The 72,089-nt window shown below is 40.6% G+C and overlaps 3 protein-coding genes across 5 annotated transcripts in view; 2 read left to right on the top strand and 1 right to left on the bottom strand.

The window, feature by feature from the left end:
- The first annotated feature begins 34,678 nt into the window (after positions 1-34,678).
- Positions 34,679-52,808, top strand: ednraa (endothelin receptor type Aa). Of its 2 annotated transcripts, none has more exons than XM_084073098.1 (8): positions 34,679-34,867; positions 36,423-36,952; positions 39,741-39,868; positions 43,819-44,017; positions 46,244-46,396; positions 46,973-47,106; positions 48,913-49,021; positions 50,627-52,808. In XM_084073098.1, exons 2-8 carry the CDS (start codon positions 36,449-36,451, stop codon positions 50,762-50,764), a joined length of 1,365 nt encoding a protein of 454 aa, XP_083929224.1. In that variant the 5' UTR covers positions 34,679-34,867; positions 36,423-36,448; the 3' UTR covers positions 50,765-52,808. The 2 variants fall into 2 exon arrangements, with proteins under 2 accessions (XP_083929224.1, XP_083929223.1); XM_084073097.1 differs by having other exon boundaries at positions 36,387-36,952.
- A 7,203-nt stretch (positions 52,809-60,011) lies between these two features.
- Positions 60,012-70,936, top strand: tmem184c (transmembrane protein 184C). Of its 2 annotated transcripts, XR_014601619.1 has the most exons (11): positions 60,012-60,598; positions 61,608-61,738; positions 61,835-61,871; positions 62,071-62,276; positions 65,403-65,477; positions 66,683-66,776; positions 67,521-67,633; positions 67,961-68,060; positions 68,694-68,865; positions 68,998-70,172; positions 70,209-70,936. XR_014601619.1 is itself a non-coding variant. In XM_084068606.1 (10 exons), exons 1-10 carry the CDS (start codon positions 60,482-60,484, stop codon positions 69,294-69,296), a joined length of 1,344 nt encoding a protein of 447 aa, XP_083924732.1. In that variant the 5' UTR covers positions 60,012-60,481; the 3' UTR covers positions 69,297-70,936. The 2 variants fall into 2 exon arrangements, 1 of the variants encoding a protein (XP_083924732.1); XM_084068606.1 differs by having other exon boundaries at positions 68,998-70,936.
- A 125-nt stretch (positions 70,937-71,061) lies between these two features.
- prmt9 (protein arginine methyltransferase 9) overlaps positions 71,062-72,089 on the bottom strand; it is a 16,602-nt gene continuing 15,574 nt past the window's right edge. Inside the window, exon 13 of the mRNA XM_084068594.1 lies at positions 71,062-72,089. This exon is cut by the window's right edge and continues 147 nt beyond it. Coding sequence (XP_083924720.1) covers positions 71,955-72,089 — 135 coding nt within the window. The 3' untranslated portion in view covers positions 71,062-71,954.

Here is a 72,089-nt window from a genome sequence, read left to right as displayed (position 1 = left end):
CTCTTATGTGAAGGTCTCTTGCCAGGAGGTACCATCAGATCTTGAATGGGGGAGAATCTCCATTCGTTCCCTACACAGTAAAATCCTCAATTGTTGATGTATCCATTTGTAACTCCAAGAGTGTACAAATGCAAGGGTCAATTTGGTTACATTTGTGCACTCTCAGAGAAACCATACTTTTCTCCCATGTACTGTACATCTGTTCTCTCACGTTAAGCTTGGTTTTCTGTTCTGATTGCAGTACTGCTGGTCTGTTTGGTATTCCCGTTCTCCTCCACAAGCCACTACGTTGTTTAATTTGGCCTCCTTGTTTGTAGAATTTAATATAATGAATTATAAAAGAAGACTTGCAGTTCATGCAGCAGTATGTTGTTGTCTCCACTAGGTCGGACGGCCAAAGTGTGTGTGTGTGTGTGTGTGTGTGTGTGTGTGTGTGTGTGCTAATCTTCAGCACCGCTGGACCGATCAGCGTGAAACTTTCCATGCAAACTTCCAGTAGGCAAAGGAAGAACCTCTACCCCATTTTTTTCAAATTGCCCTCATAAGTAAGAAAGGTCGGGAGAGGCCTTTTTTTATTGTCGGTATCAGACGATAACGCGCCGGAGTCTGTCCCTGTTACAATGCACTCGACCCCTGGGATCTGGATTGCTGAGGGGAGCGCTATCAACTCCCAGTACTTATCGCATGCCTTGCCACACCCAAGCCGTGCTACTCATACGCTGAGTTGGCAATGCCTGGGATCGAACCCTTGTGGTCCAAAGGCGAGAACTCTACCGACTGAGCTACACGGACACTCAATGGTGCCATCATAACGGGGCGCTTCACCTTTTGCCCTATAACTCTTGAACTGTACTGTAGGTCGTACAGTGAAAAAATGAATTCAGCCTCTTGCAAGAAATGTATAGGATGATAGGATCCTATGGAACCCATTCTGTTTCACCTTCAGTCTTCTAAAACTCTTACACATGTTAGCATAGTATCATACCGTACAGATGGGGCCACATGGTTACACCCTTTTGGCTGAGAAAAGGGGTAGAAACTGCGTCAATGGCTGGAACCGCGAGGTCTACCAGCCCTCAGGACAGACCCTAGAAGCTAGCTTTCTCCTATAGCCTTGCCTGCCTGTCACTCTTGGTCTCCGTCGCTCAGAGGCTCACTTTATTGTCTCTGTCAGTTGTGAGGCAGTGGTTAGCCCCCACTCCCTGTCACCCCTCTGTCAGGCCCTGACCGATAAAGCTAGCACACTGGCGCCAATCTCCCATCTTCAGCTCCGTTGGCTGTTCCTGGACTCCATTCCACCACTAATTAGCTCTTTGGAGACTTCTTCTCGTGGAAGTGGGGGTTGGTGTGTGTGTGTGTGTGTGTGTGTGTGTGTGTGTGTGTGTGTGTGTTGGGGTGGGGGGGGGGTAGGATAGGGGGATAGAAAGAGGGTGGGAGGTGTTGTTGGGGGTCGTGTGTGGTGGTGCTGCTGACAGGCGTGAGCTGATCAAAAAAAGTTCTGAAAAGATTCTTTCAAATGACTCAAAGTGGGTTTAATATTAAAATAATAAGTTTTAAGAACTTGATGGACGGTAATTTAGATAGATGGATAGATGGATGGATGGATGAATAGATGGTAAAATGTGCACATTCTCAGAGCTAAATAAAAAAGGTTTACTGTGTAGATAGATACACTAATAGACAGACAGTGACAGACAGGCAGCTGCTCTCTAACTGAGCGTAACCTGCTGCAAAATGAGAAGACAGACTCTGGTCAAAGCCAGGCATGGGGTGAAGAGCGGAGGCTGTCCTGCCTCAGCCTGACCCAACATGGCCACTCCATTGGTCCTTGGGGTGATTAACATGTCAGCAGGGGTCCGCACATGAAAAGACCACTGTTTCTTTGTCTTCTGGTGTGTAAATATTGTGCTAGCAGAATATGAAAGTAGCGCAACTATAAGGTACAAAAACATAGGGAAAAAAGATCAAGAGTGGGTCTCACATCAAGGAGGACCCTGAGGATGTCTTTGTTGTCAACTTCAGAAGGGGGAAGAGAGGAGCAGGGGAGGAAACTGGCAGAAGGAAAAGATGCCAGAGAGAGCTCAAAGGATTTGGTCTGGGCAAGGTGATCGGTATTCCTCGGCAGTCTGCCTTCTGGCTCAGATCACTGGGAGTAAGCTGGCAGCCAAGCCAGAGGGCATAACAGCACAAACACACCTTCAGCACTGGCTCGGCCCTACAATCTGGAGGGGCGGGAGTTGAAGAGAGAGAGGAAGCGAGAGAAAGAGGGAGAGACACAGAAAGGGGAAGTGCGAGAAAATAAATATGCTATAATTACCTTCACACCGTCAACCCACTGACATCTAGTGTGAATGTGTGTGTGCGTGCGTGCGTGCATACACAAGTGTGGGTATTGTATGTAGAGGTTCACATTAGCACTTGCACATTTGTATTTAAGAGAAAGGCATATTTCCTGATTTGAGCTATTTGGATTTTTGCATAAAACCAGCCAAGGGAAATTAGCCTTGGGCTGGGTGATGTTGGGATGAAGGTGCATGGAGGCCACTTGGACAGACAGACAGACAGACAGACAGACAGACAGACAGGCAGACAGGCAGGCAGACAGATTCATGCTCAGGGACAGTTCACGTCAGATCATTGAATGTCACCGAATAACTCCCAATCAAAGTCCAAACACACAAGCATCTTTTTCTGCATGTGACAAGTGAGGACCTTACCGTGCTGTGCAATGATGAGGACTAGTCCCCACCACCTGACAGACTCCAGTCGCGTATTAGACACATGCCTGGCTTGCACTGATATTGCTCTACAGCTCTGACTAAAGGTCTAAGCTGGTGCCTGATGGGTGGGCAGAGCTGGGCAGGGCGCGCCAATGAAGCCCTCACACGTGCACAGGATGTCTTGTGACAGCGAGCAGATGTACTTACATAGGCCAGCTGTCTCCATGGAACCCCACCACCCTGACACAAACACACCCAGTTTTACACATACACATACGTACAAGCTCCCAAATACTACATGAACTCTCTCACACACATGCACACACACACACACACACACACACACACACACACTGCAGCTGGCCCTGAAAGATGTTCAACATACTTCCCAGAGCACCTGTGGTCAAACAGACAGTAAGGGGATCCTGGAATATCAAAATATCCTGCATTAACCCATTTAGGCCTGAGAAAAATCTTTAAAAAGCCTTCTAAATCCTATTTTTTTTCTAAATAAATTAAAAATGTTATTCCAAAAATGTAATAAAAATGAATGTTGCTATTCAATTAGAAATTACACAGATTCTGTCCCGGATTGAAAGGTATAACAATGTATAGGTTTAACAGGTCTCGTATGAGAGGAGTAGAATTAATTTGATTGACGCTCTGCAAGCATTTACAATCTTAGCGGAAAACAAATGCTGCTTTATTTATTTATTCATGCATTTATTTATTTACAACTTTGGCTCCTTGAAAATTCATCATTATCATCACACATTCACATACTCTGATATACAAGTAGAGAAACTGGGACGATCAACTGGTTTTCAGTGCATTTTCTTGTAGTTAATCGAGTTATGGACCGAGTGAAGGATCATCAACTGAAAAAAATACTCTTATAATGGTGTGGCTTCACTGTGGATCTCTTCATGTGGCCAGTCTATGACGACCGACAGACAGACAGACAGACAGACAGACAGACAGGCAGACAGACTTCTGTCTGTCACGGCGAAAAAAGTTACTTGACTGAGGAAATCTCTGTTTCAACTCAGTATCTCAGTCAGGTCTGTGTCTGAGAGTGCTACATATAATCAGTATTCCATCTCTGCAAGGAAACATTGAATATTCTGAGAAATTCAAACTCTGAAACTATTAAGGATATGTTTATTATGCTTGATACATTTTCCATAAGAATACTATCAATACACTAAAGATTCTATCCCATTAAATGGCTGCACGGTACAAAAACTTATTAGTATTAATCAATTTAAAATAATAAAGTCTGTAAAGCCTCCTATTTTTTGCAAACATTCCAAAACAAAATCACACATTCATGCCGCATGACCTTGGATTTGTTTGTGCTGACCACGTTGATAAAACCAATTTGAAAAGATCTGAATACATTTTTGATGTGCAAAATCCAATACCCGTTTAATGATAAATATTCTTCATTATAATTCAATATCTTAGGTAATGCAGTGCTGTAATCGATCAATACATTGCTATCTTAAACTCTCAATAAAGTCCACAGAGACCAAGTTCAAGGCTGGAGACTATAAAAAAGTGAAGTATAATTTTGTCAGGCCTAATTTGGCAAACATTGTCATCCTGTTTTTACCATGCAAACTCATGAGCAGAACCAACCCAGCTTCTGCCTTTGAGTGCAAAGTGAGGAAAAAAAGTTAAATAAATGTCCTTGCTGTTCTTCAGGTTTTTAAGAAGAATCTTAATGTTTGTTATTCCTCCAGCGATCAGTTCCCAGAGCCCAAGGTTAACATATTCACATGGACAGAGATTGAATTAAATAAATAAGTGCTGGAAACAATTAGCAACACATCAATAGTCAGATCAATAGTGATGTTGGTAATTATCACTTTTGGGATAGGGGAGATGGCCTTTCCTTATTGATGCTGTTTAATTCACAGGTATAACCTCAGGGCTGGTAGAATAAATCAAAACACATCAAGGTAAGGTTAAAAAAAACATTCCCTGTTCCATGATGACAGAATTGAATAGAAATGGTGTCCTGTAAGCCACCGTTTTAGAAACTGAACGCTGAAGTAATCTTAAAACAATTAAGCTTCAACAAATGAAGTTTTGTGCAAATACAGTTCAAATACAGTTAACGGTGACTGATCAGAATATATATTTTTATCTCATGTAATGCTGTCTCTGACACAGAGTACTGCTTGATATCTATGCAAGGCCATGGTGATTACCGTATAAAATGGTTTCACCAAATAAAATTAATCAATTTCAGGAAACGTTATCTGATCATTGAGGAAATATAAATGATAAATGAACCATTAACAAATTCACAAATTAGTTTGACAGTTAATCGCATGCCCTCAGCCATCAATTAACAGGAAAATAGATGATGTAGAGTCAATTATGTTTATTTTTTTAATTGAAATGCATAACTGACTTTTGTTTCCTGGTATAGTTTTAGAGCCTAATACTGTACAGTATATAATAGATATTATTGTGGTACAGTAACTTTGAATAATTCATGAGAATAATACCAAAGTATTTTGACTGAGAAAATAGTAATTTATTGAAGAACAGCCAGCCTATGCATTACATATATAGCCTACACATCAATTGAGATTGTATTGTACTCTCATTATTGTCTTGCATGTCTATTAGTGTTATAGTCTAGTATTTTACATTTTGGATTTATGGAAAAAGATAACCTATTAAGCCTCCACCCCTCCTCCCAAACCCTTGACCAAATTATAAATTACAGTCACATTAACCCCTATTAGGCTAATTGAAAAGTACAGTACAATTCCCAGAGCATTTAACCATTTACTTACACTAGGATTAATTGGTAGTCTGCTTCACGGCACCGAGCTTCAATTAAGTTTACCAACGACAGGTCAACAGATGGAAAGATTCATGTTTCATCCTTTTAAGTTCTTCATTTGTTACAGTTCCCTTGAGGATCCATGTGGCCAAAAAAATCTGAGGTAATGTGAATGATTTTGGTCTCACTTTGATGAGATAAGGGGGTGGGACATCAGGGGTTGGTTGTATAAATCCTCAACAGATTTTCTTTTTTTCTTGTGCTTATTCTTGGCATAAAGAAACACTATATCAGAACACAGTAGTCGTTGTGTGAATGTTAGTTGGTACCCCTACAGAACATATTTTGTCAATTTCTCTCACTTGTAATGACCATTAGTGTTTTAACAGAGCCGTCTGGGAGAAATGCGGGGCCCGGTGCGGAGTTGGCGGTTTCTGTTGGATATATCCGAGTTTTGGGTGGTTATTTGCGGTTATTTTTGCCCTCAAAACATTAAGTTGGGTGTCATGTTGGGTGTCATGTTAAAAAAAAAATGTTCCCGTTTTTTTGCGAGGCCCCCCGTAGCGCGGGGCCCAGTGCGGCCGCACCGTTCGCACCACCCTTCCTGCGGCTCTGTGTTTTAATATGATCTGTTTTTCACAGTATTACAAAACACTTTGAGCTTTATTGAATATTGTTGCTGTCGACAATTTTAAAATAGTGAAAATAGCCGATCTGATATTTTCCCTACTTTTTTTTTCTTCTCTTGTATGATGACCTACTGTAGGGCATTAATTTACGAAGAAGTTTAAATATGGAGATACAAGGTTTCTGCCCGCCAGCAACGATATCCAAGACACTTTACGTCACAGAGGTTTCAGTGTTATCTTCTGAAACACAATCAAAATATGTTCAAATGAATTAACACAGACACATTTTGTGCTGGCATTTTTTGAATCTCTCTCTTTATATGTATAACTTGTAATACTGCCTGAACCTGCTGTATCTCCATTATGTTTCCATTATGCTACAGGTAAAGGCTGCCACATGTTGGACAAAATCATTAATCATGAAGAAAATAAGCCTTTAGACAGCTGTGAGCTTAGCCTGTATCTTTCGAGTGAATAGTATTCAATGACCATCACGTACTCCAGTGACAGAGAACAAATTGCACTTGAAGGATCCTGATGGCTCTCAGCTTCTGAAGTTCTCCTTGATTACTTATGTCAAAATGTCAAATCTCTTCATCCTCTTCTTCTCCTGTCTGTCAGAGCGGTTACCACCTCTCTTTTGCCTCGTTCAGGAGTCGCCCGGTCTCCTCCAAGCCTGCACTCCCTTTCACCCTGTCTGCCCTCTGCTCCTCACCTCGGCCACAAAGGTGTCATACTCTAGCATTAGCAGACCCTCATCGATTCTCCCAAGGGAGGTCATTCTGTCATTCATCGTCAGTTAAACTCTAACCAGTCACACAGCAATAAGAGCAGCAATTTACTTGAAGTGCATTTGAAGCTATAGTATAGACACTGAGGTCTTATTACAAGGATATACGTATATTAACAGCTGCTATAACTACGCAATTTCCCCCTCCAGGGTAAATAGCATGTCATTACATCAACTTGGGATTATACAGACTATAACAGGGGTCTTCAACAGGGGGTCCGGGACCCCTAGGGGGTCCTCAGAGTTACTACAGGGGGTCCGCCAAATCTTTGTGTGATATGATCTTTTTTTTACCTTAACCACTTGAACCCTAGCATCCCTTTTCTGAGGAGAACTTTAGCCAAAAATAGCCGATCTACAAGCTCACAATGCCTATAGGTGTAGAGGGAAAAAAGATCAGACCAAGTAAAAAAAAAAAGTTTAATGAAACACAATTTTATACAATATAGAGGGGGTCCCTGCTTCATCTCTATCTCAGCTAGGGGGTCCTTGGCCTGAAAAGGTTGAAGACCCCTGGACTATAATGTGCACATAATGTGCCAACAATGCCATGTAATGCCTTATGGGCTCAGACTTTCAGCTATACGCTAATCCAGGGATATTTGGCCCCTGTTGGCCTTTCTTAGCGCTCCCTGAGAACCAACCAAGCGAGCATGCAGACGGGAGAACATTTTGAGCCTGTGTGCACCATCTGAGCTGGGGCCCCCAGGCCCCGTGTATCAATAATGCAGACCACGGCCACACTGATTGTAGGAGACAACTGGTATTTAGAAGATGCCAACCCAAAAGCGCACTCGCTCTGTCTCTGTCTCCGCCGCCTGTTAGTCTGTCCCTTTAGATGTACGGGGGGGAAAAAAAACGCTATAGGAACAACTATGCCTTTCTGCGCTGCAGTTGGGATTTGATGATATGGATATGTTTTTGTGAGACAAGCACACACACACATGCATACAGTACATGCGGAAAAACAAAAACATGTATACTGACGCAAGCGTGCACGCGCGCACACACACACACACACACACACACACACACACACACACACACACACACACACAGTGGCGTGCACAGACATTTTGAGGGGCAGGTGCTCAAGTAAATTATACTTTTTTTTTGTTTACTTGGTCTGCTCTTTTTTCCCTCTACACCTATACCTCTTTGCCAAAAATAGCCGATCTACAAGCCCACAACTTGTAGATCTGCTATTTTTGGCTAAAGTTCTCCTCAGAAAAGGGATGCTAGGTTACGAGTGGTTATGGTAAAAAGAAAAATCATATCACATAAATATTTGGCGGACACCCTGTAGTAACTCTGAGGACCCCCTAGGGGTCCCGGACTCCCTGTTGAAGACCCCTGCTGTAAACTTTCAAAAGGGCACTTCTGGTCAAGAGGGCAAAGGGCAGGTGCTCTAGCACCACCTAGAGTCTATCTGTGCACGTCCCTGCACACACACACACACAGTCACCCAGGTGAGTGCCAAACGCACACCGCACAGTCGCACACATATCACTAGTCAACCTGACTGATGTGTCCATTGATTTCTGAAGGCCTCTCCTCTCGTCTTCTTTGATTATTAATTCACAGAGAGCAAAAGAGAACTGCCCCATGCTTTTAAATCTTAACTGCTTTGCTACCTGATAGAAAGATGGACACCAGCATAGGCCTGCAGTATGTGTATTAATATAGCTGTTATGTCACCTTTCTGTTTACTACATTCATCCATTAATTAAAATTCTTCGTTTTTTTATACATCTGTTATGTATAAAAAGCGGACTACTTAAAGCCTTACCATGTAACCTTTTTAATTAATAAAATGTAATTTTGTCCAATCTTTATGGTAGAATATGATAATACAATATAACTTATACAATTAGGGTGGTTGTAATTTGTCTCCCTACTCTTCTATTGAGACATTTAGATCGTGTCAAAGGTCATGTCTCACCTAGACACAGGATCTGACACAAAAGTTTGACCTGATGGTCAAGATTCAATCCATCCCCTGAGCAAGCAGGCAGGCTCTATCAGCTCAATTTCAGCACTTGTGCAGGTTCAAATCCAGGGTAGAAGAGGAAAGTTCTGCTTTAATATAGTACATAGTTCTGCTTTAAAAACGTCAGTTTAAAAACGAAAAATAGAAAAATCCATATTGTGCAAGTGAGCAGCAGTAGTGATGAAATGGAAGTGTAAGGCCTGATTCATACTTAGTTGCATGTCGGTGTCGTGCATCGAAAAGCCGATCTACAAGCTCTCTCTCACTGTGGAGTCTGATTGGCTTTAAATGTTTTCATCCTACTGTAAATTCAGCCCATGTTGTGTTATTATTATTATTATTATTATTATTATTAAATGTGAAGATAGTGAGTCTTCATCAAACCGTGCAAAATAAATAGAACAGACGTAACATACAACATAGAACTTGCATGCTTAGAAATGTCCAGGTTTTTCTGTTTTTTTTCCCCTTCTTCCTTTTCATTCCCTAATAATTCACTAGAGGGTGCAAATATCAAGACTAAAAACACTTAGTAAATATTGTGGTAAAGCTCCAAAGAAGACAAAAACATTGTACTTCAGTTGTACTCACGCTTTTTACATCAGTTTCTACTTTATCTATGACATAAAGTGTGTACAGCATGAATTAATTTCCAAGTGAATAGATAATGTTGCGTGCTGCTGATGCTGGTTTTGCATGTCTTGTTGTAACTACCTTCGAAGCCAATTTCCTCATGAATTATTTGACTCCCTATGCATTATTTGACTTGTGGCAAAATTGTTCATGCCAGAAAGTCTTCAACGCTTTGAAAAGTTTTCATTTTGGATGAGTAACATTCTCAAGTGGCAGGGGGTAAAGAAGGGTCTGTGCCAACGCAAAGCATTCTCTAGCTGAATGTGCTTGCCGCTCAGAGAAGATCTCATTCGGGGGGAAAACGCTGAAAATAATTCAGCGCCGCATCCTAGGTCCTTTTTGATCAGTTGACTTTAGTGGTGTTTGTTTGCGTTTGTCCCATGATGTTGTTGATTAGTTAAGGGCAGATTAAAGAATCATAAAAAGCTGTTTCAAAAGCAGTCACTGCTTGCATTTCTCTACCGTATAGGGAAACCCGGGCCTAATCCATTTTTCACAGATCTCCGCGTAATTAGACACACTGATGAATATTAACAATTAAGCCAAACATCTTATTTTATCCGTCGCCAGGCAAGAGAAGCCGCAAACTGTTGGAGTGAATTCCTGAGATGCTCCTTGCCCAAAAGATCTGACAAGATCACCCAGAAGTGTTTCTGTGTCTCGCTCCCCGTGCTTTGTTGCTCTGCCCCCCGAACCACCCCACCCCTAGCACTCCTCTCCACGCCTGCATCATCCCTCTACCCCCCACCCCCCTCTATGTTTTTCCTTTCCTCCCCACTTGTTTGATATGTTTCTTTCCTTCCCACCAACCATAATTCAAAGACTTATACAATATACATGCTCCATCTGGTCAGACTTGGTGAACTTAAATATACCTGTCAAGAAGAGCAACTTTAAAGTTCTCTCGCGCAACCTCTTCTGGGTCTCGTTCAATTCACCAAGGCTTTAATTAAAAAGCAGCCCCAGTTCCAGGATGTGCTTCTAAATGAGGGGGTTTGCGCTGGCAGACGCCGTGCCGAGGTCCTGCAGTGGGACCCGGACTTGTGGCTTTCATCACTTCCACTCTGCGGCTGTGAAGTTCCGGAGAGGCATCTGTCTGACTTGAATTGGAAAGACAGGAGAGGAGAGGAGAGGAGAGGAGAGGAGAGGAGAGGAGAGGAGAGGAGAGGAGAGGAGAGGAGAGGAGAGGAGAGGAGAGTGTGCAGCGAGCAAAATGTAGAAGAGGGAAGTGGGAGAATGAGAGAGCCAGATAAAGGGAGAAGGGGGGAGAGAGAGAAGAGTGGGTGTTTTCATGTGGGTGATATTCTTCTGCCTTCTTGTAAATGTGTGGAAGGTAACTCAAATGATAAAAGTTTTTTTTTTGTTATTCCAATTTTTTTTTATCAGCATTGTTGCTTTAAAGGCAGTTTAAATGCTTGATTTAAATTATTGTTTCTGGACGGAAATGAAAAAGCTCTCTGCATATGGGCCCTAAAAAGTCCCATGTGGAACCATTTGGTTTCTATATAAAAAAGAACCACAGTGCAAGCTAGTAGCTGACCGGATGGTACAGCAACCACATAATCACAGTGCCCCTTGGTTCGATTCTAACCGGAGACCTGTGCTGCATGTATTTCCCCATCTCTCCCCGCAGTTTATGGTCTCTCTACAAGCAAACATCCATTCATACAAAGTAAAGTGCTATGTATATATAACGCACAAAACAACAACAAAGCAACACAAAAACATCAAGTGTGTCTTTCATAAAGAACCATGTAGAATATTTTGGATATGTATAACATGAAAAATTCAGTTTTTAATCCATTATTTATTATATTTTTCATTATATAAGATATATATATATATATATATATATATATATATATATAAGATATATATATATATATATATATATATATATATATATATATATATATATATATATATATATATATATATATATATATATATTCATTCAACCTTTATTTAGGATTCTCTGAGAGATCATTGAGGGAGACCCTCATTTACAATGATGCCGAGATTACACACATATATATAATATAGCAACAAGAAAAACGATAATGTTGACAACAAACAGTTAAAACAGTTGCATGTTGACAGCAATCAGTTAAACCAGTTGCATTCAGGTAATGCACGGTTCTTATTTAAGTTCTTAAAATGGCCAATATACATATAATATACACACACACACACACACACACATACGTACAGTGCATTATACATACACATGCACCTCTCATTTTATGCGATATTGATATCATCAACTATTTTGAGTGCTTCGATTTTATAATATATAATTGTGAAATAAATGACTTTGAATGATATCAATGCAATAATACAATTTGAATGAAATAGACACATTTATAACAAGACTTATTACATTTGTTTGATGCATCTGTCCTGATATTTGCCACAGTCAGATGAGCTGTGGTCAGGTGCAGTTTGGTGTGCTTTTGAGAGGGAGACAAACCTGAAAACTAAACAACTATGACATCTAGTGGTCATGCCCTCACATCAGTTGAGAGCCATATTCTGATTTCCTGCATTATGGGTTCTATAACAACTTAAGGCAGATTCTTGTTATTTTGCAGTGGTGTAGTTCATGTTCAGACAAATAAAATGATAAAGATGATATACAAAACGCAGATGTTCTATACTTGAAATAGCCTATTTCTTACAGTATGCCCAAACACTTTACTTAAAGGTTGGGTCTTTAATGCATTATAATCACATTTATAATGCATTATAATGCGCTTATAGGTTATAGGTTGTTATGCATAATTATAAACATGTATAACAAGTGTTATGCCTTATAAATGCATTATAATGCATTATAAATGTGGTTAAAACACATTATAGACCCAACCTTAATATAAAGTATTACCCCAAATTCTTGTTTCTTTGTTGAAATTTAAGGAAGGAAAATCTGAATAATAGGAAAAAAAGAGTTCAAATGCAGTTCAAAATTAAGTCAACAACATTACAACAACAACAACAACAACATAACAGCATGTTATTAACCAATAATGATTCACAACAATTACCAATGTAATGAGACCTGTGGTCTCCCCTATGCCAAATGTTTAACCACTTCTGATTTATAGCTGGTTTGATATCATCAGACCCCTATTATCCAATGCTTAATGCATTAGCTAAGAATTTTTATATTGCTTGCAGACTCTGTTAAGAATTCATAAGACCCCAAAAACTGTTCAGTGTTTGGCGAGTCTAGGCAAAGAGCCAAAGCGAGCTGAACCCTGTGAGAGGTTAAGCATTTCTCACGCGAGTCCCTGGCCAGTATGCAAAAATACAGCCAATCTCACTATAAACCAAATAAATGTTCAAAGGCTGAGGTATTCATGAAAAATGTATATCATTTCTTTCAATCTGAGCCTTAACTCTTAAAGCCTCACTTTAAGTAACTTTTATTTAAAGAATAAAATGTAATTTTGTCTAATCTGTATGGTAGAGTATGTTAATACAACTCATGCATGTATGCCAGTGTGAGAGCAGCAAAGAGACACTATTGAAGACCATAAGGATGGGGCACAGGCTTTGGCTAATGCCCACAAAGGCATTTTTATAAGCCTCACATCTGTTATTTGGACTAATTAAAGATAGCTGGTCAAAAAAGGTTACTCAAGGAAAGTGGGCCCTTACAACTCCCATGATAGCAGTTAGAGACATCGACTGAAGTCAGGGATATGTCAAGGGCCCTGGGGTGAGAGGTGCTCTAAAAATGCCACCGTTCATACATTTTATTACTTGAAAAATATATTGGGGGTCCAATGTGACATGTTTGGGTCCCGGAATTCAAAGTGGCTCCCCAGTTAGCAGTTAAACGAACGTGATGACAGACATAGCTATAAATACATCGGGTGCATTCCTATATTGCTTTAGAAAATGCCAGTGTCAACACATAGACAACTGGCATACAGTGCAAGCTCCACTGATGTCATTATGTATCCGTCGGTCTACTCTATACTGTAGTAACGTCACATCAGCTGTTCATCTTTGATGAAAAGGCATCAAAGGCAAGGCTTGGAGCATCAAATCCCTCAGACATTCATATCTGGAGACAGACATATGGAGGTAGTCAGTGCCACTACACAATCAATGTCGGCACTGCATCGCAAAGATTTTTGTCAAGAGAGAATGTTTTGCAATTAGCAACTGGCTTGTTATACTAATAATGACAATGATGATAATAATAAATAATAATAATAATAATGATAATTGCTGGGTTATTACTATAATAATTACATGGGAGGAATTATTTAAAAGTTTTTCCACAAGTGACCTTTCTGTGAAGATTAACAGAAAAGATAGAGAAGATCATAAAGAAGTGATGACAGATGACACATTTCATGGACTGGATCCAAACCCATGGTGTGTGTACATCCGTGCCAATGTGGAATGCATGTTGTTGCTAGTGTGTAGTTGATCCAGACACAATCAGTGTCCAGTTGCCATGCTATTTCCCCTGGGACTAGACCCTATATGCACCTACTTCTCAGAGGTTAGAGAGAAGGGAAAATTAGTTTCAGATGCCCTTCACTGACTTATGTTTTATTTTCCTCCCTCCAGTTTTCTCTTTCTTTCTTTCTTTCTTTCTTTCTTTCTCTTTCTTCCCCTTTATTTGAGAAAAAGGCATCAACAATGAAGCCTTTTTCTGTGTGCCATGCAAGACTTCGAAAGCACAAACACACCAGATTGTCATTTTGAGAAGATAGATATACATCAGCTTCTGCAAAAAAACACAAACCCCCCAAAAGACCACAGCCCCCATTAAAAAAAATATTTGTACGCCAATCGAGATCATCACGATGAACCCTCTCTAAACCCACTGTTTGTTACCTCGGCTCCCATTTCCAGGAAAGATCTATTCAATATTCAAATAGATTAATATTTGAAAACAAATATGTCCAATTCCAGCTTAAAAGGCACAGGCGTGTATATGTGTATATCGCTTTAGTTCAACACAGACTACTGTTTAGGGTTCTCACATGCTTCCTTTGACACGACTCAATCCTGCCTGCCTGCCTAACAGCTAGCCAGCGAGGGAACGCTTTCAAATAATCAGCCTTCAAGCCCTTACTGATTAAATGCTACCATATGTTGGCTGGAAGCAGTTTTTGAAGCTGGTCACATGTTTGTGATAATATATCATAAAGCCCCTCGAAAAGGCATTAAGATCAAAAAGGCCTTTTAAAATAAGAAGCCGATGAATGCGTTGTTTTATAGGACGAAATCAAGTTTAGCTGTAAAGTACTCTTTGTTTTGAGTTTTTATCAGCATTTTGTTAACAAGCCTGAAAAACGCACAATTACTCGGGGAAAGCAAAACATTGCTGCTGAGAAAATGACTGGTTATGTAATTGTTTTTTTGCTTGTTGTTTATTTAATCTCTTGAAGTGATGGTATCATTTCTTCAAAGAGGATGAACAAGAATCCTTATCTTGACATGGACACAGCAGAAAACCTCTCCAAACCATTCAAGAAACTATATGTTAGTGGAGATCTTTCACACGAGGTAATGATGGAATCCAGAACAATGGGCTGTTTTTCTTAGATAAAATGCTTCAATTGTACATGAACACCAGCTTATCACTCTAGTAATCTATGAACCCTCCAACCTACATCGATCAGAATGCTCTGTTTTCATATTTATAAACGGTTGGACTTACGGTATGCATCATAAATCATAACTGACACACGAGTTTGTCTGTTCCTTGTCTCAGTGTTCAGCACTTGTTCTGGGGCCGCTTGCTTTGTTCATTTCTTTTTTAATGAAAACGTAGGAGCTGGAGATTTAAGGGAGACTGTGAGAGTGAACAGCTGGAGTCCTACTGAATCACAACAGGTAGTTGGCTCATTCTTTGCTCAACCAAGGATATAAAACCTAAGAAACATATTTCATTCAACCAGGGATGCACTGCTGCACCTCAATTTATTTTTTACACATATATCTATCTACCCACAATGTAGTAACTTTCCAGCATAGGAGACAGCAGCATCAATTGTGGACAGCACAAAAAAAAGATTCATGACCTACCACAGTTACAATCAGCATGACTAAATAATACAGAATAAAAGCTACAGTATTAAAAACATAAGATATCACATGGCAGATATCAAAGATATGAGAAGGCATCATGTCCCTGCAGACACCTATTGATCCCAATCCGTCTTATCGAGGTACTGGCCTGGGCACTTTCCCCATATCAGACGAGCTGAAGTCACATTTGCCTTAGAGCCAAGAGAGCATATGGAACAGAAGAGAAGGCCTTTTATCCACATCAGAACCAGCTCTGATCTCATCTGAGCCCCCTGTTACTGAAAAACATTGCTGTGTCCTGTACACACACACACACACACCAGTGACCAGCCACAGGAGATACTAATACAGAAATACGCACGCACACACACGCACATGTACGCACGCAAACGAATACAGACCTTTCTTTTTCTCGCTACTCAACCACTGCCACAGCCCCATGTGGAAGTTAAGACATGTGGTTAAAGTCGCCACTCATTCTGTGGTCTGTGGGGCCGGGGTAAGCCAAGTACGTGTCGTGCGCACACACACACACACACACGCACACGCACACACACACACACGCGCGCAAGCACGCACGCAGACACACGCACACACACACACACACACATATGAACATACACACATACTGTGTATGACACACACACACACACACACACACACACACACACACACAATGTTTTCCTTGTGTAATTAAATCATCCCAAGTTCCAGGCTCGGTTCATGGGATCTCCCCAGAGGATATCGAGGGCCCCGTATTGACAACCCCCACAGGTCACAGGGACTGGCTATTTTCCTTCGACATGCTTCATGAGTCTACATGTGGCGCTCTCTCGCTGGGAATTAGGCCCTCTGGAAGAAGAAAAAAGATCTGGACTTTTTCTTTTCCTTTTTTCTTTTTCGGAAAGACGTCAAGGAGAGAGTGTCGTCTCTCGGCCCTTGGCACTCTGGCCCCCCGCCAGCAACCTGGAACGTTAATGGAAGGGTCTCTCAGTGGGTGGCTCAGTATCTGAGCCGAAGGTCATGTGAGGTTGTCCCAAGGTTCCTTCACGTTATGTATTATTAACTGACCCTCTGAGGCTGATCACACCTCAGTGCTCACTTGAGATCCTCATTTCTCTCAAGACATACAGTAGTCGGGGATGAGAAGGATCCTGGATAAGAAGTGCTCGATGAGCAGGAGTCCTGAATGAAAACGATCCATCACTTTATCTGCTTGCTTACAGATTACGTAATTACATTTATTTTAGTTTTGAATGACATTGAGTAAAAACCCTCCCCTTATCTTCTTGTTAAAACTACAATACTTTTCCATTCATGGTCAAATAAATAAAATACAACTATATGAATAAACCGGTTCATGTTGTGGAATATAGGAAAACAAAGAGCAACTCCCTGCAACTAAAACCCTCCTGCTACAGCAATGCCCCATCAAGATGATGACTTAGTTGCTACATACTGATGACCCTTTTGAACAGAGCCGGCACCGGTAAACACGAACGCATACACACACACACACAAGGTTCTTCCAACAAACCATCAAACCATTGTGAGCAGCGCACTGCAACTCAAACACAGAGCACAATAGGACCTCCTGCTGTTCCACAGATCCATCAAGGCGATCCAGGCGGGTTGTTAGGTTGTATTGATGACTTGGTCCGTTTGAGCCCAACCAACGCCGGAGGGCTGCTGGGATCATTATCCAAGCTGCTGCAGCTCCATTAGTCAGGTGGAGGTGGAGAAGTACAGTATGGCTGTAGGCTGTACTCTGATCCAGGGCTCCTACAGAGGACATGTACACCTCCTCTGAGGTTCTCTAACCACAGGAAACCTCCACTGATCTTCACCCTCATGGCCTTGATGCGCCGCACACCTCTAAATGTCTCACTGAGAAGTGAACACAAGACTTGAGGTCTACTTTTTAGACAGCAATCATAACCTTTATATACTGTATGCTTTTTTAAAAATAATTCATTCAACCCTCACAAAATGCCGCCACAAGTATTGAAAGCAACATGGCTAACACAGCAGAGTTGAATTAACACCGAGGTCTCTGCTGTGAACACTTGAGAAACAAGAGAACGAAGACGACATTCAATAGCGAATAAATGGACACCACATGTTTCACTGAAGAAAGAAAAAAGGAATAGATGACTGCTTTTGTGATCTGTCTTAAATATGAATAAAGGGTAGAGTATGGAATAAGTTAGTAAAAGAAATTCAATCAGGTTTGAGTTTGTGATATTTATTATGTCTGCTTTCATTTAGTTTGATATCAAAGACGGGAGTCGGAGTATTGATTTTTTTTTACATCATTAGCTCAACTAGAATGTGCACAATCTGATTATGTTCAATGCAACCATGTAACATGAGAGACTGCTTTGGTGAAATGAATCTGCATGAGCTCACTCTTTACATACAGAGACATACAGTATAAGGAACATGAGGTTCCAACAGGGTTTATTACTGTGTATGTATGGTTTACTGTACATATAGGTGCTATACAAAAGAAATGTATTTGTAATGTTACTCGAATCTGGTTGAATATTTTAGCGAAACAGAATTGTATTGATCGTCAATTGGGTTGTTATAACGTAGGTAGACAGAAGCAACAAACAACTCAAGTGAGCACAACAATAGAGTTCCCGAAGTCCTGACGTCACTCCCAATACCCCTGGGTCACAGTCTCAGAGTTATTTTTTGTATTGGAAATCCCATAGGCCATAACTCTTAGATTGTGTCATATACTGTAAGAACTGTGTTACAAAAATAAACAAATCAGGCCGGCGATTTATGTGACTCTGTGTTGTTTATGATATCGAGTTACATTTGATAACGTTTTTTTTTCTCGTACTTTTCGATTTGTATGTCGATTATTTTTGGAACACAGTTCGTATACGACGTGATCTAAGCCTATGGGATTGGTGCTCCATAGAATGCATGTATGTCATGTGTAAACATGTATTTGTTATTAAATGTGTAATTTTCAACTATAGTTTTTGTTTAACCAGAAGTTGAAATCCTGAGAAGGCTTAAACAAAATCACAAACCATTTACATATTAATTCTTGTTTGTTTTGTTGATTTCCTCCCCTGGGGAGGAAAGTCACAGCAAGGAAATTAAATATCAGCATAGGGCTCAAAAGCTTCATAATGATTAAGTCAGGCCTCATAATGTGTATATTTTAATTTACCAAAAATGTATAAACACGCTGAGCTATCTAAACTGCTGTCCCCTTCTTCAAAGGCTGCCACAGTATTTGTCTTTCCACCAACATGCATTGCCCAGAAAGCTAGCATGCATGGGTGACTGGGGGTTTCCTATGCCTATGGTTAGACTAAGTTCTGAGCAATGGTCCAGTCAGTATGTATATATCACACAGTACTTTCCCAAGCCTTAGCTCAGGAGTCCCTCAGGGATCGCTTCCTGAGTCACGTAGCGTCCGGAGCCAGACTCACTACAGTACATCCATCATGGCTCCCCATCTCACTGATCCCCCAGCAGAAAGTCTTCCCTTCCTGATGTTCCATATTTAAACGCTTTGACCACTTGAAACCTAGCATCCCTATTCTTGGGGGGGGGGGGGACATTCGCCGAAAATAGCAGATCTACAAGCACACAACCTGTGACAACACATTGTGGGCTTGTAGATCAGCTATTTATGTCAAAGAGATGTGGTGTAGAGGGGGGAAAAAGAGTGGACAAAGTACAGTACAGAACCGACCCCGGTAAATTAAGTATTTGTTTACCAAGTATGGAGGGTTTAATTGGTTAATGATATTTCAGATCAAGTGAAAAGCCACTTTTAAGAATTTATATTTTAATGATAACTGTTGTGCAACTCAAAGCGTTATCTATGACAACCCTAGTTTCTGTCTGGGAGAATGCTCTGTGTAAACAAGCACAGGAAATGATGATGATGATGAGCTGTACTCGTATATTTTCGGGAAGTAGTTTTTTTTTTGTTTTTTTTGGCATTTTGAACCCGTTCAGTGTGCAACCAAAATATTTCACCATTTACGACACATCTGGGTGGTTGAGTCATTACAGCGGCTGCCAGACCGTCCGTCATTTAGTCAAGGCACTGTGTGAATCTCCACATATGCCACTTAACTAATTAGAAGGGCCGTTTCTCAAGCTTTCTGTGGTCAAACTGTCAGGGAGATTTCCATCCTGTAATGTCACACAGCACAGGGATAACACAGTATTTTGACACAGTAGAGGTTCCCAACACGCTACGCTACGGGGGGGGGGACCAAACTGTCAAAGCCATAACCTCCTCATGCAATCATGACAATGAAGCAGTTGTACTTAAGTGATTAAGAATGGATAATATACTGGCTATAATGTAGACTGGCAGCGCATCGCGGTTTCGAGCCCTGTTCCCGACAAACTTTGCTGCATGTCTCTCCCCGCCTCTCTCTTCCCGTTTACTGTCCATCTACACTTGACTATCAATAAAAGGCAGAAAAGCCACAAAAATACCTTAAAAAACAATGGACTCTATAGATGTTCACATTAACTTGTGATATCAACTATCGAGCTGACACAATTAAATCTGGTTCTCATATGGTGGAAATTTGAGGGAAATGGACATCTTATGATGTCTGTTTTTCATCATTCAACTTTTTCTGTTGTCTTTCCAGATGGCACAATGCTGACTCCTAATTCTTTCTGTCCTTCCGATTTCCCCACGGGATTTTGTTGCGCTGAGGTTTTGTTTTGCATAATCTGTGGATGTTTTTCCTTGTTTGCTCGCTCACAGCCTTAAACCACATGTCATGTATTATTCCACAGTATAAAGTAGTGCCACATATGCCTCAAAACTGCAAACAAAAACAAAAAAAAGGAAAAAAGAACATTCTTTGAAATCATGAGGGGTCAAGCTTGGTACACTTTCCCATTAATCTCTATCATTCCGGGTGACCTAAACAGACCTCAAAATACTTACAAATGGAAACACACCCAGCGTGCGAGAACACAGTCATTACAACAGCACGAGGCCCACAGTTAACAGCCCATATTTCCCTGTCTGAGAGGCTGGGCAGCCCTGCCCTCATGAGCTTAGCTTGGCAGTGCCCATTTCCTCAGCTTTGATCCCCGAGCACAGGAAACACCAACTGATATGAGAGGGTTAGTCTGTATTACTCTTTCTGCTCCAGGGGCCGATTCAAATGGATGATAACCACTTCTACGAAGGAGCCACCTTTAGCAAAAACACAAATTAAAATGAAAGTGAATTGCTTTTTTCTTAATTTCACTTAGTTGTGCATGGTGTATGTTGTCTGACCCCAAAGTATGTTGAAAGAATTTCTTATAATGCATGCATTATACATAGTATAATGTGAATCTCATTTCATAGAGTAAATGAAATAGTTTACATCGCTACAATGTTTTTATCAACGTTATCTAAATGTTTCACCTTGTTTGATTGACATACTACCAGGTAGCCTGCCGTTCCCAAATCTGTGTTCTATGATGTGTTCATGAATTTCCCAGCATGCATCCTCGTACATGTGCTGGGAAAGACATGATGCCAGTGGTGAAAGTGGATTGACGGTCACCCCCTCCTAATCACCACATGCCCCTTCTCTCAACACAAACAAACAGTAGGCTTTCATCTTTGTGGTGTACAAGTGGCAGCAATTGACATCTTATAACAGATTTAACCTGAAGGGGTTTCTGGTCATCCTGCATGTCATCCTAGGCGAGATCCACCATGGGTGGGCTGGGGTGGAGGTGGGGGTGGGGGCTATGCCTTAAGGCCAATTTATTTGATCAGTACAAATCACAAGAATAATTTGTTAGTTTTCAGAAAAATCACAACAACAGTATATACATTATATAGTTTAAGCGGTAAAGGGAGGCAGTGATATAGCGACTGGGCAGAGTTTGCAGTAAATTTGATCAGGACAGGTGTCCTTAAACGAGAGCACTTATATGTAGGGAGTGTTTCTCCCAATCGTATCTATGTGTGACAGGGACTGTGGTAGAGACATTTATTATCCTTGTCTGATGTAATTAATGGAGTGCATGGTCAGTTTCAGAAAATTTGCCAAGAGCCGAAACAATAAATCAAACACTTTTTATCTCCTCACGCATGCACACACGCACGCACTCTTTTGGTAGCAAAACATTTCAGCCAGTACACCTATTGGTATCTACTGTGAATCAACTGAGAAAATAAATTGCTGTATGTTACAGATTTGATCAGCCTTGATTTGCCCTGGCTGAGGGAGTGGCAAAACAACAGAGATAGTGATAAGCTTGAAATGATTGGTCAGCGGCTGCATCTTCCCTGGGGACAAGATTAACTGCATGCTAAACTGCCACCGTGAGCGTCGTCACTGCTGAAGGAGCCCACTCATGTCAAACATGAACTTAACACAGTTCCTGCAGATGTTTTGGTCAAATTGACGTATGAGGGGACACCCTAAGTTTATCCGGGTGCAAGGGAACCAAAACACAGTGAGGAAAACAGCGACCTTCCATGGTTCACAGAATGGCGAGGCCAGCCAATGTTTTCAGCCAACTCCCTCCCCAGTGGGACTACCATTTCTTTCACCGGGGCAGTTCCTCGTTGACAGTATGTCATAATAAATAATTATAAACTTTATTTATATATGATTAATCTATTTATTCACTTAAAGTGATGATTAAAATAATTATATTTTCTCAATAAGGCTTTGAGTATATGATAAACAAATTAACCCCCAAGGTGCCCACGGTGAGGGCCAGCATATCAACCCGAGCCATAAGCAGTAGCCTACATATTATGTTAATCCGATAACACGTACATATATGTACTGTATTTTTGTCCATGCATTTGGTTTTCCCATCACAACCGATGTGTGAGAAAATGACTGTTTTAAGTGTCAGGTTGCAGCCTTAGTTAGAAATGAGCTTACTGGTTTTAATTGCTCACACAGGTGGGCCCTCTGAGCTTGCTCTGACCCTCAGGGCCGAACGAGGACCCCCATTATGAAGGTCAAAGGTCAGTTTAATGCTAGAGGCTAATGGATCTGACGGCCGCTTCGATATGCTTCTCCCCTCAACCTCAGCAATCAGCCTTAATCAATACTATAATCCAGATGTTTGAACATTTTAAGGCCACGGGGTGTTACGACTTCAACCGAGACGGAGATGCGAGTTTTTAGAAGGGTATAACATTTGACGGTATCTGATTATTGCAATTACACTACCTCAAGAGGACTGTTGATAGAACATACACACAGATATGTACTCAAAATCATGGTCACACGCACGCAGCCACGCACACACACACACACACACACACACACACAGCTTGTCTGTTTTTTTGCTGATGTCTTTGTTGTTTTTTGTTTTGTTATATTTTCTTACCTATGATAATAAAAAGGGTAGGCAAAATAAGCTAAGGCTTCAGCCTACACCTTTTTGGTCTATGTTTTCTATGATAACAAATGAAGGCTTTGTATTAATATGCTTTTAATGACCAAAATAAAACTAGTACTACTACATCAAAATAGATATCTCAGCCTCTCATCAACCATAATCTCTACCAGCTGGTAGTCTTCTCCCCTCTAACCTCTGACCCTTGTCCCCCCCCCCCCACACGCGCGTGGACGCGCGCGCGCACACACACACACACACACACACACACACACACACACACACACACACACACACACACACACACACACACACACACACACACACACACACACACACACACACACACACACACACACACACACACACACACGAAAGAATAAGGGAGTTGCAGTTCAGTCCAGAGAGGGAGTGGAATCAGAACTCGTCAGGAGGAGGTCATTCAGCAGTATGATGGGCCAGTAGGGGCCAGGAAGTCCCTGGGGCCCATTCATCACTATGGAGGATAAACAAATACTGGCAGGAAGGCTAATGCGTCATACACAGAGATGGTAGGAGATAAAGAGGACTGTAAGGGTCTAGGCTAGAAGAACTGGAGGTTACCATGGTTTGCGCTCAAACATTTAGAGTAGAGGTGCTGTCTTCACAGAAACAGCGATGCGCTGTCAGTCTGGACCGCTACGCCAGCGGTCCAGGCCTATTTACTGGATATTGTTCTAAGAATTTAAATAAATAGATACTCAAGCAATGCTTTGCCAAGGTTAACCTCATTAAAGTCCAATCTCTCTCCACATCATTTTGAGTGCCATTTGAAAAGGTCTATGGAAAGACTGCAAGCCTTATCTTGGCACTCAGGTTAGGAAGTTAGAGTAAAATGAAAGCCAAGTGAATTGTCTTCAGAGTTAATTACTGTCTTTTATTTCCATATAAGCATAGAGAGTCAGAGAAAGACACAATCTTGTTCTCAGACACTTTTGTGGAGAACTCACCGATGACTATTTGTGTGTGTGAGTGTAAGGGACACCTATTGAAAAATGATGCACAATGCGAGCTAATAACCCTTCGGTTTGCCACTGGAGACTGCATTCTTTTCCGAAAGCTGCATGGCCCACTGTTAAGCAACACAATGTGTACAACAATCAGAAATACTCAAGACTCCTGGACATTTTGTGTCATTATTTTTTCCTGGACAGACAACAAAATTCCTGGACTGTCCAAGCAAATCCTGGCAACCCTAGGTACAAGCCATAGTAATGACCTATTAACAAGTACCTTTTAAAAGTCTTTTTCCACATGTCAACACATTTGTGTTGTCCAAAAAGGTTGAAAGTTATATTAAATTATTGATATAGTAAAACATTACTACAAAATTACAAAATTATTATTACATTATTAGTATTATGCATACTAATTTAGAATGGTGGTGCGACCACAGCTGTGCAGTTATCTGAAAATAATGCACAACTTCAGGTTAATCAGAATGTAGTATATTACACACGTATACATATACGTTGTGTGTGTGCGTGTGTGTGTGCGTGTGCGTGTGTGTGAGGTTGTGTGTGTGTGTGTGTGTTTGGTATAACAAAAATGATGGGCTTAAAGCTTTCGGTGTGCACTAGAATTATACCGAAGTGATTTAATCACTAATGATTTTTTACTAAAACATAAATATTAACCAATTATGTCTCCAAAGCCTTTTCATTGGCATAATGAACCATCAACCAAGGTATACAGTAAAGACAGTTCTGCTCCAAGAGTCCAGTAACTTTATATTTTAGTGTGTTTTGTTTGGAGTCTGAGAATGTCTTTAAAACAATACACCACACTGCCACTCAGTCATGAAGCAATAATAAGATAATTGCCTTTAATGAGTGAGGCCCCTTTGGCTATATTTGACTTTGTCTTTACCCATTGTAACTGTATGATGGAAACAGGACCCTGTAACGGCAGCATTAGCTACAGCAACTTTGCCCTCAGAAGTGTATGACCCAATCCCAGTGAAAGTTGATTAACTCTTGTAAATGTTAAGCACTCCTAATAAAACTCAAAGAAATGCAAACTCGTTTCCAGTGGTTTGATGGGGCGATATAACGAATCTGGGCTAATGGTCCATGTGTTTGACATCAAAGCAGAATGCAATACTCTTTGCAATCAGAGAGAGAGAGAGAGTGAGAGGGGGAAACAACGAGAAAAGTCTGGGGAGAGTGTGTGTGTGTGTGTGGGGGGGAAGTAGCGGACAAGAGGGCCCCATTTTGACAGATTACCATCATTTGCTCCAAACAGCAATATGGGAGTCGATGGAACAACACAAGGGAGTGTTTTGTGAACCCTGCAGGCACCTGTAGATGACTGGCAAATTCTTTAAAACTCCTCCAATTGATAGCCTACAACATTAGACAGTTCTGTGAGGAACAGTATGTTTGAGAAAAGCAGGAAGCAAAGGATACAGAAATTAGATCACATTTGATAGAGATTTTGAACCCAGAATGTATGACAACTGGTGGAGTCATTAGGGCCAACCCATCATTGGACCTCTTTCATGAAACACTTATCATCGTTAACACTGACTTGATTTTCATCCCCTCATTGTTGTCTCAGCAAACAGAATCTCTACACAGTAAAATCCCCAGTGTATACGGTTCATTAATCAATTTCCAACTCTGAGCAAATGGGCCTGGAAGGGTCCATTTGGTTACAATTATCCACTGTCATACATAAATTAACATGGAGGGATTTTACTGTGCAAGTCTCTGGGCTAACTTGCACTCCTTCCCCTTGGGCCTAAGCGCTGAATCCCTCCCAGGCCTCTTGGCCCGGGCCTCTCCTACAATGTTTCCTTCTCAACTTTCCTACTATTCGTCTCAATAAAGACACAAATACTTAGAGAAGCGGGCTGTCCACTCCTCCCCAGAACACCACAACATCTCACTTAAGAGAGTGGTTCCCAAACTGGGGGTCGGAACCCCCAGGGGGGTCCCCAAATGATTTTGGGGGGTCCCCAGATGATTAGCTTAATGTGTAACATTGTTTTCTCGCTCAACATTAAACAAACCAACATACAGTATATAAGTGTAGGAAGGATATCTGCACATTTATAAAGTTACAATTTAAGGACTTTTAAGACCTTTTTAAGACCAAATTGTCAAATATTACGCAAGAAAGAGGCAAACATTGAAAAAATCTACGCCTCGCAGTGCTTGTAGATCAGCTATTTTCACGATATTTATCTGTGGAACTGAGTCAAACTAAATGTAATGCCTCAACTCCTACAATTCCAAGTGCTTGTCAGGGTGGGGGGGTCCCCAGTTCAAATATGATTGTTTTATGTGGGTCACGGGCTGAAAGGTTTGGGAACCCTTGACTTAAGAGAGTTTTATTCAACCACCAGCGACAGCCATGGCCAGATGCATTATGTTTTTGGGTTGTCCATCCGAACGTACGTCTGTCCCAAAGTTATGAATGCAATATCTCAGGAATTTATAGAGGGAATTTCTTACAAAAATCCACTTTGACTCAATGATTAACTCATCAATTTGGTGGGCAAAGGTCAAGGTCACTGTGACCTTCAGTATATAAAACTATACTAGTGCGGTAACCGTTAACAGAGTGGAGACTAGTCCAGTGGAGCCATATGGAACTTCATATTTGGGCAAGACTGATGTCATATTTGATACTTCAACAGCAGCGGCTGTTCCTGCTGCTGTTCAGGTGAGGCAGCACATTGATTGAACACTGACACTGGCACAAATAACTTAAATATACAAAGTGACTGAAATATTTAATTTTATACTTTCAAATAAAAAAATAGCTGCTATTTCCAAAAATATATATTTTTGAAAATGTATGAACAAAATTGAACATGGAAATTGTTATGAGTTATGACCATTATGATGATTATGCAAAACGAATTGCGATTATCTCAAATAATTGCGATCGGATGATTATGTAGTCCTTCCCAGTCCTTCTTAAAAAAAAACCTTCCTTCTTCAAAGGCTGCATGCACTTAAGAGTACAAATAGTACTAAGCAGATGGCAGCGATTCAACGACAACATATCCTCAAACGTTTTCCTTTATGAACCGCTATCGCCATTTTATCCACAAGCAACCCAGAACCAGAGAACATCTGGCGTTCTACCTGCAAAGACACACTGGCCTTTCCACAATATCTCTCTCTCTCTCTGTGCGTTTCGCCTCCGATGGTTTGTTATCTTTGGTGTTGGACACTTGGCCCTGTGCAGCTGTATTTACAAGTAGCATGCTAGGTCCAAATTGATCACAGATGGCTCTCGTCGTACCTGAGATGAGGGCGTACGTCCAACTCAGCAGTCTGCAGCTCAACAAACCTGTTTGTTTTCCCCTTGAAATTCCATCTGGGGTTTTAATGAACGGTGGCTTTGATAAGCCTGCCACACAAAATGTATTGGATTAAATTATCCTGCACTCTGTTTGTATAATCAGCGATGGTTATCAGCATCGTCAGGACAGACAAAGTTTCACACAGCTTAACGGCTTTCAGAAGGACAACATTGCCCGTTTGCAAAGACAACAGTGGCACTGAGAGATTTCATAAAGCTGATCATATCTCAGGTCAACAGCGTAGGGATCACAAATGTTACAAGTGGTGTAGTGCGTGTGTGTGTGCGTGCGCGTGTGCGTGCGCGTGTGCGTGTGTGTGTGAAACTGCACTTGGGGGACTCCAAGACAATTGACTGTTAACCAGTTGAACCCCAGCATGCCTATTCTGGAACACTCGCCAGAAAATAGCTGATCTACAAGCTACGAGCTAATCTACAAGCCTATCTACACTTGTAGCTTGTAGCAAATCTACAAATCTTCAAGCCAATCCGTTTTACTAAGAGTAGAGGGTTTAATACGGTCAAATGGAGTTATCCAGAGAGAAGCATGTACTTATTGTTGTGCTCGGATACTCTACTCTTATAAACAAGAGAGAGAAATAAATGAATCAATGAATGCGTTCATATTTTCAGTGTAGGAGTCCCACAGAGACGCGGCACACACACACACACACACACACACACACACACACACACACACACACACACACACACACACACACACAAGCCAAAGACAAGCCACTAGACAGCCATTAATTCCTCCCAAAGTGGAATATAAAGGCTATTTATCTGTAGCCTTGTCATTCAATTCCAGCTGACTAAACTTCCTCTTGTCTGCCCTCTCCAGATTGATGTTGTGACATGTCATTGACATGATCAATGGTCCTCGGCCAGTCTGAAGTACTGCTTATGAAAACATTCTAGCCATCTAATCAGAAAGTCATTTAGTCCTGGGATGTCAAGTGAATGCATCGAACCACCCTGCTCCAAGACTGTAATGTTGGGAGAACTTTGGATGGGTGCATATTGGAAGCTGATAACAGAGGTGAGAGTGACATACCCTTACATCCCTTATCTGTCTGGACCTGTGGCTTACTTCCACTTCTGTTTGTTATTTCCTGAACATTTGCAAATCACCAGAATGTTGTCTCTTGAATACTAACATGCAAGTGACAGTGTGTTAGAAACAACTCTGTCACACAAGGAGGTTATTATTTCAACTTGAAATCTTCTTTTATTTTTTTTACACAGGGCAGAGTTATTTTTACGGCAGTGGCACTCAACTGCTTCTTTGTTGGGACATTCATTTTGCGTCGACCATGAGGTCAAGACCCAAGATCTCTAAATAAAGCAAAGATTCCTCTATTAAAGTGGTCTCTCCGTGACCCTGTCAGAACACCTGGCGACATAGGCGGCGGGTAATGAAGGCTAGAGTAGGCTAAGCCTTCCCAAATGTTATGCTGGGAAATTCTGGGAATTGTGCAAATTATATATAATATATGTGTGCAGCATTATTTAGTAATTTTTTGGATAATAAATCAGTAAAATCAGGCAAAAATAATAACTAAATAACCTAACCCTAACCCTATAACCGAAATAAAGTAACCAAAAACCAAAAAGAAACGAACAGAATCCGCCCAGAAACCGCAATTTTTTGCACACGCGTGCACGGATTTCGGCGCGCGGCCGATCCCCAGCCTTCCCAATTGTCAAGCTCACCCGCCGCCTATGCCTGGCGACCTACTTTGGGGGCTGACCCATGGGTTGAGAAACAGAAATGTAAGATCTCTCTGTTTTACAGATACCCCACGATCATATATTGACCTACGGGTCAATTTGTACACTTTCAGTGTTAAATTGACACTCCGGATGTTACTATGCACAGCATTTGAAATAACCATGTCTCTCCCCAGGAAGAGACCCCCATGCTGCTCTGACAGATGTGCCATCATAATTACCTCATGGATATTCCTGAGTGTGGATCCATGGCTCTTTCTGACAAGCAGGGGAGCAAAGTGCGATGGGTTCAGCAGCCTCTACTTGTTATCAATGAGCTTCCAGCATGTCAGACAAGAGCCAGACTATAACTAAAATAATGCGTCTAGGCTGTTAGTGCCATGTCTAAGACACGGCTATCAGTAACCTCTGTCTTCATCCCAGACCTCTCTATGTTTAGTCAGCGGCTATCAGCAGCCAACTCAATTTGGCAACGCACTTCTCTGTCTCAAGTGTTGATTAAGACATGTGTCTTAAGTGGCTGATTATGTCAAGTTGCTGATTATTTGAAATTATTAGAAAATAACATGTTATATCGATATACTTTATATTCTCAAAGATTGCGTGTTATTAATGGGGAGCGTGCTTGGCCATTACAGCTGAAACCTGGTCTTTTGCATTGAATTTTCCAGTATGTTGTAATAATAAATGATCTGAAAATAACCAAGTCACAGTGGTCATGGTTGGTGGAATGATTGTAGTATGTTTAATTGAGGTGGGAAAAAAATTAACTAAAGATATGCCTTCTTCAGGGACCAGAAATAGTTCCTGTGTCATCGGTTGTGACATAGATAGGAAAAACGCTATCATGACCTTTGACTTCCCTGTGCGTGTGAAAACCATTCCACTGAGGCCAAGCCCATATGAAGACATGAAGGAAGCTTCGGGATGTTTTCCAGAAGTTCAAGTGGGTGTCAGGCGTACAAACACATCCAAAGGCACCCGCCTTCTAATTAAACAGTGTGTTATAATATCATATTGATTAAATTCAGATGAGCCTGAGTGAGCTGCCGCACTAATTAGCGTATTATCATTTGTGAATGAATGCAAGATGATTACTCCACCATAGCTATGTTGTCATTTTCGCATTGTTTTGTTGCTGTAGTAACAGTTTGCGTGCATGAGCTGCGTATCCCGACTGAGTAAAACCAGGCAGCGCGCTGAAACCTCCTCCACTGTGTCACCGATTGTCACAGTTAAGTTATTGGCCTCAAACTTACATTTTTCAATCTCTCTCTCTGTCTCTCTGTCTCTCTCTCTACCCCCCCCCCCCCCCCCCCAACCCTTTATTTTTTTATTTATTTTTTCAGTCAGAGCAAGTGCCCCAGTTAAGAAATTGCTTACATCCCACTCGGTCTCGGGCTGGTTTGAAATTTCCCACAGGGTATGTACCAATATGCAGAGAGCACACTTCGACAGATGCCATCGGAGAACAAGCATATGAATTACCAGGCAGTCTGCCATTGCTGAGTTCACACGGAATGGCATTAATACCTGATTAAGACCCAAACAACAACACAACAACAACATGAAAGCCAGAGCAACTGGGGGAGCAGGTAAAGGTTTCATCATTTATATATTAACCTATTAAAACCGGGAAAGCATTTTAAATGTTAGTGTTGGCTATTAAAAAATGGCAGATATACAAGCTCACAGCGTGTCACTTCGTGCTGCGATGCGATGCGAGCTTGTACATCTGCTATTTTTCTTGAGTGTTCGAAAAATGTTGATTCATTTTGAATTACTAATTAATTAAAACTTATTTAGAAGGCAGTTGTAGAATCGGCCTCAGGTCTGAATGGGTTAATGGGTTTACTAACAAAGACACCCAACGCCCCCAACAAACACACACACACACACACACATACACACACCACTACCACAACCATCTTCCCACCCCCCTCTCCACACAAAAGTTAAAATGTCATAGAACCCATAGGAGCTGGCAACATCTATTGGACTTTGAAAAAAGAAAAAAAGAAAAATGTGGGTGGGTTTTCATATCCAGTCAGCAAATCACATTTCGATGAATAAAATATCTGCCACGGTTGACCATAACTAATTCAGAAGCCATGATATATTCATGGCTACAATTAAAGAAAACACAATCCCTTTAAATTTAAATGGCAGTAAATATTGACATTAACCAATTAAGTCACAGTCTACATTAATAGGCAAAGTATCTTAACGTGAATCATGAGCACTTTATCCCTCACAACCATACCTGTGTGTTTCTGGAAGGAAGTATAAAAGTTTCTTTCAAATCAATTGATAGCGTTAATTAAGTTAAACAGTGATTTACAAGACATGTTTATAAAATTGATATACTTAATAGTCAACAAATGTTACAAAATATTAGAAAATATTTGTAGGTCTTATCTTGGTCTATATACGTAAAATAATAATGTAAAACATTAAGTTAATGTAATGTTTACTACAACTTTATATGTAACATTACAATAGATCAATATTACATAAAGCATTGGTGGGGTTATATTTACTCTTCTGTATAACTATTATTTTTTAATTATTTTTTTCAACCTTTATTAACTCTCTCACTGCCAAGAATGACTTATAACAAGTCATTGTCATAACATGAAAAATCCCTCGCAGTGGGCAAACGCGGCCAGATATAAGTCTGGCAGTGAGAGTTAATAGTACAGTACATAGACAGGAAACAGGGAGAGAGAGACGGGGAGTGACACGCAGCAAGGGCCGTCGAACCCGCGACACGCTGCCAGGCTGCAATGGAGGCTAGGTGCCTGTATAACTATTCTTACAAGGTAGACGACCTGAGGTAACTAGCATAATGACTAAAATGGGGGGAAAAGGGTTAAAAATGATTGGCTACTCTAAATTTAGAAGGAGAACAAAATTACCTGAGGTACAGTATTAGGTTCCCCTGAATAGCTGATCATGTATTATTGTCTTGACGTCCAAACCTGCTCAACTGATGCAGGTACAACATCTGTATGCTAATACAAGGTTTCTTTTTCCAAGGTGCAGTTAACTATAGTTCCTTCTTTCACTTTATACATTGAAGTTTCACAGCACCTGGTGACGATGAATGCATTATAAAATAAATGTATACCTACAGTAGTGTTACAAGATCCAGCGACAGGATCCAAAAGGTATTATGAGAAAGGTTTTGGGGTAAAATGGCTGATGGAGATGGAGCCTGTAAAGCCAAGGTCAGAGTGTACAGCTGGTACCAGTGGAATGTATGTTAGAAATGAATCTCCGCACGGTAAAAGATACAAGGATTAGTCTTAAGAAGTGGCCTTTGACTTTCAAGGCCTGGGGTCCACTGCAAATCAAAGATGTACTCTGTACGTGTGTGTGTGTGTGTGTGTGTGTGTGTGTGTGTGTGTGTGTGTGTGTGTGTGTGTGTGTGTGTGTGTGTGTGTGTTTACACGTCTACTTCACAAATGGTTGTTTCTACCGATTCAATGCCTTGTAAATTACTGTCATTGCAGGGTGTATTGGTGACTATATGAATGAACGGTTTAGCTGATAAAACATTGATGATACACAGTCTAAATAATACATCAATAATAGGTTATAATAATCTCTATTAATGTATTCCACATGCTCCACCTTGTATCAATAATGCAACATAGAAAATAGAAGCAAAAACATAAAACACTGCACACAATATATGTGTGCAGTGTTTTACACTCATATATGTATTTCCTATAGCCTAGAACAGCTTCAATTTGTAATAGTCAGCTTTCACTACTGTCCCCTTTACTCAGAGAGCTGAGAGAGAAAACTGCCCCGCCCCCAAAATCTGTTCTGTCACTCCAGTGTACAGCTTCACTGGAAATGTATTGGCTGCGATGGCAGAGGTGACAGTGAGAGAGCATCCACAGGGAATTTGAGGAAAGATGTTTACAAGACATTTTCTTAACATTTTGCGGAGGAACTTTTAGCATTTTCCTCTGGCTCAGATTGACTTTAACTGAGCCAAGAATGTGCATTTACTTTACGACTTTACTGCTTGCAGTCACGGTTTCATTTTCTAACACTGAGCCAGCTATAGATTGTGTATCTTGATTCTTAGCTGTCAGACTGCCTTTATTTGCTTTAGAAGAGACTTGATATCTTTTACAAATATTGACTCGACTGTCTAGTTTGAAATCGGAATAGTCTACAGTAGAATTGTTTAATTGAGTGGCATGCCCCTTTAAGTGGTCGCTGTCTCAGCTCTTTGGCAAACATTGAGGGCAGACCCTAGTTACCCTAATAGCCGTCTTCCTGTTCTCAGAACTTATATTATATACGGTATAAGGGGTCCATTTTGTGTGTTGGTATGGAATCCATAATGGGTATTGATGTAAGAGAACACTTAACCCAGGACACTGAACCATCTCTGAACCGCCTGAACCTGTTTCACAGACATTGAAATGCACTGGGCTGTGTGCTTACTGCTTACACATGCAAAAATGGCAACTGTAAAATTAGTGTGGAGTTTAATGCTAGGCTAGTTAATCAAAAGAAAAAAGAAAATACTAATTCAAATTGTGATTATTGCAGTCTTTAGGGCAATTGCACAGAATGCAGGTCCCTCTAAAGTTATAGAAAACAAAGTTCTAGTAGTAGCTCTAACTATTATAACTAGGAGTGACAGTCATACACCTGCAGTGCATTGTTAATGAATACATTAAAATGTAGTTTATAAATGGTTGTACATTGCAATAGCCAGAGAGTAAAAAAGGAACCAAATGCACCCACAGGTCATTTGGTTTCATTTGTAGTCTCTTTGGAGTGAAATGAACACTGACAGGTTTACTATGTGGGTACGTGTGTATGTAGGGTAGTTGCGTGTGTCGTGGCATTTATCTTGACCACCCACAGTGTTGTTAGTCTAGCAAAATAAAGACTCGGTCGTTTGGCACAGACTTCATATCCTCTAGCTGCCCCTGCCTTAGTTCCTAAAATGAAAAGGCAGCAACAAGACATGGACACTGATTTCTGAGCACCTCCCTCCCTTTGCAGCTAATCTCCACTGTCTTTAGTGTGAGGAAACAGTTGCATGTAATGTATACAAGACATACCGTAATATGACACAGACATAGACAGACAGGGGGAGGGAGGGATGAGGGATATAGAAAGAGAGAGAGGCAGATTGGGGGGCTGGTGAGCTCCCTGATGCCCCTGCCCCCTTGTGTGTGTTGGTGTATGTGTGTGTGTGTGTGTGTGCACATGCGTGCGTGCGTGCGTGCATGTGTGTGCTGAGAAGAGTGTCAGCAGGCGGTGCCTCTGAGAGAGAGAGGAGAGAGGGGAGAGGGGGCTGATGTTTCCAAAGGGGGCCCAGGCAGTTACCAAAGGGAGGTGGAGATTTACTATCCCACCCAGTCAAAGTGCTCCGCTGCTGCACTGACGCGCGCACGCGCACGGCCGCACGCACACACACACACACACAGATACACACACACACACACACACACACATCTCCTAGATGCACAGAAACTCACACAGATACACAAACATACACACTCACACACCACTTGAGCACACGCCCCCCACTCACGCACCACTTGCAAACTCTCCACAGGAAACTGTGAGCCATAATGCGAAGGCACCTCCGAGCAGACGGGTGCGTTGCTCAAACCAAGAGGGATACGCTGCGACTTTGATAGTGCGTTAATTACTCATGTGATGTGATACAGATGTCTGGGGGCTTCAGCCGAAAGTTCGCCTGACGCTTTCCAAGGGGGCCAGGCAGACATTTTAGGAGCGGTAGGTGAAAACCAAGCATATTTATTATTTATGCCTAGATCAGTTTGCGTGCTGTCACGGATCCCAGCGGTGCGGTGCTGATGCTAAACTGTGATGCTACTTGAAGGGCTGGCTGCTAAATACTTTTTTGTGTACTCGATGACAGCCGGGACTTTGAACAGGAACAACTCTTGGCTATACGAGTTTGCCTGTGCTGTGATGTGATATGAGGAAAAGAGCTCCAAACTATTCCTCTAGATCTGACAGCCGCTTCAAAACTTTTCTTTACCTGCCTTGCTATGGAATGAAATTAGTCTCATTTTTGCCCCCCCCCCCCCCCCCCCACCTACTGAGGCACATTAAAGTTGCTCTAAATTGTATTCTTTGGTTAAAAACACAAAGTGTATTGTAAAAAGAAATACCGGTAAGTTAAAGCTGTACATTCTGATAGTAATCGTGCTCTATAATGAACAGAAATGTAATTTTCAGGTCGGTTACAAATGTCATCCAATTAGGAGAGAGAACCCCACAAAGACCATTTATCAGCTAGCGTTAGAGTTCCAATGTTGTCTGCTCATTTGTTTGTTTCATCACTTCCAATTTCACTTGTCTATCCTGTATGAGTTCTCTCTCCTGATTGGATTAAATTGGTATCCTGACCTGAAAATGAATTTTCTTTTTAATAAAAAGCTGGAGAGATGGGAAGACCCCTGTTGCTGAACAAACACTCTAATGCATTGATCACTAAGGGAATATAAAGCTATTAACACTTACTTTACCAAAACAATAACTAACAGTACCTTTAAGTAAAGGTATACATTTCTGTAGGTTTATATTCCTTTCATTATCATGATTTCATATTTTAATATCATTGCATTATACCACTCAACAGAGGTAGTCAAAATGAAACATTGCAAACAATGTATTCAATGATTTTAATTCTAGACGGTATTGCACAAGTGACTGCAGGACAGATGTAAACTGATTCCCTCTTACTGAAGTGACTCTTTGTTTTGTAACCGCCAGTCTGAGCCTTTCTAAATCAGAAACAGGGGAATGTGTGCTGAGGAGACCGCTCGCCGACGAAAAGCCACGCTAAGGGGGGCACACTGTCCAAACAACCCCCAAAAAAAAAACTGAAAAAAAACAAAGTCTGGCTCGGTCGTTACAAACCCTTGTTAACTTCCAGGAATGATTGAGAGCAAACGGAGATGACTGATGTACTATTATGTTGATGCCTACCTCCCCCCTTACCTGACTGTAACCAGTCGTGGCATCTCCCATCTGTGCCCCCTTGGCAAAACCTTTTTGAAGTCTTAAGGAAGTTGTTAGACTTCCACAAAGCATTTGGAGAGGGGGGGACAGCAGCACTGTCAAACTTTCTTCTAACTGACATAGTCAGGCTTGGCTAGGTTTCAAGCGGAGAAAATAATGCACAAGACAGTAGTGGGAATGCAAAACAGTGTTGATGTTGCTTTGCTAAAGTTTGCTGAAGTCTGAAAACAACCTAATTTCCTTCTCTTTCTCTCTTACTCACCAGAGATATACTGGGGCATTGGTTCTTTCATTTTCACAGCCCTGTCAGTGAAATCAAAGTGTGGAATGTGTTCTATAATGGGCACCCCAGTCGTACATGTGTTGCTGCTAATGGCCTGTATGGCAGCCAGCGGAATGTGTGAGATAAACGGCAACGAAACCGACGAGCAAGACTCTCTCTCAGGCTTTGTCCTCGACACCACCCTCCAATTCCCGGGCTTTCACAGCACCAGCAGCCCTCCCTTTGGGACCCCGGGGGGGCCAGGCGGGGGTCCGGACACCAGTGCATTGGGGACGGGATCCGGGAGTGGAAACGCTAGCGTCGCTATAAGGAAGCCGTTCCCACCTCCACCGTGCCTCATCGCCACCTCCATCAAGGGCTACTTCAAATACATCAACACCGTCATTTCAATCATAGTGTTTGTGGTGGGGCTGGTGGGCAATGCCACCCTGCTGAGGATTATATACCAGAACAAGTGCATGAGGAACGGGCCAAATGCGCTCATCGCCAGCCTGGCTCTGGGTGATCTCATGTACATCACCATTGACATACCCATCAATGTGTACAAGGTACAGTATGCTTACTCATAATAAAGAGTATTGACTGATATACGTATTAACGTGCACAAGTTATAGTTATTCATGCTACATCCACTGATTTACACAAAAAAATATTCATTGTAGGCCTTTTACATGGGCCAATCCTAAACCTTCCAAAAATGTCAATGTACATAAAGAATTTTTAAAAATTACAAACATTTCTTGTAGATTGGCTTTTTTCATTATTTGTAAGTGTCATACATCGTTTAAGCGGTTCAATCAATCAATCAATCATTAAATCACATAAAAGAAAAAGTAGATGGCCCCCATGGCAACACACTTGTCATATTGGGTTCAGAATGATAATATTATTTGGGTGAACATTCCAGTTTCCTTTCTGAAACGATGAGACTGGTGTACAGTCGTGGAGGAGATCTAGCAAAACAAGTTGGACTACAAGAGAAGAGTGAGGAGGTAGCAAGAGTGAGTGTAAATAGATAATCAGTCAGACTACGTTATCTTCCTAGTGCAGGAAGTTTAGTGATGAGAGAAGCAGGGATGCGGCCAGCTTGAATAAACACTGAAATCAGGCTATGGACACACATACCAGTCACCTTGTTCTGACCTGAGACATTAGTCACTGGCCCGCTTATCTAAAGACTGTAATGAACATTGTACTCTACAAAGTACTCTGGAATTAAATCAGATGCTGATTGTAGTTATGATTATAGTGTTTTATATACGTTTCTGTATAGGTTAAGTACAGCTCAGTTCAGTGTGCATTATTGGTATTAAAGTTTAAAACAATGTTAGCAAAGCATCCAGATAAAAAATAATCTATATGTTTTTATCTTTTCATTGAATCCCATGTCTTTATATGTAAAGCATGTTTTGAAAAACGCACTTTAACAGAAATGGTGTAATCATAAAAATGTTGGTACATGGTCTTTCCATGTTGGTAGCACACACTGACCTCAAATTGGGTTCAATAATGGTGACATGCAGCAATATCCTGAGAGACCAATTCAGGTAACTCAATATGTTAAGAACAATATGAAAGGCCCATCCATAGACAAAAAATAACAAAGCCCCCTGTTAGCAATTACCAGTGATTGTTTCAGTCACGTTTGTTGTCACATGTGGTGACTTACTAGTCCAACATCACACATTGTACAGTATGTGCAAATCCTTTCCTACATACAGTACTATACTTTTGCATGGAGCAGAACATTTGTACTTTATGCCCTGTAAACTGCAGAGCAGAGCCCATTGTCGATGTCCCCTGTCTTTCTTTGGGTTTGGCAGTGTTTCCAAAATTAATCAGCTACTCTACACACGCAGACTAAAAACAGCGATCCGGAGCCTCTTTCCCCTCTCTTGCTCCTCTTAGCTCTTGGGGTGGGACTTTGATTAAACGGAGCGGCCCATTCAAACAATAGGGGGGCCAGGATGCCCCGTGAAGTGCTTCCTTTGGCCCCAACTCTGAGAACCTCTGGGACAACCCCCATCCCATGTATGTCTTTGTCCAACCCATGTTAGATCCTGTTCAGGGAAGTGTGCCAAGGCCACTGTGAGGAAAAAAAAGTTTGAGCTTTGTTTCTTAAAGGAAGTTATATTAGCGGTTGCATTACTGAATCATATTTAGTTGTATTTACAGACAGATCTACTGGCAAAATTCTAATGGCAAGTTTTGAAATAGAGCCGCTATCATGACTTGACCATAGACCTGAATGTTTCATTGTATCAGATGATGCACTCCAGATGGTGTAATGTCGATGGGCTGAACTCCCACTGACGTACACATGACGACTAGTACTCTTTGATGTGGTTTCAACCGGGCTGCTGTGTTATAGCCTTTAATAGCTGCTATAGATGGTCATCTCCCAGGCCATGTTCAACAAACAAAGCAATATAAATGTCTTCAATTTGCTCCCTAATCACAAATCACTTTGACTGACTAATGTCTTAATGTATTTTAGTGCCGCCAGTTTACTTGAGCAATAACACGCAAGAGAGAGTGCTTTATCGTGGTTATTGGCACAGCTGTGCTGCGGCAAAGGTTACCAAATATGGCAACATGAAAATAATAGACATATTCTAATGAATAAATAAAAAAGTGAAATCGCAATATCATTACAAGAATAATTTCTACAAGAAAGTAGTCCCTGACTGCCTGCACAATCAAGGTGGTTTCTATCCCCTATAACTGCATGGAAGCTCCTGCATATTGTTAATAAAACTTTAAACTAGTTGTTAATGTTGTAAACTGTTAACTGTTGTAAATGTGAAATGAATCAATAATGAGCAAATGCATGGATACATGTTATCATAAACTTTGTTGGACTGTATAGGTGAAATTGTTCTTTATGCATTTTTCTTGGCCACGGAGTGATATAGAACTGTACAAAGGCAGAATTCATAGCCATGGCATATGGTTATTACATATCTATCAACCAATCACATTGTGTGATTTTACCAACCTGTTTTATAAAATTGTTATTATTATGTGTTATTATTATTGATAATAATAATAATTATTATTATTTATAAGGAACATTAAAAAACAACTATTGAATGTGCTTTGAAAAAATATATAAATACAAGTACAAGTAAATAAAACAGGAAAAGGACATTTATTAATTATTTATTTTACTTTTAAAGTGGAGATGTGAACTTTTTTGAAAGCCGCTTATATAAAATGCTGATGTGTATAAAATGAAATGTGTTTATATCTTAAATTGGTTAAGAAGGATATTTTGAGGTTGCCCTTACAAGGTGTTAATGTGAGGTTTATGTTGTCGTTTTGTTTTCCATCCAGCTCCTGGCCGCACGCTTTCCCTTTGACAGCAGCATGTTCGGCCTAGCTCTGTGCAAGTTGATGCCTTTCCTGCAGAAAGCCTCTGTTGGTATCACCGTTCTCAACCTGTGTGCACTCAGTGTTGACAGGTCAGTACGACATCGAACTCTACTCTCCTTATATCTTGCATTGTGAGATGGTCAGCTCCGTATATGTCTGAACCTCAGTATGCTATTATTAGAATACTGTAAATCTTGTGTGAAGGCCACCATCGTATGCCAGTAGTGAAGTACTCAAATTCTCTACATACAGTAAGTATAAGGCAGAAATACCACATTGAATAAATACTCTGTTACTTACAAGTAATGTCCTATATTGAAGGTAGTGTAAGTGATACATTTTGGTTAAAACAAAAAGACTTGTTAAAAGGCTCTATATTTTGATATTAATCATTGCTATAGAGTGAGACCTGTTCAATAACAGGGGTCTCCCCGTCTCTCTGGCTCTTTAATGAACACAAATGTATTTTCAGGTGGGTTGCCAATTTCAGCCAATCAGGAGAGAGTACCCATTTATCAGCTTCAAATTGATAGTGTTCCAGTTCCATTTTGTTTGCTCACTTCTTTGTGTCATCACGTCCAATTTCACGTGTTTATCCTGTATCCTTATTAGTTCTCTCTCCTGATTGGACAAAATGCATAGCTGACCTGAAAATGCATTTTCTGTTTACTAAAGAGCTGGAGAGACTGGTAGACCCGTTACTGTATGACGCCTGTAAAGACATTAATTCCATAAATTAATCATCCGGCCATAATGCGCAGTCCTACCAAATTCTGTTGCGTAAGAGTGTCCACTAAAATGTAAATGTTTATTCACAATTCTTTGATGAGTCCATCTGCAGCTTGTTATTATTTGCATTGTAGCTGCCTTTGTAAACAATACATTTAAGGGACACCATCATGCTTTTTATGTGCGTTTCAGTTGATGGTTATCATAGTCTATTCAAACAATAATATTTATGATAACCCATATGGACAGAGAGAATTCCCCTTTCTGTATGTTTTGACTTTCTTTGTGCTCCTACAATTGCCATGATACACTTCATCAGCCATTATTGGCCTGGCACCCCCATACGGTCTATGGCCGCTATTACATCAACCTGATTCATATAGTCATGGTTACTATTTTGTCATGAACACAATGAACAAGGACAATGTCATGGCTACTGAGGGTAGTAGGGATGGCCAAATGGAGACATTTTATGAACCGTTTACCGTTAGGCCTTACCGATTAATTAATCGATAACCGTTAAGAAAGAAATTGTGGGTTTAGTGCCAAAATACATTTTATTTCAAAGGGCCAAGTCTACACAGTTTGTTTTGCGTCTCCAGCAGAGTTTCTAGTGTCTCTATCTCTCTCTGGAAGAGGTTGCACATGAACTCTGCAGCCGCACTGAGGCGCTCCAACACAAACAATACCAATACAAAAACGAGGAAGAAGAAGAATAAAGTGGTAGTTACGTGTGATTGCAGGTGTAGACTTGGCCAAAAAACAATTAAAAACATTTTTGGCACTTTTTTTTAACGATTAATCGTTAGTATTAATCGGTGGCCGATTTCTTAACGGTTGGCCATCCCTAGAGGGTAGTGGCAAAAAAAAAAAAAAAAACAGGAAATAAGGCTTTTAGCTTTACATTCACAGATTGCACCCCAGTGACATCACATCACTGGAGTGAACTGCACAGATTGTCTTTTTAGGCAGTGTTTTTAGTTTAGACAACATACTGTAAAGAGAAATTGGGGGAAAAACCTCAAACAAACAATAGCAGATCTCCACTAACGAGTTATATAAGCTTGTAAAATAATTTTAATATGTTTCACTCAGCACCATCTTTATGCCGGTAAATAAAAGTAACAACAAACGCTAAGGCTTTAAATGTTTTAAAGGCAGACACTGCAACCCAAAACATGCCAAACATAAATACTGCATGGTAAACCAGCTACACTGTGACTGCCATATAAAAACATGAACGATTCACCCCTGACTGAATTGTCTCAACGCATGTCTATGAAACTTGCCAAGCTGTTTCAGACTGTGCACGGGAGGGGATCATTGTCCTCAGCTGAATTCAAACCAAATGTTTTTCTTCTAACTTTGGTCGATATGGATGTTGGACAAAAGACGTTGTTCTTAGATGTTCTTAAAAATAAAGAAACAAAGGTTTTAGGAAATGTGTTCTCATCTAGGAAATGTATAAGGTCACCACTAATGGAGGACCCCTGTTGAGACTGTTATTTATATGCCTATTTTCTTTCCATTTGCTTTCCAGTTGCTCATACCAGACAATTTGTTTTTAAAACCGCAATTTAAAACACTAATGAAGGGCAGAACTCCAATGAATGACAGAACTGGCCATGAGAGACATTTTTATAATAAAATTGCTATAAAGGTAGAAGAAAACAACACCACAATTTTATATCGATAGCAAAAATCTCATTGCAAGGTTTTAACAGACAAGTCCTTTTCATAAGTAGCTTCAGTATCCGTACTTCCGTAGTGGTCTTGTAATGAATAAATAATGAAGGTGGATAGCTCTGGCCCTGTCTCATCTCACTGTGTTCACAAGAAGACACAACTTTACAGATAAGAGGCTAGCAGGCCTGTTCTGAATGGGATCCAAGGTTCAACAGAGCAGATATCTTTAATGAGCCTCTACCAAAAGAAAAACAAGATTGATGATGGTGTGCTTGTGTTAAACAGCAGATGCTCCAAATGTGCTTTCAGGATACAGTGCGGCATGTCTTTATGTGTGCATTACCAGTGCCGTCTCCCCCTTCTCAATGTTGAAGGAAGAGAAAAAAAGGTGGCTACATTGCCACTGCTAAAATATAGATGCCGCCATGTTGTTCGACAGAGAAATTCAAATGTGTCATGAAAAATATATTGTTTTTGCCATGAAAACTTGATGCCCGGTTTTACTAAAACATTTCTACAAGTGGTTTCCATTAATGAAACAAACAAGCAAACAACTATTCGGAGCATGGGAAACATAAGCCAACAGAAAGGCAGGCACCTCTCTGCCAACATGGGCCAGTCTGTTTGGAGGCTTCACAAAAATATAAATATTAGATTCTGAAAATAAACAATTGATCATCTTCCGTCATTAAATCTTTAGCGTTTTGATATTCTTTACTGACTGCACAGTTTGTTGTATTTGGTGCCTCGCCGATGCCATGCATAAGCATATTGTGAGGAATTGCATAAAATAACATATATTGGAACTATTAAATATAGTTCCACTTATGATGAGGATGATGGAAAGCCACTTAAACACTTTCAACCTTATTTACAAAATAATGAGAATAGCAGTTCTCCAAGCTCTTGTCTCCAAGCTCACAAGAGCTTGTAGATCTGCATTTTTGGCCATTATAGTATACTATACAGTATATATATATATATATATATATATATATATATATATATATATATATATATATATATATATATATATATATATATATATATATATATATATATATATATATATATATATATATATATATATATATATATATATATATATATATATATAGGGCTTCCCTACTACTTTCCTATTCTTTACTATTCTGCCTCCTCTATTTCATACATTCTACTTTATGGTAATGGAAGTACCGTTCCATGCGTTCAACCTGCAAGTGTATAAGCACTGCTGGTAATCCCCTTAAACACAATACACTTTACAGTAGAAGCAAATTAACTCATTCCAACTCTCAGCCAACTAATTGCTAGAACATCACTTGTAACTTCCCACATCTGTACTGGGAGGTCTGCCATGTGGTCCTTGACTGTTGTCATGTATTAATTGCGTTCTCATCCTCTGGCTTTTACTGAAGACAAAGACAAACAACCACACGTGGACAATAACGTTTTTTGCTCATCCCTTCTCGACTCATTTCCTCTCCTCTTCTCTCATTTCCTCCCCTCTGCTCCTGTGTGTGTGTGTGTGTGTGTGTGTGTGTGTGTGTGTGTGTGTGTGTGTGTGTGTGTGTGTGTGTGTGTGTGTGTGTGTGCGCGCATGCTTGCGTGCGTGATGTCACAGGTATCGTGCTGTAGCGTCATGGAGTCGCGTTCAGGGCGTGGGCGTTCCTCTGCTGACGGCCATAGAGATTATCTCCATATGGGTGCTGTCACTGTTCCTGGCAGTGCCTGAAGCCATTGGCTTCGACATGGTCACCTTCGACTACCGCAATCAGACCATACGCACCTGCATGCTCAACCCAAAGACACAATTCATGATGGTATGCTATACTATTTGTCTAGTGCAATGTTTTGCTTTGTCCTTGGAGGCTGAACTCTCTGCCATACCATTCATTGTGTTGATTAACCCATTAAGGCCGGGAAAGCATCTGTCATTTTAAATTGTAACCACTTTAACCATTATTTTATACTTTGGCTATTCAAAAATATATGAATGAATGCATATATGGGCGAACATTTAAACATCGACAGTAGCAGTCCATGTTTAAATGTGTTATAAAAGCACACAAAAAAACAGTAAAAAATAAGAATCTCTATACTCTAACTTTTAAATGAACACTCAGGATTTTGCTGTGTAATGTGTGTATAAATCTTAACTTTGGCATATCACACCAATTTCCATCAACTGCAACATTTACTGCTTGAGAAATGCCATCAACACATTGCTAATGTAACAGTCCAATAAAATATTTCAAACATTGCCAAACTAAACGTCTTGAAAACTGAATGAGGAAAGAAACTGTCCTACCTACTCTCTGCCTTTGAGGAAATCTGGAGATTGCTGCCTTTGATTTCACATGATTGGAGGGCGTAATTGATCACAGGCCACATGTGCAATTACGAAGGGTTGATGTATGGTGGCCTCGAGCTGGGCCACATGTGTGTATCCATTCCACACAAAGAAGGGGGGGGGGGGGGGGTGATGAGCTATTACAGGGAACAACAGAACAATGCTGAGGTCTGGACCATGTGATTTCTCTTACAGTTGATGAGGCATGATTTGAACACAGCTGTTTACTGTTTATCAGGAAATTAAACAGTACACGGCATGCTGCCTTCTGAGAAGAATTCCTTGGCAAAATGCATGCCCTTGTACTCTGTACAATACAAAAAGACAAAGATATAATACTGTTGCCTTAGATGCACTTACAGTATCATATGAGTTAAAGCTGTGTTTACAGAGAATATAAAGAGGTCCATTTGTGTATAAAGGATTTGGGCTGTTTGATGTATTCATGTAGCACATTTGAAAATAAATAATTTTAGGAATTTAAGAATATGCAAATAAGAATTAAACACCAGGTGGCCATACCAGCCTGGGCTCCAATCAGCACAAATGATTCCATACATTTGGGCCTATTGGGCCCAATAGACCTGGCTGTTATCAGGCTTTTCTTTCTGTGACTCAATGTTAGCGCATGTGCGGCCCGTTATCAGCCATTCCTTTGGGTGATTCGTCACATTGAAATACAGCACGAAATTTTTCAGGAATTGGACAGGTCACCTGACAGCACATGCCTAAACTCTTTGACTGCCAGAAATAAAACATTGTTTGCTAAGCCACTGCCAACGATTTTTCCTTTTCCTTACCTTTTCAACTAGTCACAGAATATTTATCTCCAGTATGATCGATCCCCCGATCTTTGCTAAACACGGAGGCTTTCTCTGTGCTTCCGCAAAAAATGTCATCGCGACCCCCCTTTCGCTTGTAATAGGCCATTGTCTCGTCAAAAATGCAGAGGAAATCCTGGGAGGCGAGAAAAAGGTGTTTTTCCAAATCAAATAACAAGGAAGTGAATGGTGGAGATATTGCGATCACGTGATCTCCTGGATCTGTGTGACTGAGAATGAAATGGTCACTCATGTGTTAGCGAACAGCACCATCTAGTGTAAAACCACTGAAAACACAATCTCGTCATTCTCGTCATTGGCAGTCTGAGCCTTAGCAAAATATGACAAGAAATCTCGTCATTGGCAGTCAAAGAGTTAACATTGAATCACCGAAAGAAAAGGCTCAAATAGACCCAACTAGATGGGTAGATGGGCCCAAATGTATGGGAGGTTTTGTGCTGACTTGGAGCCCAATCTATGGGCTGATAATGTGAAGATCGGCTGCATTTGTGAGCTAAACACACAGGAGACTCTAAATACTCTGAGCATTTTGGAGTTGAAGTCTGTGTCAAGGCCTTTTAGAAAACCGTACATCTACTACAGTACCCATAATCCTTGCTGATCTTCGGCCAATCACAAGAGCAAAACAACTGATGTTTGCAGTCGCGTACCGTAGCCGCAGCTACGGCTACATTCAAGATGTCATTTCAATCTACAAGTTTCAACCTGTAGATTGCTTATGATACTGTAGTATCATAAACTCTGATCCACCATTTTCTTAAAGCTTTGTGGATTTGGAAATGGATAAGAGAGACAAAAGTGGGTAAAAATATTAAATGTAATATTTTGAATGGTGTGTGGCTGTCTCCCTGCAGTATTATAGAGACGTGAAGGACTGGTGGTTGTTTGGCTTCTACTTCTGCGTTCCACTGGCCTGCACAGCTGTCTTCTACACCCTGATGACCTGCGAGATGCTCAACCATCGGAACGGCAGCCTCCGCATCGCACTCAGCGAGCACCTCAAACAGGTCAGCCAAGACTCCGTCACAGAATGAACAAAACGACTCGTTCAACCACATGAACACTAGCATCACTATTCTGGGGCATAGAGATGTGGTGTAGAGGGGAAAAGGGAGTGAATCTAGTATAGAGCCCTGGGGGACCACAGTCAACAAAGTATTATAGGGTTTAAGTGATTAAGCCAAAACGGTGGTCACTGGTGCATGGTTATACCACTCTGGTGTTGAGGGACATGCCACCATGTTGATGGAGTTGACATTAAAAAGGAGATTGTGATGTCATTGCCTCTTCCTCCCTGACAGATTAAACTAAAAGGTCAGATTTCTGCGCATGTGGGGGAAGGGTGTTAATATCAAATCTCTGTTTTGTTATCACTCTTCCAACATGTCCCTATGGTAACCGCCAGACACTTTGCAGTGTTTACTCCTGCTATTAATATTACATGTGTCTGCGTCAACTCTCTAATGGCTGTGTGTGTGTGTGTGTGTGTGTGTGTGTGTGTGTGTGTGTGTGTGTGTGTGTGTGTGTGTGTGTGTGTGTGTGTGTGTGTGTGTGTGTGTATGTTGCACTGTGTCTGAATACAGAGGAGAGAAGTAGCCAAGGCGGTCTTTTGCCTTGTCCTCATCTTCGCCCTATGCTGGTTTCCGCTGCACCTCAGCAGAATCCTGAAGAAGATGGTTTACTACCAGAACGATGTGGGCCGCTGTGACCTCCTCAGGTGAGTCGTCTTGTCTTCCTTCATTGACGTCTCCAATGAGACATCAATACACATGTTCTGTCTATGGCAAAAATGAATGGGACCTTTGGATCGTATTTACTAGTTGTTTTGTGGCGTAAGAAGGCACATGCTTGACTTGTTAGATTAAAAATGAACAAATTAAATAAAACATTGCTGAGGACCATGGTGCGAATGCTGAATCTTCGGCTAGTCACAGCTATTTGGTGGTTTTACATCTCCCATAATGCCTTGCAACAATAGTCCCCGTAGCTGAATCGAGTTTAGTGTTACATACTAAATACATTGGATGTATGTACATTGTTGTATAAATAATTCGTTTTTGTAATAACCACAGTCCCCCAGGGTGTCTATACTAGGCGGCCTCCTTCCCCCCCCCCCTCTACACGAGTAAATATCTTTGCCAAAAATAGCCGATCTACAAGCTCACGACGCCTTGCGTTGAGACGCAGTTTCAGCTATTTCTGCTCAATGTTCAACCCAGAATAGAGATGCTCGAGTTCATGTGGTTAATGCATGATTGCGTAATTGCCAAAAGTAAAAATAGCAATTGGATGTAGTCAGTCAGAGGCAGTATTCTTGCATCCCTATTTGGCTGGAACAGAGCTGGATCTGTAAACCTTCATCTTCTGGCCAACAAAATGATGACACACTCAAGCCGTTTACAGGTAACTCCTCCAGACAGACAAACTGGAGTGACTCAAAGTTCTATATTTACAACCACTTTAGACATTTTGCTGGTGCTCTTATCCAGTGTGACTGAAGTTAAGTACAACAGCAGACTCAACTTATAGTTCGCCAACAAAAACAACCAATAGCAAAGAGGCGAAGCATCACAGCCAACACTTCTGTATTCCTGTAATGATAATGTAACAGAAATACACAGGGTCAGCCGCTCGGGTGGCACGGGGGTAAAGTGCCTGCCCCACCAGGGGTTCGAATCCTCTACGGTGCTTCTGGCTTGGCCAGGCACTCCAACAAACACAGCTGTGTTCGTGGGTGGGAAGTCAGGTGGGCGTTCTCTGTCATTGCACAAGAGACTCCTACATGTTGGTCTGTTCAGCAGGCAGTGGGACTGGGATGGATAGCGCACTGGGGTGTCACTGTCAGGTGAAAAGAATTGGCTGTAAAGTCCATGTGTATCGGAGGAGTCATGTGGTTGTGTTGCTCTCCAAGACCAAACAGTAGGGGCTGGAGTATACAAATGGGGTAATTAATATAATGACTAAATTGGGGAGAAATTAAGAAGAGAAACTAAATGTAGGAGAGAAAAGGGTCAAGAGAGGAAGAAGAGATTAGTGTTCCCAGCCACCAACCAGGACAGAGAGAGAAATAAAAAAAAAATCTTCAAGCCCCCATCCAAATGCAAACCATCAGCCCATTATGGCCAGAACCTCCACTTAAGCCCTAAATACTTTTTTTCTGGGGTCCCCCAGTGGCCAGTGCTTTATTCTAGGCCCTCTCCTTTTTTCATTCTGCACCATCTCTTTGCCGAAAGTCCCAGATCTACAAGCTCTAAACGCATCACAGCGGCATGTTGTGAACTTATGATCTATTTTCTATGAATGTTCACCCAGGGGCACTAGAGTTCATAAGGTTGATGAGAAAGACACAACACAATACTTAGACTGATAGTGGAAGGAAAGCTCCCTTGTGCCAAAAGTATTAACTCTCACAGACCGATGATCCCCAAGTCAAATGAAATGCGATCCAAAGGGGCTTGAAATGAAGTTACACTGTTATAATTCATAAGTAATTCATCGTTGATTCTTCTTCCCGGGGTTTTAGCTTCCTGTTGGTCTTGGATTATCTCAGCATCAACCTGGCTACAGTCAACTCCTGCATCAACCCAATCATACTCTACTTTGTCAGCAAGAAGTTTAAGAACTGTTTCAAGGTACACACTATTCACTTCTATCAATGATAGTTGTCAATTCACTCAGGCATTCACTCTGGCACACACACACACACACACACACACACACACACACACACACACACACACACACACACACACACACACACACACACACACACACACACACACACACACACACACACACACACACACACACACACACACACACACACACACACACACACACACACACACACACAGTCATCCACCCCCAAGTTGTTTTGTTTTTTGATTACTGTGGTACATTCTGTTGGAATAAAACATACCTGCATCCTTGCACGCACACAGCCACACAAACAAACACGTTCAGAAAGCCTATAGTTTAGTCTGGCAGGTAAAACTAAAGACACACACATTATGCACACACACACACACACACACACACACACACACACACACACACACACACACACACACACACCTCTCTCTTATAACTCAGACCTAGTTGACGGTCAATTGTCTTACAGTCTTCAAAGTGCAGTTTCACCTCTCTCCTTCTCTCTTGCACCCACATACGCACACACACACACTTCCAGACACAGGTAAAAAATAAAATGAAAAATTTACAGTCATCCACCACCCCAGGTTTGTTTATTTTTTGATGACTTTCCATGTGGTCGATTTTGCTGGAATAAAAAAAACAAACAAGAAAAAAAAAACTAGCGTCTAGTTTAGTCTGGCCAGTAAAACAAACAGTCAACTCCATGCCCACAAGGCCCCGGCAAGCGGCCGGTGGTGATGACATTCCATGAGGAAACTGTAAAGCAGCCTGTTGATTTATGTGCTCATTCTGTGGTCTGAGGTCACATACTGAACATGCCTGACAGACCTGTGCTGGAGATAAGCCATGCCTCGGAGAGAAAGAGAGAAAGAGAGAGACAGACAGACAGACACGCAAGCAGTCGCTAATAAGAGTTTCAATACAGGACGTTGTCTGGGTGACACCTGCAGGGACATATTTACACACATGTAGTGTGATAAGTACACACTGTCGCATTTGGACAGGGACCTCACATAGTGCATAGCACGGGACAATACAGCAGATAATGATCACGATTTAGATGAAACAAACCAATGAAAAGGTTATCTTATAGCTAGTTTTCTAACTAACATAGTGAAATGCATGGTACTGGGACAATAAAGCCTTATATTTGGTGACAGTGCAGGACAAAATAATTTACATTAGAAGAATATACAGTATGCTGACCAAGGCTAATAATCCGTCCTGTCTTTTTGACTGAACAAAATAGTTCACAGACAGATGGGCGGATTTTAATTCAACTTGGAAGGAATGATCTGTAGGCTGCCCAAAAAAGATGTTAACTATTGGGTCAAAGTCCAAAGTAAAAGGTAACAATCAAGGTCAAGGTAAAAATGGGAATGATCAGTTGGCTGCCCTGAAGAGGTGATAAAATGTTGGGTTGAAAAGTTCAATGGTCAAGGTCACAAACACGGTCAAGAAGGTCAACATGACATAACTTGTCATATCTCAGAGTGATGTAGAACAACAAGTAATGGTGAAGGCAGGGTTTGCACCTTCTCGTGCATTTTCTTTATTCACCTTTTCTCCCTTCTTCTCTCCAGACGTGTCTGTGCTGCTGGTGTTACTCAGACAACCAGGTGACCAGCATCGGCCAGATGAACGGTACCAGTATCCAGTGCAAAAGCCCTGAGCCTAACAACCTTCACACGGACCGCAGCCTCCGAAAAGACAGCGACTGACCAACCCATCACAAACCCCCTGGACTTGAACTCCCTATGGACTCCAAGCTGTTATTTATCCCCAACCAGCTGTTATAAAACACAACAGGATCCATCACTGCTCACCACAGCAACAATAAAGGATATGAATATATGTGATTCAGACAATAAAAAGTGTGTGCGCTCAGCACCGCCTGGAAGCGTGTGAGCCTGGAGGGGCTGAACGAGGAAGTGGACTTAATAGACTAAGACAATGGGTTTGATGATGTACAGTGCTATTTGCAGCCTCTCCGCGGGGCTGCACTTCCCAGACTCGGGCTTACACGTCTATTCCCATGGCCATGGAGAGTGACGGTAGAACCGTGAGAGAAGAGGAAGGAGAGGAGGGTGAGATGGGGGGGGGGCTTTCGAACAGGATGCAGCTGAACGCCGGTGCCTATAAATTACCACCAATCAGTAGCCAAGACGAGCGTGCTATTCACATAAAGGGCAGCACGACTGGGGCTGGAGACAAAAGGTGCAGGAAGGAAAGGCAAGCCGCCTGCTGTCAAAGGGGATGACGGGAGAGGAGAGCGCACACACTGTCCCCCACAGACTGCATGCTGTTAACTCAAGCAGCTTCTAAATCTCTGTCACTTACTGTACACACACTTGCCGTTGTGCTGTGTATTATTCGTACAAATAATTCATTGAGCTAGTCTCAGTACATATAACTAGATGAGTCTTTTCAAATTAACCACTTAAACCCTCTAAACTGATTCTTAGTTGACCGGGGGTCGGCCCTTTACTTGGTCCACTCTTTTTTCCCCTCTATGCGAAATCTCTTTGTCAAAAATAACCGATCTACGAGCTTGTTGGATGCTAGGTTTCAAGTGGTTAAATTTGCCATATAGCAGTGTGTGTGTGTATATGTGTGTGTGCGTGTGCGTGTGCGTGTGCGTGTGTGTGTGTGTGTGTGCGTGCGTGCGTGCGTGTGTGCGTGTGTGCGTGCGTGTATGTGCTCATGCGCGTGTGCATGCATGCTTATGAATAGAAGGTTACTTGCTTTACCTGGATGACTAAACAGCCTAATCATGCTCATCTGAAGTTTACTGGTTTTAAAAGGTCAAAAACTACAAAACTACTTTTCCATGTCAGTACATTCCCAGACATACAGTATCAAACAAAACACAACAAAACAACAATATGTTATGATCAGCCATAATATAAATAGCCTCTCTACCATAAAAGCAAAGGAAGGAACTGGTTTCTTCGTACAAGACTGTGAATTTTACAAGGCCCGCAAAATCAGCTGTCATATAGAGTTGGAGTTTAGAGTTGTTTGAAAAGTGCTTGTATGTATAATGTACGCTCTATCATATCCACTTTTTTTAAGGTGTACTATTGTGATAAGTATTGTATACTGCCTGTAATTGTGTGATGCCGAAAGGCAGGAGCTCTTGTTTGGAGTAAAGAGCCTGCTAATGAGGAAATTGTATCCGTTACCAAAGAACTACGCTGCCTTTCCTTATGCATTTGATATGTGAATACATGTAAACTTTGGGTGTGTGTGTGTGTGTGTGGGGGGGGGGGGGGTGTATGTACATGGATGTATGTGTATGAACTTGAATACGTGTGTGCTACAAGTGAGTGTATTTGTATATGTACAGAGTAGACCTGTGTGTGTGCGTGTGTGTGTGTGTGTGTGTGTGTGTGTGTGTGTGTGTGTGTGTGTGTGTGTGTGTGTGTGTGTGTGTGTGTGTGTGTGTGTGTGTGTGTGTGTGTGTGTGTGTGTACCTACATACGTGCTTGTGTAGGTGCCTTCTGTGTATACGTATTTGCACTTCTTTTAGGACGAAGTGTTTTGCACAGCATACAGCAGCCCATAGTACAAGAGAGTGGGCTTTTGTATAATTTCAAATGTCCTGTATCCAAATATAATTTTACCACTATTCCTTGATTTGATTCATAATACTGTGCATCAAACCTTACCCATATCTGTCTGTTCTCGTTGATTTTATACATACATTACTCTCATGTTAATGCTGCTGCTTATACTAAATAAATAACACCATCTCGACCTGAAGTACCAATGATCTTCATTTCGCCGCGATACTAATATCAAGGAGATGAAAAGCCATCCACCCCGTTTCTTATCTGTGTCTGACTCTGTGAGAACGGGGTGTCTGGGAGTGATTTGAAGTGCACTGTGACCTGCTTGGCAACGGAGCCCCCGGGGTTGCTAATGTCAGTGGAGAGGATGTGAACAGCTTGGACAGACTAGTGGGAACGCAGAGCTCCAAATCCAACAGGGTCGCATATCGCCTGCACTGCCAAAAGAGAGGGATTCGGGAAAAGCGCAATTGGAATCTTCTTCAGCCGTGTCTTAGGGGATCAAAGCGGAGGAGGGGATTTGTATTCCTAAAAGTTGAATCAGGGGATGCTGCCGGCCTAAAACACATACTTTATTCAATGTGATAGAAAGCAACAAGATTGTTTTAACTAGCGAGTTGTTATCCTGACAAACGGATGTTAGTCAAAAGTGGTGTGTGACACAAGACTGTGACAGAAAGCAAATTAGAAGAAATCGAGTCTAAAAACAACGTGGCCTCCCTGAGAAATCTGTAGCTATGGATAGCAAGTTGGTGATACGGTTTGTGACACAGGGGTTATGATTCATTATATTGTTTTATATTGTGTTGATGTGCAATTAGGCCAAAACGTTCATATTATAAGCATATTATGCATAACATCAGAGCAAAAGGGTTTACTTCTTCACAGTCCCTGTAACATCCAACATGATAGTACTACTGTTTGTGTTAGCTATACAAAGGAATCGCCCATATCTTTAACAAAATGTAAAAACTAAATTAAATCATTAACCACTAATTCATAAACCCTCTTACTACCTACCTACTTACCTACTTAGTAGACCTGACCTGATTTGGTTCGGTACTTTTTCCCGTTCAACAACAATCTTCTTCAAAAATAGCCGAAATGCGTTGTGAGGTGAGCTAGTACTTGTACTTTTTATGTTCCCCCCAGAATAGGGATGCTAGGGTTCAAGTGGTTACAAATTGTTACAGTGATTTTGAATATTGATACAGTAAAGTAAGTAGTAAGTAGAATTGATAAAGTACACAATTACGTACTTGTTTACATGATGCATTAAAAGTAAAAAGTACAACAAAAAAAACAGAAGCATGAATTAGGCTTTCCTATGTACCTACTGTAGACCCATCATTGGTATCTTGATGCAGTTAGTTAGTCCCTCACCTCTGATGACTGCTAACATACATGAACTGCATTCATATTCATATTTCTGGTTTCCAGCCAAGAAGTCAGATAAAATGCGTTATCTGATTAGCTTATCTCCAGGATAAACACAGGGCTATAGTAGTAGGCACATAATGTATTAGTTTGCTATTGGTTTTGGTGAGTCTGTGATACGTCTGATGTCATCATGAAAAGGCTCCATATTGGCTGTAAGAAAACACACCAGTCATATCACTTCCAGTAAGCCTGGAGAAACATCGAATTCCCCTCACATACATTATGACTATAGCTGCTGAAAGGTAACATGTCCTGGTTTTATCAGACAGGTGACACACAAAACAAGAACACATGCTTTTTGGGACAGTCAAAAGGGAGAGAGGGGGAGTATGCTACAATTTAGGCAGAATTACATAAAGTAAGACAATCACAAGATAATAAATAGAGATGGAAGAGAGGACAGAGAGGAGAAAAAAACATAGCAGAGATGGAAAGACATACAAAGATAGTAACAGATTTGTGTGAGACAGAGAGAGACAGAGAGAGAGAGAGAGAGAGAGAGAGAGAGAGAGAGAGAGAGAGAGAGAGAGATTCTTAGAGAGAGAATTAAGGGAGAGGCAGGATGGTTTTAGCTCTGTGGAATTTGGTGGGAACCTAGTTACTGGCCAGCAGTCAATTTGAGTGAAGCTCCGAAAACAAATAACAGACATCCTCAAAGGGCCAAAGTGCTCCTCAATGTAGTAGAACGCATATAGAATATGGTGATTTGTGCCCAGACTCTTTCAGTGCTGCTAAATATGTTGAGCAGTTTGGACAATACAACATAGAGAAAACAAAAAAGTATTTCACTTCATTCAACTGAGATTAAACACTTGCTCTTGGCTGCCGTTCATTTTTAAGAAGATGCTTACTGCACAATAACATCGAGCCCCATCCATTACCTAGATGGATGGTAAGCGGTCGATAATGAGGAATTGGTTGATGGATGATACAACAAGCTAAGATAATGGACTGAACAACACATTTGAAAGCAGCTGAAGTGTTTGACCTCAATCAAATGGGTTATGTAACCGTGTACTTTATTGCATTTTTACGGCATAGTGTATATAAATTCTCAAGTCGATTATTGACATTTTGGGGGAAAAAATGCACAAAATATCGTGGTGACAATGGGAGCAAATTATAATTTACTCATACGACCCTCAATATAACTTGACTCGACTCTTGTCATTTCAACCCAACTCAATGTAACTATAAACCTCTCACGTAACACTTTTTTCACAATACAAATTAAAGTGTAAGTAATCTATAGACATAATTTAAAGAAGATGAGAGAAATAGACTTTAAGGATGTGTTGGTTCCTTTGTAGGCTTTCTGTTTGTGTCTCTGAGGTGCTACTGCTAACGCACATACACACTGAGGTAATGGTTCAACACGGTCCAAGTAACACACCTCGAGGTCAGGCTACCTCATGCCATGCAAGTTAGATAAGCTCTAGACTTAAGTCTGCTAATTCCTTACAGGAAACCGGTCTAAATAGTGGAACAAATGCACATTCAGGTCTCTAATAATAAATTCTTCACACATGCACAAAGTCATTGCACTTTTTTTTCTCCGTTGAATTAACACAATGGGAAAACTATGGTCTGGTTTATGTTAGCGCTACAAACAAACATCTTCTCAGGGTACAGTATTCGAGGAAGTGTGTAGATTATCTCAGAGCCACTCAGTCTCCAGAAATATCTGTCTTCAGGGACCGGTTCCAAAAAAACAAGACAGAACACGGGGTGAAATATGATCCATCCTCCTGATGGGATATATTATATTATGGGTTCAGTGATCATTTGGATGCAATGCATGTTACACTACATCTGATAAAGACTTATTTGAGTGGTCATTGAACTTTTGCAGAGTTAGTGTCACTTTAAGAATGAGGCAAAAGTCTCAAACCAAACTACAAACTAGTCATGATGTTGTTATGAGGAGACCATTAGGGAACAGGTCCATTTGCGTCCCAGCACATAGTTAAACAAACACTTTAAGTATAGCAGTAAATCCTAAGCCTTGTATTTAATGGCTGTGTACTGTATGCAAACAGTGGACTAGCACGGACATTGGAGTGCTGCTTCGGAAATGGTACTGGTCCTGTAGAGCAGTGGTTCCCAAACTTTTAAGCTCAAGACCCAAAAGAGAAACTAGACGTTTGCCCGGGACCCACATTAGTGAAAATAGCAGATCTACAAGCTCACAATGCGTCGCTTTTTGGTATTTCTGGGAATTCTTATTATTTTGGAATTGTTTTGAATTGATGAAAAGTTGTGACTTTTCTTTGAATCTTTTGCTATATATTTTTTTATGTAGGAAACATAAAAAGGGGGACATTTACTTGCAACTAAACATTGGTCCGCGACCCAAACATGGGTCCCAACCCATTTACAAAGTTCTTTGTATTGTTATTGTTCAGGAACAGCTTAATTGAATAGAAGAAGAACGCTCTCTGTGAATTTGAACATTTCCTAACACCTAGGCCTGTGACACACATTCTAAGATTAATAAATGATCAGCGAATAATTGCAGACTTGTGTATTCCCCCGATAAAGGAGGTTTGGCACTTTGGCTGATAAAGTAGCTCTTGTTGCTATACTCAGGAATCAGACAGTGTGTCTCCTCCTGCGTTGCCCATCGACTTACACACTACTTACACACTAAGACCCGTTCACTTCAGTTTATCCCTTTCATTTCAGTGTCCCACAAGACTAATACAGAGAGCTTCTCTCTGCGATGCATGGGGGCTACGATTAACCCACTAAGAACGGGAACGCATCTGTTCTGTTGTCATTTTAAGATTTATTTGCCTATTTAAAAATAAATGTTATACAAGCTATGCGCTTGTAGATCTGCTAGTTTGCAAAAATATATAAAAAAATATGTTTTTTAAAGCGAACATTTATAACTCAAATCCTTGCTTCTGGGGGTCCCTGGAACAAAACATTTGGAGATGGGTGTCCGCGGCCAAATACGTATAATTTTGGGGGTCCTTGACAATTAAACGTTTGAGCACCACTGATATAGCAAATGTTTACTAAATCCTAACAGTAGGTTGCTATATCAGTGGTGCTCCAACCTTTCCATGTCAAGGACCCCCAAAATGATATGTATTTGGCCACGCCCCCCCCCCCCCCCCCCCCATCTCAAAATATGTTGTTCCAGGGACCCCCAGAAGCACAGATCGGAGTTAAAAATGTTTGCTTTAAAACATATATATTCAAAGATTTGCACAAATCTTCCATGATTTAAAAAATAAATAAACATCTACAATCTCATAGTGCTGCACTCGGTGCCGCGCTATGAGCTTGTATATCTGCTGTTTTTGAATATCCCAAAGACATCTAAAATGACACAGATGCGTTCCCCGGTCTTAATGGGTTAAGTTGCATACGATGGATGTTATATTGCTCATACTCATAATGTTTTGGGGTTTGATCAGGCAGAGAGCATATGTTTATCTACCCTGCCCGTGCATGGCAGCACTCCATGTGCCATTTTGCACGGTAATCCCTCCAAGCTATCCCACCATGCCACTCGCCTTGTGCGACTCATGTGCAAAGGACCATTTCTAATTCATAAAAGCCAAAAGGAGGAATACAAAATTAATGAACAATCTGTCCTGCAACAGCCAGTGATTTCTGTGACTGTGGGGCAGTGGAGACATGGTGCAATAGAAAGGAAAGTTCTGTCTCCCCTCATTTTATAGAAACACGCAAGACACAACGCACACACTCACTCACACACACACATACTAATTCCTGGCCCTTAACAAGTAAACACTGCATTTTAAAAAATACGAAAGTGGTGATGATTGCTTTGTTTTACAGGCCTCATCAGGGTATGCTAGGTAAGTAGGTGTGTGTGTGTGTGTGTGTGTGTGTGTGTGTGTGTGTGTGTGTGTGTGTGTGTGTGTGTGTGTGTGTGTGTGTGTGTGTGTGTGTGTGTATGTGTGTGTGTGTACTATACAGTATACACAATTATATGGTAAGTTTTTCCTTGTACTGGCTGTTTTATGTTTAAATAATACAATAATTTCAAAACTGTTAGGCTTACGGTTAGGCAGGATTAGGGATTTAGAGGTTAAGGTTAGAGTTATTTCTGATTTATACTTGGTTGCATGCAGGTGTCGCACACAGGAAATAGCAGATCTAAAATCTCACAATGCGTCACAGTGCAACACGTTGTGAGCTTATAGATCTGCTATTTTCGGTGTGTGACAGCGCTGCGCAATTAAGTACAATTAATTAAGATTTCAGAGTTAGGTTGAAAAAAGGCCAAATAAAATGTCCAAATGCCATTCATAAAATTGCCACTAGTATTGTAATACAAGTGTGTGTGTGTGTGTGTGTGTGTGTGTCTGTGTCTGTGTCTGTCTGTCTGTCTGTCTGTCTGTGTCTGTGTGAAACATGTCCATGTCCCCAGTGCTCACTGGCAAATGACACAGACCTTGGACGCCTGTAATCTTTGTCGGTTATGTGTTTGACGGGATTCTTGGTTTGACATATTGCTAGAGTAAAGGCAGGCCTCTAATGACGCAAACCAGGGCTGTACTGTCAACTCTGATGTCAAGTCATGTAACATAGTGACGTTACATCTGCAATTCCAGGAGCATTAAAAGAAGAAAACTTTGAACTTACTGCATGAGGGAATAGTCTTGACAGTGTTGGTATTCTCACAGTGGGGCTGCAATCCATCAGGTCATTTGAATGAGCTAAAATTATGAAAACAATACAGAAATGTATTATTTAATGGATTTTTTGCACTTGTCTTTTAAATGTATAAAGTAATGACACACTGTGTTGATTTAGGTAGCAAAAGTAGCAATATGGCTACATAAAGAACAAACCCACTATAAAAGAGAAACAAAATGTACCACAGTCAGTCTCAAATTGTCTGTAGAACTACTTTAAATTCAGTCTCATTATTATTATATAGATTATATTATATTATAATATCTTAGGCCTACTTGTGTTTGAGATGAGTGTTTGCTTAAAGTAATCTATCATATTAGTGGATCCAGTTACTGCATAATGCATTGTAAATGATCTGAACCATAATCTTTGTATTGGGCGTAATTGAACATAATTCTTTCTATTTTTCTTACTGGTGCTTTCCTTTAAAAAAAACAACTTTTTTAAAAATGCTATAGAGCTGTTTGTAAATAATATTTCACTTCTGATAAATCGTAATTAGAACCACCAGTTCAAGGCAGGCGTTTTATTTGCATTACTGTGTACACAGTGCAATTGCCAAGTAAGTTTTGCACAAAATGACTGTAAAGTGTGAAGACGTCGCTTCGTGGTTCCATAAAGTAAGAAAGTGCTCGTGCTGTTGAACTTACCATCTGTATTATGTTTGTATGTCCGTCAAAATTAATTAAGTAAACATAACCTGATGTCTATTTACCGAAAAGTCTAAACTTTGTTTTTGCATTCGATTCGAAAACTGCCCGTATGCAGTTTTTTCCTGTTCTTTCTCCTACGCACCTGTCACCTTTGGGAGTGCAAAATACTTTCTTTTTAATCGTAAATGTCACTATTAATTGATTAATATTGTAGTTATACTACCTACCAGTAAAACGAGGACATTGTTAATTCGTATTGCCATCTTGTGGCTCGACCATAGACTGTCGACAGAGGAGCGTGGAGAGGACGCAGTCGTGGTTGCTCAGTGATGTAGCATGTAAGCATGTAACTTCGCCAGGTGCTCAGATCCGGCTTTGAGGCCGCCTACGGTTTCCGGTCATTTCTACGCACACATACATAGACGCACGTACATCGTTTTCGTATCCGCCCAATACCGGATACTCAACAGTAAAGCTCAAATAAAGCAAAACCAACCAAACTACCCAGTAAACATTGAGCACAAAGCTTGATGGTGATTGGCTAATGCATTTGTAACGTCCAATCAGATTGATCGTAGGCGGGAACAATGGCAACCTCAACAGGAAGTCCACATAATCAACAACACGAAATCAACAGTTACAAACTTTCAGCTGCGTTATTAGAACGGGTAGAACACGGCGACATACCTACATTTACCCAATTGATATTTAATTGTAGTCAGATGTCATTATTTGAATACACCTGTTCTTAAAAGCAAGACTGTTTGAAGAAGCATGGTGGAGTCATGGGGTTTGTTTACGAGACGAGTCAGCTGACGAGCTAACGTTAGCCTCAGTGTCGAGCTGTGCTAAAATAGCCAGGAATACAATCTAATAATAATTCAACAACTTTCTATGAATGAAACTTAGCGTTGGCTTGTCGGCTAACGTTATAGTTAGTACTATTTTGACCAAAAGGGCTTTTCCTTTTACATCACACAGCGGTTGTTGTCGGCCGAATGTGTCAAGTGTTGGCAAGTCCAAATTGTTATTGTTAGAATAATTGCATTGGTCACTGTCCTGTGACCAGCTGTGAAGGCTTCTATATCATAAGATGCCGTGTACCTGTGGAAACTGGAGGAGATGGATTCGCCCGCTGGTTATTTTGTTGTATATCTTGTTATTGCTTGTCGTTCTACCGCTATGCATTTGGGAGCTACAGAAGTCAGAGGTTAGTTGTTTTGGTAATCTTGGCTAACTTAACTTGTGTGGATGGCTTGTTGTTTTTTAGTCGGGAAGCAAAGATCTTGAAGTGATCACTCATGAATGGACGTAGACAAAATATGGCCAGGGTGAAGGACCCCACTGCTTAGGTGGGAAGAGTGGGCAGTAACAAGCCAAAGGCTTTCTTGGGTTTTAAATCCTCTTAGCTGACCTTGTATTGAACTGTATTTTACTGTGGTTTTATCTGCAAACTGCTAATAAAGTATTCAATCAATCAATCACCTGAGAAGTCTGGCCACATCAATTTGATTGAGGTGCCCAGATACACATGATTTGAACATGCCTAAACATATTGACACTCAAGGCCTAATATTTCAACAATTGCTACAAAACCTGTGGATATACAAAACCAGACATTATGGTATAAACAATAAGTTGAAGGGTACATTAGGTAGGTCTGATAATGATGCAGGTCAGTGGTTCTCAACCTTACAGGCCGCGACCCCCCAAAATAATCACTCATGAACTGGGGACCCCCCACCCTGAAAATGACTTGGAATTGTAGGCATTACATTTAGTTTGACTCGGTTCCACAGAAAAATATTGTGAAAATAGCCGACAGCTATTTTCAAAAATGTTGCCTCTAAAATGTCCTAAGTCCTTAAATTGTCACTTTACTGTCATCGGGGGACCCCCCCAAAGTCATGTGGGGACCTACAGGTTGAGAAGTGTTGATGTAGGCTACATGTTCAAATCATGTATTCTTTACATTATTTCAGACCATTTCCCAAACCACACTTTTATTCTTTACTTTAAACAAGTAGTTAATTTCACACCGAGGTGCCTAGCCCCAGACTTCTCAGGTACAGACACACTATTCCTTTATCCTAAAGAGACTATTCCTCCAAGCTTCCTCAACTCTGGCAATATTTTGTCCACAATGAAGTGATTGTGCTCACAGCCTTGTCTGCTCAGGTGAAAACGATTTGATGCTATTTCTATGTCATTCCTTTCAGGTTACCACTCATAACAAAGCATGGTTCATCGCAGGGATATTTGTCTTCATGACTATACCCATATCGCTATGGGGCATCTTGCAGCATCTGGTGCATTACACTCAGCCTGAACTCCAGAAGCCAATTATCAGGTACAATGGTCATAGGATTATTAGTAGTACTAGTGTGTGCCTTATGTTGTTGTTGCATGTGTGAGACTTATGGTGTATTTTGTTTCGTTTCGTTAGGATATTATGGATGGTGCCAATCTACAGCTTGGACAGTGTAAGTTGTGTGTAGTACAGGGAAAACTATTTTGGTTTGCGCTCATATACACATGTACACGTTTTGTTTGTAAAAAAAAAAAAGAAATTGGGAGAAAAATCCCTCAAGTTATCCTAAACAGATGAGCACTGAAGATTGTGACTTCTGAATGTTACTTACTGGCTTTTAATCCACAACATTGTCACTCCTTATCTTATAGTGGATTGCATTGAAGTACCCCGGTATAGCAATTTATGTGGACACGTGCAGAGAGTGCTATGAGGCCTATGTCATCTACAACTTCATGACCTTCCTGTTGAATTATCTGGGCAACCAGTATCCCAGCCTGGTCCTGATGCTGGAGGTCCAGGAACAGCAGAAACACCTGCCTCCTCTCTGCTGCTGTCCACCCTGGCCGATGGGAGAGTGAGTTTCCTGGAGAGATACACCTATATAATACTGCGATTTACTATTACTACTACTATTAGATATGGCTTAGAGACACATCACTAGGACAGGTAGAAATGCAAAGATGAGACAAGAGAAAGCCCTACAAAAAACATCAAGTTGTCATGCGTGCCATGACTTTATGAAAAAACAAAGATGGTCAGACATTATTAGTGTTGGGAAGTGTACATTATTTCATACTGTCAAACAGTCCCCAAATATTACTGGGTAACGTATTCTTCTATGCATCAACTGTGGCCGGAGTCTTGCAGTTTTTCTCAGTCGCTTAGGTACATTAATTAAATCATCCTTGACATTTACAAAACAGTGTGCATTTCCCGAAACATTTCATTAACAGCACCACACAAGGGATTACCTGCAAAAGCCCATTACTTGCTCAAAATCCTTAGTTTATCTCTCTAAAGTAAATATTTATGTCAATGAACATGTCAGTGCCATCAGAAGGACAAGTCATTGGTTATAAACAAGATAGTCAAAATGCTTATCCATGTTGTCAATATAACGGTATATTAAGTATTTTCTGATGTACACTGGCTACGGTTTTGATGACCGTTTTTGAAAATGCACAACGCTACACTTTTTCTGTATGGCATACATCAGATTCACCAGTACAAAGTTATACATTACTCTACTGCAAATGGGAGATTGATGGCAAGAGATTGGAAAGGATTCATGTTGTTGCAATATGGAAAATATTATTCTACAACACTGCATAGTACAAAGGAAAATACATTTTATAAAAATGAAATGTAAAGATAGGAAAATCTCCTTAGGCAGAACTGTACATACAGTGCTATATGGGGAATTACAGCATAATCTATAGCAGACAGACGTTCCTGTCTGTTGGGCTATACATTCTCATCCACATCACAACGGATAGCTTCCTTAATGCAATTGTAATCCCTTGATGAGATGCACCTCAGCTATATTAGAGCAGACATGCAAACTTGTAGCTTTTCAGCTACAATAGCCGTTTTGAATCCAAATAGGGCAATTGTGTGACACCTGACCCGAAAAAAAAAAGAGTCACCTTGCATGCCTGTGAACTGGTTGATCTAACATTTCACATTCCCCTTCTGTAGTGGAAGTCACAGAAAGTCTTAAATTCAGGACACATTTCCAAAAAAAAAGTCTAATAGAAAAAGAAATGCTTGACAGATTGTGAAAACTGGCTCAACCATTTTGCCTGTTATGACTTATGCAATTATATAATACCTACATATTTTAGGGGTTAAGACTATTCAACAGTGAACCAGGACAGCCTAATTATTACATTTTGATCAACATGACATGAGCAATTGATAATGTAGGAAACGGCAGACAATTTGTTTGAAAGAATGTGTCTAGATGTAGTATTGAGATTTCAATTCTGATCTAAGAAATATACCAAAGCGACTAAGAAAAACTGTATTTCCTGCCACAAAATGTAGGCTATAGCACACAATTGACAAACCACATTTTCATGATCAAATACACGATCTAACAAAGATGTACAGTACCTGCATAGTGTCCCGGTTACATTTTTTTCTCAGTGACAGGACTGACGTTTTTGTTCCAAAAATAATTTTGGTGCTGATTCCATGGAAGAGAACATTAGATCCGTGCATGCAGTTTGTTTCTCCTCTGTCAAAGATACTGGAAGCCATTTCACTCATGTCTTCTTACAGTTAACATGAGCGTATCGTGTTTGAGTGGCTATATGTTTTCTGATTATCAACATGTCTTTAATATCTATTCTTTTTGTTCACCAGAAGTCCACGATTTCACAAGTACATTTGACATGTTGACTAGACAAATTGTAAAATCCTCATAGCATGCCTTGTGACTTCTCTATATAAATGCATGTTTTGTCATGGGACTGAAGAGCAGATAATCAATCAGCAGTATAGAGGCAATAATTTGCCATGGAAACTGGAAGAACTTCCTCTGAAATGCAGTTGAAATGTGAATGTCTTATAGGCACAATCCTTTTCCTTCTTTGGAAACACTCCATTGAGTCTCGCTAATAATGTTGTCATACCCTTATCACTATTTACTATGCACACCCCACTACAATGCTGTATGTATGTACTCTAAAGAGCATATGAAAGGGGAAACAACTTTCACTTTCAGATCAGCAAGTCTTGGAATGAGCATCCACGTAAGACAACATCCACTGTATCCCTGTTTAGATTTCATCACATGAGGACATTTATGACAGTATTGAAATGGATACTGTAATTTTAAAATACTGTGTTAGTTAAACCAGCCAACCCCTAAAATAAAACAAAAATAATAATAATTTGATAATCTTAGATATCACGTGATAGACATTTAAGCTAAGTAATACTAGAAAAAAACATTATTGATCACCAGGAGGGAAATTTAGTCTGTTTTAATACAGATGCTGAGTTTGGTTTTATTTATTCATCAGCAACGATCCTGTAATCTCACAGAAAAGTATGTATGCCTTGGACGGAGCACTGAATCATTAGAAGCAAGAGAGATTTCTCAAAGTAAACGACAATGTGCAGTTCCCTCTGTTTCTTGAATATTTATTTGAAAGCTGTTTGGTTAAAGGAGGCCTTCACTGACATTCATCGACTTCAAATTAGCCCCAATTGGCCAACCTCAGAAATCATTTAACGTGCGTGTCTGTGTCTGATTAGAACCAGAGGAGTTCACGAGACCAACCGTGTGTTCTCATTTAAGAAAATATGCACTTGCCGCGAGCACAACAGCATTTGTTTACACGGCATTTTAGAATGCTGTGCTATTTGAATTGTTTAACTCCTGCAAGTAGTAAACCTACAGTACTGTATCATAAATAGTATAGAGTTTCTTAACAGAGATTTTACCACAGGTAAAATGTTTGCCATATAGATGACTGGTGTCCAGCAATATACAACAGTTGCAACAAGAAACCTGTACAATGTCGAATCCATTGATCGTAGAATATAAAGAAATGTTTATACAGTGACCTTTTGTGTACATAATACAAGTGCAATAATTCATAGTTATGTATCCATATCTTTCAGTATCGGGTTTGCCAAACAAAATCTCTGCAGTATACACTAATATATATTTTCTTTTATTTTCTTGCAGGGTCCTGCTGTTGAGATGTAAGCTGGGAGTGTTGCAGTACACGGTTGTAAGACCAGTCACTACAGTTATTGCATTGTAAGTGTGTTCCTGAAATGGCCTTGATGACAGGGTTGCGAGAGGATAATGATCATGCTTCTTGGTAGCTCATGTGACTGCATAGTATAAAAAAACCTATTTAGGTACTTTACTAGTTTACTTATTGCCACTTTAAGGGGCATGAAACCCTAGGCTGTTTTTGTAGTGTACAGGTTAAAAACTGCTGACGGGTAAAAACACTGCAGACTGACCTCATATACACCTTGATGTAAGTAACAACTGCAGCTAATAACATTAATTATAGATGTGTTGAATTTAGCTGTGCGATTGTGCAAGCATTGACAATACTGTTGTTGATTACTGTCTGCTTGCACATTCATCATCATAAGGTCTCTTTGGCGCCGTGGGTGGCATCATGCGTAGAGCCAATCAGATTCACCAGTCTTCTCCATTTGGGTTGGTCGACGAGGGGCACCGCCTATTCCATAAACAAACCCGATACGCCCATATATAGGCATGTGACTGACATAACCATAAACAAAACCGATACGCCCATATATACTGTAGGCATGTCACTATGACTCAGACACAACCATAAACTACCCGATATGCCCATATATAGGCATCTCACTGACTCAGACATAACCATACAAAACCTGATATGCCCATATATAGGCATGTATGGCGATCCGGTTGTCTTGAGCCACAGATCCGACCGCTATGCCCATGGTGACATGTATAAGCACAGATCCAGTCCATGGTCAATGATGTGGTTGAATATGCAAGCATTCCTTGCATATTGGCACATGTAAATCTAACACACCTATTATTAAACTTCAATTATCTAGAATTATCATGGTGGTGTACAATAAACCTGTTTTAAACCTTCTGTTTTTTAAACTGTACATGAAAACAAATTCAGACATGCAAAAGTGTCACTTTTCAGCTACAGTCACCTTTTTGAACCCAAATAGGGCAATTGTGTGACACCTGACCCGAAAGAAAACAACATGTCACCTTTTTCACCTCGGGGCTGTTTGCATGCCTGCAAATTACAAATTGGCCTAGTGTTTCATGCCCCCTTTTAATGCTGTTTATTAAATGCATGTCACCAACCTACATACAGTAACTGCCTGTCTACCAACATACATCCCTGGCTAAGAAGCGGAATAATTCAACTCTTACATATACATTACCTCCTCCTGTTCCTATCTTTGACCTCTCGGGTTTTCTCTACCATGCAGGATCTGTCAGCTATGTGGGGTATATGATGAAGGCAACTTCAGCTCAAAAAATGCTTGGACCTACCTGGTCATCTTCAACAATATGTCCCAGCTGGTAATAAAGACACTGGATTTACAACATAATGTTAATGTATTTTTCTGCCTCTAGTACGACCCCATACAGTACCATTGTGTTGTCCTGCATGCTAACCTAGTATGTAATTACATGGTGCTACATGCTTCTGATTGCATTTTGTATTGACGTGATTTTATTGAAGTTCCAGCCCAGTATTATATGTTAAGCTTTTCTATTGGTTAAAGGTCCACTTCACCCATTTTCAACCTATCTTCATAATGCTGTAATTGGTCCTCACTAATGTTTGTTGTAAGATGGCACCATTTCTGTCTACGCTCTTTGTCTCAGCGCTGGTCAGTGGACAGTCAGACACCTGCATACCAGTGACATCATCGGTAGGCAGGTTTGATCATTTCAAGCAAGATTTCAATCTTTATTATTTTTTTATTAATGCAATGGCTTCTATTTATTTCATAATCTTAATTTTCCAGGAAGAGAAATGTTGTAGTTTGTGTTGGCTTGGAATCCTAATCGATGATGTCATTGGTATCCAGGTTCCGGAGCTGTCCATATACCACCAATGACACACAGATTAAGGAGATGGAAACTGTGCCGTTTAATAATGAGAATTAGTGATAATCAATTATATGAACAAGAGGTTGAAAATGGGTGAAGTGTTCCTTTAATAGACAGGCTAGAAGTATGAACACTTTACTACTACATATCAAAAAAAGGTAATAATTCAACGATCTTATGTGTATTTTCTGTGTTCTCCAATCCCAGTTTGCCATGTATTGTCTAGTCTTGTTCTACAAGGCTCTGAGAGAGGAGCTCAGCCCCATCAGACCAGTGGGCAAGTTCCTATGTGTCAAACTGGTGGTGTTTGTGTCCTTCTGGTGAGTGTCTGTTCAAACTTAAAAAGGTCACTTTGACTCTATTCTAACTCTTGTTCCGGGGTTCTTTTTTTCTATGTTTTTTTTTATTTATTTGATCTCATTCATACAATAGAACACAGTTGTTTGACATTTTTATGACCCGTGGATATAATTGGAAGCAGTTTGGCCTGTACACGCCCTATTTTCCACACTTTGCGTGTGCAGTTAGTTAGTCAAGTATGCAGTTCATTGATTTGCACTGACGTTGACTAATAAGTTCCTGCTCTGGCTGCAGTGTACAGAATTGATTGTTTCCATTTTGTGAACTTTGATTCTCTCATGTCTCAGGCAAGCCGTGTTCATTGCCTTCCTGGTGAAGGTGGGTGTGATCTCAGAGAAACGCACATGGGACTGGGAAAGCGTGGAGGAAGTGGCTACTGGCCTACAGGTACACCTGAAAAGTTGTCTGCTAAGAACTGAGTGACACTGACAGTATGCAACAGGGTTGCAATCAAACGAATACATTTAATCGATTATTGCATTTTGTCTATTGATATTAATCGATTACTAATCGCTATTTTCAGCATTTCATAAGAATTTTGAAAATACGTGTCGCATAGATTGGCTGTTTTCACTATTTTTGCACAACACTGTTGTGTGACGAAGTATACAATTCTATAGAACAGAACATGCAAAGTGTGTTTGCTGTAGATCTGAGTGCTTCATTCGTAAGTGTTCGTACAGTAGTTCTGTACAGACCTCCGTACACACACACACAAACATTTTCATTGATTTACCTTTTGTGTCTTGTTTTTAAGCTGGTTCTTATGACAATATATTCTGTTGTCCTTTGTTTGTAAGCCAGTTCCTGTGACAATATATTCTGTTGTACCTTAGATCATATAATGCACTATAATCTACTCTATTGTGTCTACATTTTTGTTGCTTTGTTTTTAGGGTCTGCTCAAACTAGTAATTTTTGTCATCTTATTTTTTATAATAATAATAATAATCACTTTGAGTCGTTCCAACCAAAGAAATCCTGAAATCCTCAAACACAGACTTGTCTTGTTCCGTCCAGGATTTTATCATCTGTGTGGAGATGTTCCTAGCAGCCATTGCCCATCACTACAGCTTCACCTACAAGCCTTACATTCGGGAGGCTGAAGAGGGCTCCTGCTTCGACTCCTTCATGGCCATGTGGGACGTCTCTGATGTCAGAGCAGACATCTCTGAACAAGTCCGCAATGTTGGTGAGTAGCTCCTAGCTACTGGTACTACTGAATTTATTTACAAAGAATTTTACAAAATTATCTTTTCCAATATGTCCATAAATAAATGGGAGACAGTGCTCAATACCGGTGTATGTTTTGTTTCATAAACAGGGAGAACAGTTATGGGTCGTCCAAAGAAGACTTATTTTGGCGAGGCTGAGGATGACGGTGAACGATCTGGTCTGCTCTCCTCGGGCTCTCAAGATGCTGTTGCCACCGAGTCTACATCTAACCCGACGTCCCCCAAGGGTAGATACCAGGGTCTGGGCAGAACCCTCACACCGCACTCCCGCTCGGCCCCTGCTGGGCTTAGCTCAGTCCCTTGGGAGGAGGAAGGACATGAGGCCAGACCTGAAGAGGTTGAAGACACCAAAGAGCCAGCCGAGGCAGATCTTATCATAATCACCTAGAAGACTCTACTGAACACAGTTGGGCAGGAAACTGTCATTTCCTTCCTATCTAACCTGAAATGACCAAAACAAAACCAATGAGTGATGTGTTAAAAAGAAATAAAAGCACATTAGCAGAGTGGTGAAAGACATTCCCTAACAAATGCAATTACAGATGGACCTCTGTCAATGACAGCTTTAAGAATGTTCAGTAGGGGCACTAAAGAAAGTTATGGGACGGCACTCCCATGATTTAGTTTGCTTTTTTAATTTAATTTTAAGCAATCTTTTGTTGCCCTATGGTATTTTTATGGCTAAGTACAATGTACCGTAACTGTTAAAAGTTAAACTGTAAATCATCAGGGCTTAGGGGCAGTTTATTAGATTGATCCCAGAATTGGGTTTATCTCGAAGCTGCAAAACTCATCATTTTCTCCTTGATGACTTGTTACTTTCGTCACATAGAAGCTGATGTTAATGCTGACTTTCTTGACAGCCCCAATTGTGAATAGATGCGAGTCTGCTTCGAACATCTCAAGTTTATGTCTGTAAACTATTCCATTCTGGAGGGACTTGTATTGAGTGAGCAGGTACAAGCTTCGGTTTCTTGCACAAGGTTCTGACAGGGAAACACTGGCCATTGGAGAGATCCCAATTACGGGATGACCCTTCGATTATGTTCAGTTTAGGTTGTTTTTAAACAAGCCTTTGCTATTCAGTTAGATAATATACTGTACTCTAATAGCTACTAAAGCAAACTTATGGAGGCAGTTAATGGGCATGAAGTAAAAAAAAGAAACTGAATCTGTGTTTACTTTCAACTGGCATGAGGGCGAGTACATAATCTAGATAATCATTTTTGGGGCGAATAATACCATTAAAGAAAAAAATCATTTGGTTTAAGACCATGCTCACGTGTCCAACCACCTACAGCCATGGCAAAGCTGGTTTAGTCATCTGTACTACTACTGTGATACAGTATTATGTAAGGGTTGGAACAACTGGGCTACAAATGTGGTTAAAGCACTGAAACATTGTGTACTATGTAGCACAAAGACTACTGGCTGGCTCATGCTTGTAATGGTCTGGTATTAATGCCTTGTCCTATGTGCCGTGGAACTAGTCCATCCACTAGTGTACAATTAATAATCCCAGGATCTGTCTCACTTGAGTAATACCTGACATTAAGTAATCAGGCATGCAAGGATAGAAATGCTTCTACCCATGTCACTTGTGCCGTGTATATCAAATGTTTTGAAATCTGTTTTGTCATTGTGATTATTTGAGCACAAATATTGATTGATCGCCTTTAATGTACAGTGTAGGTTATCAGTGAGTCTTGTCAATTATCCACGTTGAGTTCTTAGTATGTGCAGCTACGTATATTGCAGTGTCAATTATCCACGTTATGTTGAATCCTTATCAGCAGTGTGTGCACTGTGCAGCTACGTGTTGCATTGCCTTACCTGACATGTGTCAAAGCATCTAAATCTTACAGGATAACAGGTCATACAGTAAAAGTTTTCAATTTAAATCAGTGTAAAAATGGACCCATACACTCGAGTTAAATTAACTCAGTTTTACTGTGCACTTTAATATTCCATGTTTTGCTTTAGTTCAGACACTTGCCATCTTCAAATAAACATTCACTTTATCTTTCATCAACTTCTATTGTTCTTGTATTTAGCAAGAAATTGTTCCACAATCATGTTGAAAGTGTTTCTATCTACTTGGCTTACTGTACATACAAAAAAACGACATCCATACCAGCTATTACTGTATCCATAACCAAGTTATATTTCAACACAGAAATGACCAACTTATAAATGACAGAAGATCAAACATACTGTACAAATAAAACGGTAAATGCAGGAAAAATACAACTGAATATTCATTACTATAAATATTTTGGGCTTGATGAATCTACAGCTAGGGATGGGCCGATATTTTATCTAACGGTTAGATATATATTTTTTCATTATTCGAATTTTGTACTATATCACAGGGTAATCTCCATTTTAAGTGTCCAACTATTTGGAATATTACCCTCTTCTGTGGTGACTTTCTCTTCTTAAAAATGTTAACGGCTGTCTTTACTATAGACTGGGTATTCTACATGTTTTCTCAACACATTGAAAATCAAATTGCAATTTACCAACCAAATGTTGAAACATTTTACAAATATTTGTAAATTAAAAATGCCTAACGAATACTAATAAAATAATGTCTTAATGTCATGACCCTGTATTAACGTAGGTACATTTTAATTTATTTCCCAACAATACTTACATTCTAAGTAGCAAATGCATTTATAGGCCTTATCAACTTTAATTTATCAACTTGTGCAAGGGGGGTCCTGACAATTTGACAGTGTTGCCCTGAAATGTGTGATATATGCAATAGCCTATAGGAGCACAATAGCGGGTCACAAATTAAGGGACAGAAATCATCACAAAGCATATAGTCTATGGAGACAAATGTGACAAATAATTAGTTTCATCAACAATTATTGATGAGAAATGTCTCTACAATTACTTCAAATGAAACATGAGTAGACAACAGCTATGCCCTTTAATGCATCAAAACATATCCTGAAAATAAGCTTTCGCAGAGCCGACTCCGTTAATCCCTGCTGTAAAAAAGTGGAGTCGATTTGCTCCTGCAGTTTCTGACAAAACCTTAAATCTTACGAGTAGATAAAGCGCTGAGATCTTCCACAGACTCAGACATGGCCTCAGGTTCATTCTCTATGCGGGCCGATATAGAGATGCTGCTCTTGTGGAGCTGCACAGCCAGACACACCCAGTCCCCACT

The sequence above is a fragment of the Gymnoscopelus microlampas genome (genome assembly GCF_963454915.1).
Source record: "Gymnoscopelus microlampas genome assembly, chromosome: 2".
Taxonomy (NCBI): Eukaryota; Metazoa; Chordata; class Actinopteri; order Myctophiformes; family Myctophidae; genus Gymnoscopelus; species Gymnoscopelus microlampas.
This window is presented reverse-complemented; position numbering and strand designations above follow the sequence as displayed.

What these genes read in the sequence shown, in the direction of transcription:
- tmem184c (XM_084068606.1), top strand. Translation starts at nt 60,482, where the DNA reads ATGCCGTGTACCTGTGGAAACTGGAGGAGATGGATTCGCCCGCTGGTT. An exon ending in CAATCTACAGCTTGGACAGT is followed by an intron (nt 61,872 to 62,070) that starts GTAAGTTGTGTG and finishes CTTATCTTATAG; the next exon opens with TGGATTGCATTGAAGTACCC. An exon ending in TCAACAATATGTCCCAGCTG is followed by an intron (nt 66,777 to 67,520) that starts GTAATAAAGACA and finishes CTCCAATCCCAG; the next exon opens with TTTGCCATGTATTGTCTAGT.
- ednraa (XM_084073098.1), top strand. Translation starts at nt 36,449, where the DNA reads ATGTGTTCTATAATGGGCACCCCAGTCGTACATGTGTTGCTGCTAATG. An exon ending in CAAAGACACAATTCATGATG is followed by an intron (nt 44,018 to 46,243) that starts GTATGCTATACT and finishes GTCTCCCTGCAG; the next exon opens with TATTATAGAGACGTGAAGGA. An exon ending in AGTTTAAGAACTGTTTCAAG is followed by an intron (nt 49,022 to 50,626) that starts GTACACACTATT and finishes TCTTCTCTCCAG; the next exon opens with ACGTGTCTGTGCTGCTGGTG.